This window comes from Prionailurus bengalensis, chromosome A1 (assembly GCF_016509475.1).
Source record: "Prionailurus bengalensis isolate Pbe53 chromosome A1, Fcat_Pben_1.1_paternal_pri, whole genome shotgun sequence".
Lineage (NCBI taxonomy): Eukaryota > Metazoa > Chordata > Mammalia > Carnivora > Felidae > Prionailurus > Prionailurus bengalensis.
This window is the reverse complement of record NC_057343.1, coordinates 60,555,488-60,627,576: the sequence shown is the minus strand read 5'-3', so window position 1 is coordinate 60,627,576 and position 72,089 is coordinate 60,555,488. Positions and strand designations below refer to the sequence as shown.

General features: G+C 35.0%; 2 long non-coding RNA genes across 2 annotated transcripts; both read left to right on the top strand.

Annotated features, from left to right (window-relative positions):
- Positions 1-23,612: 23,612 nt before the first annotated feature.
- On the top strand, positions 23,613-29,371 carry LOC122467811. Its single transcript, XR_006293089.1, has 3 exons — positions 23,613-23,762; positions 27,033-27,159; positions 29,158-29,371. It is a non-coding gene; the product is annotated as an uncharacterized LOC122467811 (long non-coding RNA).
- Positions 29,372-39,803: 10,432 nt separating this feature from the next.
- On the top strand, positions 39,804-53,659 carry LOC122483912. Its single transcript, XR_006297495.1, has 2 exons — positions 39,804-40,170; positions 53,400-53,659. It is a non-coding gene; the product is annotated as an uncharacterized LOC122483912 (long non-coding RNA).
- The last annotated feature ends 18,430 nt before the right edge of the window (positions 53,660-72,089 follow it).

Here is a 72,089-nt window from a genome sequence, read left to right as displayed (position 1 = left end):
GTTTTTGGTAGCATGCTGAAGGTAGGTATCTCATACCTTTGTTCAGGTTATGCGTTCAAAATTAAAGAACAAATATAAAGCCATAAAATAGCTGATACTTTTGTCTGTCATTGTTCTTGGAATCTCCACCACATGCATCACTGGGTGTTTTAAGTTTTTACTTATTTATTCAACTTGAGCAAGAGACCTGGATTTTCCATAAAAGGCATTTTCAACTTGCATTTCACCATATTCATCAGGCTGCTTTAGAATTATCCTCTTAGATATTACGTCGAATTACAATTGGATGTGAATTTCCTCAAGGATCTAGTGGTCAGGAGTTTAATGTTTCCCAGCAGGAAAACTCTGTTTACATGCAGAGGTTTGTTGTTGTTGTTGTTGTTGTTGTTTGTTTGTTTCCCCCACCCTTTGTTTTCGGTGAAGCTGCTGTCTTGGGGCCAATAGTTTATTTGGAAGGGCCTCCCTGTAAGACCTTATGGTTGAGTCTGGCTGACATTTGGGTACTGATGACCAAGGAACGAGAAAGTCAGTTGTGCGGCTGGGATTGTGCTATGTTTGATCCACAGCAACAAAAGGGATTCTGTGTTGTGTGTTCACACATGGCCCCCTATTTTCAACATGCACACCAACAGTATTACTGGTGGGCAGTGGCCCTTGGACAATTTGTCCACTATGTATTTTCCCTGAGGCTGTTGAGATTTTCTCACAAGAGGAGTGTTTGGTGGCCTTTGTGTACTTTCTTTCATTCTGGTGGGCTCAGTGTGTTGTGATGTTACTTGTTGTGCTGGCACCTGTTCGTGCTTTCCCAACTAAAGAAAAGTTCTATTTGTTATTTTCAGCAGATTTAGGGTCGTGGTAAATGGTATAAGTGCCTTGAGAGAAGTGAATTTAAAAAGGTCAGTTTTCAATACTATGATCCAAAATTAGATAAAATAATTGACTTTGAGACAAACAGAGGGTCTCAGTTCAAGTTCTTGCTTCGTCAATTTCTAACTGTAAAATTGAACAAGGTATATCAGGCTCTGAAGTTTCCATTCTTTATCTGTAAAATGTAATAATCATACTATCAATTTCTTAGGTTTGTTGTGGAGATGGAAGTTGATTAATGCACAGCAGTTAGAAGAGTGCTTGGCAGGTACTGCACAATATAGTAAGGTTAGTTATTATTATTAAAAATATTCTTGGGGCACCTGGGTGGCTCAGTCAGTTAAGCGTCCGACTTCGGCTCAGGTCATGATCTCGCGGTTCGTGAGTTCAAGCCCCACGTCGGGCTCTGTGCTGACAGCTCAGAGCCTGGAGCCTGTTTCAGATTCTGTGTCTCCCTCTCTCTCTCTGACCCTCCCCCGTTCATGCTCTGTCTCTCTCTGTCTCAAAAATAAATAAACGTTTAAAAAAATTAAAAAAATATTCTTAAACTACTTCTAATACATAACTTGCTACTTCAGAATTTAAAGGGTTAATACCTAATTTTACTGTTACTTTCTGTGATTCAAAACTGGGTAACATAATTTGTTTTGTTTGTAATAAAAATATAACGCAGGCAAAGGAAATAAATGCTTTTGAATTCCGTAGCTAATAGTTCATTTCAACAAACATTCAGCTGTTAAATATTTACTTCAACACCAGAAGAGTTACAAAATGTAGGATATAATCCTGGTCTTCAATGGACTTAAAGTCCAATAGTGTTTACATTCTAGTAAAGAGAAGAAGGAAGACTGAGAAAAAGAGAAACAGAGAGAGAGAGAAAGGGAGGGTGGTAGGGAGAGAGATAGTGAAGGGGGGAGAGAGAGGGAGAGAACGAAGTGTTACATTTAGTTGGTTAAGAACTGTAGCTGTGGCACATAACTCCAGCTAACCAAACTCATTTATGTATTTATTTACTTAGTGTTTTGATTATTCATTCATTATTTTATGCATTCTTTTAAATGGCATTAATTAATTTCCTTATTATTTGTAATAGATAAATACTACTTTTCATAAAAGTAAAATATAAATACACTATATGCCTTCAAGAATAGTACAATTTTCTTGGTCTTAAGCCAAAAAAAAAAAACTAAATTAGAAAAAGAGAGATTCTAGGTATCCCGGGATATGGAAAAAAGTACATTGTCTCAAACAAATGAGTTTCCTTAAAATAATGTCAGTAGAGACTAAAGGTTATTTATATAGTCAAAGAAAATTTGCACCAGACGGAGTTAAACAGACAAGGAAGACTTTATTCAAGTCTATTGTAATAGGGGTCAAGATTATTAAAAATTGGGAAAGAAAATAAATGCAACTACACCAACACAGAGGGGAGGAGAGTTTCTAAGAACTGGGGTGAGCTGGTGGAATAGTACTGGAGGAGGTTGATCAATGTGATTGGGTCAACCGATGATCCCTGTAAGAGGTGATGGATGTTGGGCTCCTAACCTCCCACAGAAACTGGGAGACATGGGTGCTATTATTCCTGAAGATTATGTTCAAAGACATAGTTCTCTGATCCATAGGACAGGTGTTCTAGGGTTGTAAAACTAGCAAGAAATTGGGAGAAGATTTATATCTCAGTCATTCAAAAAAATGATTTATGCTTGGACATTTTCTAAAGTTTTCTACAAAAACTTTTTCTATAAGGGGCGTACAGTCAGGAAGAGTCTTGCTAAAGTATAATCAAACTGAGGGTTGCAGTAAGACGGTCTTGGTCAATGTCCAGCTTCAAAATACATATTTACAGTAATTTTTTAGACTAGCAAACAAAACAGAAAGTGAAAATAAAAAGCCATTAACAAAAACCAAACTGAAGAGTTCCATAATAAATACATACCCAAACATGTGAGAAGAAAGTTCCAATATGTGACCATGCTGCTAATTTAGTATTGCTATTTAATGTTTAACAAGACTCACAAATAGTGATACTGAGACATCACAAAAGACCAGATAGATAAGCATGTAACATAGACCAGCAGTTATAAAGAAAATTGCCTATATGCCAGTTTTTGCATCTTCAACTTGAACTTAAACCTAGTGCTGTGTGAATGAACAGCATAATGATTCAAAGGCTGCCCCTATTTTCCAGATTATATTTCATTCAATATGAACAGATGGTCTCCCATTTAGACAAATTGTACCTCAAAACTTAAGATTCAATTCTCTGCTTATAGAAGATACATATTCTGCCAGGTATTTTTCTAAGTAAGCATGATATTAGATAAATAAGAAAAACAGTTGTAATTATAGTGAAGTTACCTGTCAGCACTGGTGATTTCCTGTGGAGCACATTTTTATTTCTAGTCTTGTAAGCAGAATATATTTTAAATTCTACCTCATGGATGAAACACATTTTTAATGCCAGTGACACTGACATTTCAAATTTTAAATGATTATTGCTGAATTACAGAGACTTGCAATTAAATTATAAAAGGGACCAGAGAACTATATAAAAGCTGTACTCATTAACTTCCTAAATAGCTTTAAAATATTTAAAAATACAATTCTCGTTAATTTTTAAACAGTTGCTGGTAATTATTTAGTGGAGGTGAAGGATGTGAAGGACAAGATTCCCTCAAGAGGTAGAAAATGAGGGTTTGACACAGATTATATGTTGTTTTTTAACTTAAATGAGAGAAACTACCATCTCAGTATGTGAACAATTACATAATCACAGTCATCACATTACCATCACCGTCACCACCATTATAATCATCATCACTATCCTATCTCCCTCATCACATACTAACCTGGGAGGGGAAAAAACTAAAAACACTTCCCTCAGCTCCAAATACTCCTCCAACTACTAAGCTGTTTGTTTCTCATGATCAGCTTAAGAGCTCCCTACCTCTGCTTCTCCTCTGTCCATCCACCTTTGCTGCAATCCTCCACAGAAACTGCGTTTGTTAACAGCCTGGAACAAACAGTGCGTTTCCAGAAGAGATGTTTGCTACTTTTCTCAACCATTCAACACGAGCGACTTTAATATCATCATTTGTCCCACCCTCTTTGTAAATGATACCACGATCCCAGCCAAAACACTGAGATTATGCTTGGTTCCATGCTCTCCATTTCTCTACCCACAATCCCTAGGGAAGTTGTGTAATGTGTGATGGTATCTATCCACTTCTCCAAATGTCCACACCATTAAACTTGTATAAGTCAGTCAGTATTGTTTTGATTACTGCAGTCTCCCCTAATTTGTCATCCTTTTTCTCCTGTACTCTCCAATCCAATTTCTACATGATACACAGAATTACCTTAAAAAAAAAAAAAAAAAAGAGCACTGCATCACTCCACTTAAAAGTTTTCAGTTACTTTTCAGTGTACGTTGATTAAAACTAAAACTTATTTAAATGACCCTTTCTGTAAGAGCCTACAATTTTATCATTCTTCTTGCCCATTTAGTTCTAGATGGCCTGGTCGCTTTCCATTTTCTCACACATAAACCTTGCTGTCTTAAGGCCTTCACACCTGAGATTGTTCCTTCCTGGCTGTTTTCTCTCCTTATGTTTGCTTATGTCCAAACTCATGACATGGAATACATTAGATATGCACAGTACATTTATGTCAATTATATGTTCCTAAAGATGTTAAAATTAAAGAATTCGTCTTAAAGTTATTTTTCCAGGATTACTTTATCTCATCTCTCAGTCTTAATTTTCTTCAATTGTTCCCCATCTCTTTACCTTATTCATTTACGTATATCCCATATTTTAATTTGCAATTGAATATTTGCTTTCTTACTTTTTTGTTGTAATCATAGTGACATTACCTATCAGGTCTGGTGATTTCCTAGGGGATACATGTTGATTTAAATGAGTGAGTCAGAAGATAGTTTTTTTTTTTTTAATTTTTTTAACGCTTATTTATTTTTGAGACAGAGAGAGACAGAGCATGAGCAGGGGAGGGGCAGAGAGAGAGGGAGACACAGAATCCGAAGCAGGCTCCAGGCTCTGAGCAGTCAGCACAGAGCCCGACGCGGGGCTCGAACTCACGGACCGCGAGATCATGACCTGAGCCGAAGTCAGACGTTTAACTGACTGATCCACCCAGGCACCCCAGAAGATAGTTTTTTAAATTCTATTTCATAAATGAGACTCAACTTATGCTCACTAGTGTAATGCTGACCAGAGAATGTGTCCTGGATGGCAGGAATCATGTATATACTGTTTACTGCTTTATATTCACTGGCCCATAAGGCTGTAAGTTATATATAAACACATAACTTTTAAATAAATTAATGAAGTAAGATACAGGGTTACTCTTTCTCCACTAAGAAAATTTTCTAAATTCCCATTTTAACCACAGTCTAGACTTTCTTTTATGTTTTTATTACTACAAAAACAAGAAAATATTCTAAACCAGAGTCTGCATTTCATTAAGCCATGTATAATAGAAACCCAAATGTAGAAATCCATATTGGGGCACCATTGTGGCTCAATCAGTTAAGCCTCCAACTCTTGGTTTTGGCTCAGGTTATGATCTCACAGTTTGTGGGTCTGAGCCCAGCGTCAGTCTCTGAACTGATGGTGTGGAGCCTGCTTGGGATTCTCTGTCTCCATCTTTTTCTGTCCCTTGCGTGTGCCCTCTTTCTTTCTCTCAAAAATAGACAAATAAGCATTTAAAAAAAGAAATCCATTATCAACTTTTATTATATAAAACACTATTTTCTGACGGTGACTTTTTTTTTTTTTTGACAAACCTGTTCCTTGGTGGAATAGGTATTTAGCCTAATCTACCAAGGAGAAAATTTAAATTACAAAAATCAAATGAAAAGCTCCTGTGCGTTATATCTGAGGTTGCTGCTTTGATTTCATAGATGCTAAATTGTCCTCTAGGTTTGGAAGGAACATGATATAACTGAATACTATTGATGAAAATTTCTGAATATCATCAGTTAGATGTTATCAAGAGAAAAATACTTTATAGCAACTGCCCGTATCCTCTTTTCCTTTGAGGAAAGAAATAATAAATAAATAAAGAACTTTGAAAAGAGGTTTGTACTGGGAGTCCTCATCTGAAAGAGCAGGAACATCTACTGCACTATACTTGAGCACAGCTGGGGGCCTTAATGAATAAGAACATTGAGTTCTCCTTCAAGCAAGGTTAATTTAGAGCTTTTCTGCCTTCAGAATCATCCATAAATTAATTTCTACAACCTATAACATTTTTATTAGTTCTTTCAGGAGAAAATTTGAATGTAATGTGCATAAAAATCCTATAATCTCACATTTCCTGCCTAAGAATGAGAAGAAACACCAAATAGAAATGTTTAGTGCTGTACCTTACGCTCGTCAATTAGCAGTGTTATCAAAATACACGTATTTTAGGAATGTACAAAAAAACTAAACTGTGTGCTGATTAGAAATTTCTTTTCTGCTCTGATAATTTTTCCAATGTATCTTCCGGTGCTTATTTTTAATATAAGGTTGTTTTCTTGCTTACCAATTTTGCTATAATCCATTGTTGAATTACTACTTGTCAAGAAATTGATTTGTTTCACTCCCTGTTTTCTAGTGCCTGATTATATGAACTTTATCATTTATTTAACCACTTTTCCTAAATTAACCAGGTTTCCTAAGCAACAAAATGGGTTTTGGGCTAAAAATAATTGCTGACAGACCATCTATCATTAACAAATTAGGATTGGCCTACTTTATTATTAAATAACTTATGACTAGCCTTTTCTAACCTTATCCAATTATACAGTGGTATTTAGTCAAAAAGGCATTCCTTTTATGGAACTGGTTAATAATACACTCCAAGTTGCTTAAGTTGTTTGACTAGTGACAGTGTGGAATCCTGCAATTTCTAAATTGTTAAAGCTTGTGAAATTACTATACATCATAGTGCCTCTAAGTTGATAATTCTGAATGGTATACTTAATATTTACTAAGAAGGCAGATCTCAAATCAAGTATTCTTACCATACACATGCAAATAATAATAAAAGGGGTGAGGAGATACTTTGCAAGGTGATGGGTGTGTTTATTACCTTGACAGTGGTGATGATTTCATGGGTGTGTACTGATCCCCAAACTCATTGAGTTGTATACATTAAATATGCACAGTTTTTTATACATCAATCATACTTCAATAAAATGGTTTAAAAATAAATTACTTCCAAAAATAGTCAAATGTCATGCTATATCAACTCATACTCATACTATATTCAAGGAATTAAGATAGGAACTTACACAATTGTGCTTTTAGGCGTGCCTGAGTGGCTCAGTTGGCTAAGCGCTTGACTTTGACTCAAGTCATGATCTCACGGTTGGTGAGTTTGAGCCCCCCATCTGGCTCTGTGCTGACAGGTCTGAGTCTGGAGCCTGCTTTGGATTCTGTGTCTCCCTCTCTCACTGCCTCTCCCCTGCTCACGCTCTGTGTTTCTCTCTCTCAAAAATAAATAAACATTGAAAAAAACACAATTGTGCTTTTAAGTGTTCTTTTATGATATATTTAAATATAACACACACATATAATTTGTATATACATATACACACACTATTCTATCATTATCTAATACATACATATATATACATATATGAATGTTAGTAAAAAATATTGAACTGTTTATTGAATGATTAAAATATTGAATTAAGAAATAAAATATTAGAAGTAATTTAGAAACTTTCTTTCCAACAAGACCAACATTTCCCTCTGTCCTTTCCAGAATCAAACTTTCTCTTGAATTTTATGTAAAAAATTTTACTGCTTTTTCCTTCCTATATATACATATACATATATATATATATATATATATATATATATATCCCTAAACAATATATCATCTTGTATTTAGCATTATGATGTAGAGAATCATTCATGGTGAAGCCTTTGCTTATAATATTCTTGATTTTTACCGCATAGTAATCTATTGCAGTATCACAACACAATATATTTATCTTCTGTGCTATGGATGTATCCAATGCTTAAGTTACACAAATATAATGCTATGAATATTATTGTGCAAGTCTCCTGGATACATATAGAAGTGTTTTCAGGGGGTGTTACCTTGGACAGGCATCTCTGGGTCATAGAGTTTGTCCATCTTCAAATCTGCTATAGAAGACTAAACTACTTTAAAAATGGCTCATGAATCAATGTACCCTTGTACAGAAAATGACAACATTTTAATTCAAAATTTGATATTGCACATGTAATTTTTTCCCAATAATATGGAATATTATTATTTTAATGTACATTTTTAAATTTGGCATTTTTCCCTATATTCACAAGACGCTTGTATTTTCTCTTCTGTAAGATGTTTGGCAGATTTTGATTATGTTTTTACTTGGCTGTTTCTCCTTTCTCTTAAATGATTGTTAGGAGCTCTTTATATATTTCAGGGTTTAATTCTTCAGCAAACAATTATGTTGAAATACTATTTCCTAATTTGTGCCCCTCCCTTTTTTTCCTCTCACACTTTTTCATGTCTGTTATTAGGAGCACACTTCCTAAATTTAATAATATAGCTCTATTTTTTATTTTAGTCAATTTTCTTTAAGTAAGTCTTATTAAATAATCATTTTCCTTACAGAGAAACAGGAATATCTAAAGGGTAATTTGTATTATCACCAATATTTATTCTAAGGGATACTTCAATTTCTATACGATACATATTATTTATCAAATCATATTCATTAATTTCTGTTAATCTGTATTACTTCACTTGAGAGTTAAATCACTTTGACTATGATGTGTGATAAGAATTCCATTTCCTTTCATTTTCATAGAAAAGGCCAGTCTTTCCAGAGTCATTTCTTAAATCGTCCATCCTCTCCCCACTGACCGTCAGTGTCCACTCTGCTTTATATCACGTTTCAGTAGGTGTGAGTGCATTTCGGGCTTTATGTTCTGCCCCCTCACATGGACACCTTCCTGCCCACGTTTGGACTCTGACACCCCATGCCCGAGGGGATGATATCCCATGCCTCACTCATGCCAGAGCATGCAGAAGTCCTTCTCACTTGGCCTGACTCTGACAGGGCCCCACACAGCATGTCTCTGTACCTGGGTGTCCTCTTTATGTTCTTTGGATCTGACGATGCAGACCTCTATGCATAACCTTCTCACACTGGTTGGGCTCCCACATGTCACACCAGGCTCTCCTTCAGCCTGTTTGGGCTCTTCTACCTTGACCAGACCTTCTCCCAACTTGGAACCTTCCATACCCCATTAAGCCCTGACATCCACACCATGTTATCCCCATGTGTGAATGCTCTCCTTATTTTGCTTATGGTCTGTCCCCCAAGCTGGGACATTTGTCTCCATGACTGTGCTCAGCTATCTCTTCAGAATGAACACAACAGTAAAACTGTTGCTGAGCTAAAAGGGTGGGGTTCAAAGAACAGAGTAAAAACAGCAGGGCCCAAAAGTGTCCTTCTGTACTCCAGCAAATAGTTACTGCATTAAGGACTACTTCCCAACTTTTAGGCAGAGGAAAAACAAACGAAAACTATACATATATTCCGGAATCTAGTGGATAAATTACTGTTAAGTAATTTTTGTGAAAAACTGAGTGAATACTTTTTAATGAATGATTAAATAATGAATAAATGATTAAGTAAAAGATTAAAAATATTAGAAAACATCATAAATTGTAGCTATAACACTGAGTGAAATTTAGTCTATTTCCATGATGGTAATTTAGTTTGTGTTTAATTTAATGATCTCACTTAGGATTTCTTACAGATGGATACATTCTTCAGATACATATTTACTTTTTCGGCATCTCTACTCTTCTGTTAGGGAATAGATAATCCTAAGAGAACAAGTCTTAATAGAAACTAGGAGTCTAAGACGGGTAGGAAAGTGGTTTGGCTAAGTACAAAAGAATATTTAAATAATGTGGGGGGAAGAGTAGGAAAAAATTGTTAAAGATGGGCCTCAGTAAGAAAAATGGCCTCTTTGAATAGAGTTTTCGTTGGTAAGTAATAAAAGCACAAAGTGAGAATGGGTACAAGATTTGGAAGGTGGAAAACCTGAGGAGGAACGCAGATTTAATCTTCTATGAAGTAGGGAGTATTCACTTGAGCAAGAAGATGGTACACTAAGGAGTAACATGAAGGGCACACCAAACCAGAGTAAACATCACATAGACAAGCTTTGGGAGAGAGTCAGATAACTAGGCACAAGATATTCGCAACATATTATGGTGGCAGAAGAATAGAACGAGGGTTGACAAATAGTTCTATGTAAATTTAAGATTCTAATTGTTTTACAAAGTCCTCAGATATTCAAGAGTATTACCAAATTAGAATGTAGTAAAATTGGTTGTTTTTTTCTTCTTCTTCTTCTTTGGGATCTTCTCATTCTTCCAAAGTTACCCGCCGGGGGATAAGTAATGTATGCTGAGATGTCTGTTTAATGTGAATTTGAAGTTCAAAATGAGATTTCAGAAGCTCAAAAATAAAATTAGCAAGTAAAATAAGTACATTTCTAATGGAACTCTGGAGACCTAATACTCCATAATGGAATATGATGATAATTGGTTTTTTGAATAATTTTATGCTTTTATGTCTATTTTGAGTGTTCTACTGGAATCATACAATTTTATTTTCATGTTATCAGGCTACTTCTGCTTAATAGTATAACAATATGAATACATTCTATTATTTTATTAGTTTGGTCAAAAAGTACAATTAGACCACTTTCTCGAATGTGCTGAACTGCTTTCATTACTTTATCTCTATATATCTTCTATCACTTATTTTTCAAAATAATATAAATTCTCAATCATTAGTTCATGCTTAAACAAGTTAGTGAAAAAGACTTATGCAAATTTGTAGATTTTATCTGTCACATCTCATCTAATTCTCAGTGCTGTTAAGATAAAAATAACACTAATAATGTTAAAAATAAAACCCATTGCTTATATATGATCTCAAAACCCTTATGTAAAAATCTCTCCTATCCACTGCACATTTATGATGACAACAGCATTTAAGTGACAACCGCAACATTTCATCTTCACATTTGGATTAAGAATGGACAACTCAGTGTATGCATGAACCTAAAAGATTTGAGAACACAAATGTGATAAAACACAGAAGTCTAGTTGATAAATGACTTTTCTTGATCACAGGATAGATATTTGTTACTTATTTGTAGCAGATCTTCCAGGTATCATGTTGATTTAACGTGTTACAATATCATAATAACTTGGCAGAATTATTAAAATTTTCAGTTATATATTAGAAATATTAATAATATACACTGTGATAGAGTGTATTTTACAATCTAGATACACAAAACATTAAACAAACAAATATGTGTATGTATGTATATAAAAATAATTGTCAAAAATTTTTTCGATATTAATCAGGTCATGTTTGTCAATTTCGAGTAGCTATTTATACTCTACCACAATCCTGTAAGGTGGATATTTTAATATATAATTTGATTCAGGTTACATATCTTAGATATTCTAGCGCTATCAATTGGAGGAGGTGATATTCAAATGCAAATCTGGATGTTATAAATTTTGATGTGAAAATCATCATAAATAAATTTATTATTATATATTTATTATAATTAAATACTATTTTATTGTGTAAACAACTTGTCTAAAACACTTTTAATCAATATTAATTTATTCATTTTAGCTATATCTCAATTCCAATAGAAATCTTAACGTGTTTTAATGAAGCTTCCTTAATAATCATTTTTTTAAAATGTTTATTTATTTTTGAGACAGAGAGAGACAGAACATGAACGGGGGAGGGTCAGAGAGAGAGGGAGACACAGAATCCGAAGCAGGCTCCAGGCCCCCAGCTGTCAGCACAGAGCCGGACGCGGGGCTCGAACTCAAGGACTGTGAGCTCATGACCTGAGCCGAAGTCGGACGCTTAACCGACTGAGCCACCCAGGCGCCCCAACTTCCTTAATAATCAAACAATATTGAAAGTATCCTCCCCTCAGCATTCTTTATTCCCTACACTCCTTTTTTTCCACCCTAGCATTTGTTATTATCTGAAGTAGGATGCTGGTGTGAATGGTAACAATGGCAACTGCTAGTAGTTTGACAGCTGCCATTTATGCAGGGCTTACCACATGCCAGGCACTGTTCTTAGTGTTTTCTGTATAATTAATTACTCATTTAATCTGCAAGACAATCCAGTGAGGTAAATAGTAAAATTATTCCCAACTTACAGAGCGGGAAAGTGGAATGCAGAAAGGTGAAGCAAGATCTTGCCCAGATTCACACACTACTGAAAAAGCATAGCCTGAATTTAGCCCTTAACTAAGTCCTAGAATTCTATTCTATACTCACTATTCTATACTGACCCTCAAGATATTATTTTAAATTAAACAGCAGTGATGTGCTTCTACAAATATATATAGTGTTTTAATTATGTATGCATATACTTATAGGTATATATAATGTTTTAATTATATATATGTATATGTATAAAAATCATTTAATTATCAGTTACTTTTTGTTCATTCACAGTTTAACATAAATGAAATTTCTGAAGTCGTTTCTCCCTCTGAAATATTTAACATGCAGTGGAATGTAAAGAACAGATAGCACATTTCCCCCTTTCTCTTGAAAGTATTATTTGAAATAATGCATCCTTAACAAATGACTTGGCAACTTTTTAATAAGTCTTTTTATTTCCTACTGAAAAGGAATTTATTTCTTGATAGAAAATTTGAAAATTGCAGTTGGATCATCTATTGAAGTCATTTTATAGTTGAATGTAATTAGAAAAATATTTTTAAAGAGAACTTTTTGAAAGTAATTTTAATATATGTGTTGCATTCTCATTGTAATATCTAACATAGAAGATATTTAAAGTAACATATATTATTAAGGATGAATTTATAAAGAATTGGAAATAGACTTAGTTCATTGTTTCACTTTACACAATTTGATTTTGAGCCAAGAGGCATCTTGTCAGTTAAATATTTTTTGAGATGTAGGAAGTTGACCTTAAAAATAGAAATTTGACTAAAAAATGTATAATAGTGTATTATGTATCTCAGTGATATATATATGTGAATTCAATACTTTTTTGTAAGTTGTTATACCAGGAGATACAACTCCTTGTCTGTATGAGCCATGTTATAAATAATGTTAAGATTCTCAGAAAACACAAAAGAGTATTGTTTTCATGCATTAAACAATGTATTCATTCACTCAACTAGCATTTATTGAGAAGTTACTCTGTTCCAAGGAATTCCTCCAAAAGCTGTCAAAACAATGGGGAACGAAGCAAAGAAGATTTCTGTCCTGTGTTTATCTTTTCATTGTAGGAGACAGAGAAGAAATCTAATTAATGTATACATAGATTTAAAAGTCCAGAAAATGAAAATAGATACAATGACAGTTAAAATGATAACACTTTACTAAGAAGTGTTATTTGGGCTGAGGCCTGACTGATAAGAAAGAATCATACATGCACCCTATTTATCTGGGAAACAGAACATTATAGATAGAACAGATAATGGGGCACAGGACAGGGTGTGGAAAGGAAAGCCTTTAATGTAATCACAAGTGTTTTTACAAGAGGGAGGAAGAATGAGATTTGATTAGAGATGATGATAAGGCAGTATGACAATACAAAGATTGGAGTGATGCAGGAGGAGGAGGAGGAGGAAGAAAAGGAGGAGGTGGAGGAAGGGGAGGTGGCCACAAACCAAGGAATACAGGCAGTCACGAGAAGCTAAAAAATGTAAGGAAATGGATTTTTCTCTCACTGCCTCTGCAAGGAAATGACCCTGCCAATAACTTGCTTTTGTCCTGGTGAAAATGATTTCAGATTTCTGACCTTTAGAACTCTAATACTTTAAAGTTCTGTTGTTCTAATTGAAAGAAAGAAAGAAAGAAAGAAAGAAAGAAAGAAAGAAAGAAAGAAAGAAAGAAAGAAAGAAAGAAAGAAAGAAAGAAAGAAAGAAAGAAGGAAAAAAATGCTGCGGCTAACTTAATGGGGTGTTGGAGAGTGCAAGTTCAAATCAAAAGATTTGTTTCTTGCATACTATGAGTACAAGTTTGAATTGTATTCTAATTACAATGACAAACTTTGGAGAATTTTAAAGTAGGGAAGGGATATAATGAGATTTATATTAAAAGGCGAGAGAGCGAGAAACACATCAACCAAGATGCAGTGAGACATATTATTCAAGTGCAATTCTATACTTTATTGCATTCAAACAAGCCAATGAAATAAGCCAACTAAATAGTGTAAGCCAATTGGAATAGTGTAAGCCAATTGGGTATTTGATGGCTTAATTAAAAGGAGGAACATTATTTTTTTTTTAACATGCTAGAGGTTTTGCAGTTTAATTTTCAATGAGTCATTATTTTTAGTGATGTATGATGAAATAAAATGGTGTAGTGACTGTTACTTTCATATTGTGGGAAGAAGCTAAGTGAAAACTAAATTTAATAAAATGTTCATAAATTTGTATATTTGGAAGTTGGTTTATGAGTATGTGATGATTCAGCTCATCTAGGAAGGGTCATCTCTCTCTCAAGTATTAGTTACTCTAGTATTCTTTGCTACCACAGTTCTCCCAGGTCCTCAAAAGTATGAGGTACACAACTTACCTCTTTTTATTTTGGTACAAGGAGGATTGATGGCATAGTTTTACCTATTCTATCCTATGTGGATAAGGGCAAATCCTATGTAAAACTTTTCATTCTTCTTTTTTCTAATGTATAATTTCTAGGGATGTCAGAGACTCTGGATGACCTCACCTACATAGGGATATATTTTCAGGAGGTTTATAATTCCAGGAGATTTAGAAGTACTGTGCCATCTATTTGCTGCTGGAACACTGAGTGATACGGCATTTTTAGTGGAGAGATCATATGAAGCTAGCCCTCAAAAGAAGAATCCAAGACTGAGTTTTTTCATAGATTTAAGGAGTACAGATTTATAAATCCAAGATTTCATTGATCAACAAACACCCCCTCTTGTCTGAAGGTAGCTAGAAATGATCACTACTCATTGCCCTAACAATCAAATACCATATACATTTGTTTTCCTAATGCCTTTCATTGCCTCTTTGCTACTTCCTATGCCAAAGTAGTGATAATCTGACCTACTACGATACTACTAAATGCAATGGATCACCCATTTCTCATTTTTCTCTGTCAAGGAAGTTATCCCAGGGATCTTTAATCTGCAAGCAGTCCAATGTCAGATTCCTACTTTGTGGGTCTATTTTCCATAAACTTTCCCAGTACCTATGAATACATCAGCCAATGATTAATTAGAGAACAGACAGACAGAACTCTCAAATTAGGGTAATTCCAGTAGAATTTAAAGGAGCACAGATCTTCAGTAGAGGGCAATGCCACAAGAAGGAAACCATAGGAATAAATATTTCAAATTTACATTTATCTCTTTCATCTGTTTTATGCTGGGGCTCCTCTTTGGAAACAAAAAGGGCAAGAGCATTTTGATTTAGGACATAGTTGTCAGCCTTTTGGCTATCGGATTCATAAACCAATCACTAGTGATTATAATACAATGTATTCATTTTAAAGAAGCCTGGTCAACTTGAGGTACACGAATCATTTGCAGGCTTAAATAATGAGAAGTAGAGAACAAGATCTTTGTAATAATTTCACTGAGAAATTATCTATCTATCCATCCATCCATCCATCTCCCCTTGAAAATATCAATTCCTTTTTGAATCCCAATATACTAACTATACAGATTTTGTTTTATTAATTTTCTCCCCCAGCTTTTTAACAATAATCAGATGAACATTAGGATAATATGAAAGAGTAAACAGATTCTTTTTTTCATCTGTCCCTTATGCCAAATATGGAAGGAAGCTTCATGTGGCAAAAACCAAACAACCAAATCCAAATACAACCAACAACCCAAACACTCAATGTATAAAACAAAAATCTATGTAGCTTGTCATTTATTATTTGATGCATGTCTTCTGCTAGTAGTGAAATAAGCCTTCACATGGGTATAATTGGGGGGGGGGGGAATTACACTTCTTAACCATTCTTTTCTTCTACACATAGATGTTGGTCCTTGAAATGGATTTAGTTCAAGAGTATTAAAGTTAATCATATTGGAATATAACATTAATGTATCAAATTCTATTTCAACATAATTTTAAGGAAAATTTTTAAAGAAATCTAACCACTTAATTTGATGAAGATGTATAATTTGATTTGAAATTAAATTTGTAAAAGTTGTTTTAGTCTTTATGAATTTAAAGTAGTATTTAAGAAATCCGTGTATGAATACTTCATCTCATGAATTGTAATAAATTTCAATAGGGTTTAAATTCACATTTACAGAATATTTGAATTAACTGAATGATTTTGGATACATGAAAACATCAGTTAAATGCTTTTAATGATTACATAATTTCTGACAATGTAATTTATTTGTATTATAGATTTTTGAGTAATATACAAATAAAGCAATTGCTCAGCACCATTCTTTTGTGACTACATCCCAACCTCTTGTCTTATATGGATGAGGTAAGCTACCTGAGCATCTCGGTTTCATTCAAAATTATTTCTCCTCTTCTCCTTGTCTCCTTGTCTCCTTGATGACAAGTTGTGTAGAATCAATCATCTGCATAATTCACATTACTCCTCTTTTGCACCACCAATTCCACTAAGCTTTCTTCAGTCCCTCCTATATAGTGATCAATTCCTACCTTGTTCCATTGCATCCAGTTTTTATCCACAAATGTATCACTTACTTTGTCACAAGATATAGTTCCCCAATTCACAATTCCGATGATTCTCTTCCCTTGCAAAAGACTGAAATTTTCCCTCATGCCAATAGAACAATATTATTTACCATGGATCTTCAGGTGCTCCAAAACCTAGCTGCAAAAACATATTATTTAACTTCTTCCTATGTACAATTTACCTCCAACCTTACTGGAATGTAATGTCAGCCACTATTTCTAATTCCTCTGCCTTTGAATCTCCAAGCTCTACACTAATTAGAGGCAACAGAATTTCCCTATCAGAAACATAGGGTCTAAGATCTGGAAGTAAACGGAATAGCATAGATTTAAAGTGGAGTTTTCAGGGATGTCTGGGTGACTCAGTTGGTTGAGCTTCAAGTCAGGTCAAGATCTCATAGTTCGTGAGTTTGAGCCCCCACATCGGGTTCGCTGCTGCGCAGAGTCTGCTTCCGATCGTCTGTTCCCCCTCTTTCTACCCCTCCCCCTCTCAAAAATAAACAAGTATTTCAAAAATAAATAAATAAAGTGGAGTTTTCAGCATTGGCACATGGCTCTTCAGATTAGCAAAATAACAATGTTTTAGAACATATTTCTGTTCACAATGTATATAAGAAGGATAAAATATCAGTGTTGTATATCAAAAAAAATATGGTACGTGTTAGGAGGGGGGATGCTAATGCCCTCCAAATTACTAGTTGTGCTTACATGAGTACTTCCAATGCAGGGATGATCCATCTCCCTGGAAGGTTTTTTTTTCTGCTCAGGCTCCTCAGTCCATCCTAATTGAAACAGGAAGTCTCAACTCAGTGCTATCACCTAATGAGCCTTATTTCAACTTAGGCTGTAAGAAGAAAACTTATTTATTTAATATATCATTTGAATATATTTTAGGTATGAGATCTAAATGCAACCAGTGCAAAATTTAGATAGGATATAAATGAGACTATTGTGTTGATGGACTCTTTCACATGAAGTAAGTTAGAACCTATTTCCATAAGAAATAAAACAATTTCTATTCAGATAAAAAATTTTTGCAGATGGAAGTTATAACAGTATCTAATATTTCCAAAAATGAACACTGTAAGCCAATTCTAAAAATAATTCTACCACAGTCTCCATCTGTTACAATGCTCTGCTAAATTGTAGGATCCATACTTCTGTATCCTAAATAAGCTATGGTAAGTACATTTTTCCTATGTAATTTTACTGTGGTCCACAAACTTAAGCTAACAATTTTCATATAATCCTAATGATGCTATAACTTAAATAAATAACCATGATTTTAAATAACAAATAAATTAATTCATCAAAATGATAATAATGTATTTTCCATCACATTATATTCTTTAAAGGAAATATTATACCACCACAAAAGAGATAAATAAAGATAGCGGAACATAACAAAATAAATAATTAAGAGTTTAATCCAGGAGTTCTCAGGCATTATCCTAGTTTCACAATTGACTATATTACACTTCATGGAGAAAAAAATCTTCTTTAGGTTAAATAATAATAATTCTGTGTAACAAACCACCCCAAACATCAGTGGTTTCTATTGCAAACATTTCCCCCCCTCCTTGTTCATTGTGTACAGCGGTTTCCTTGGAGAAGCTCTGCTCCAGACTGTGATCTAGTTGGTTTGGCTGGGCTGCTCAGGGTTTGGTGCCAGTTAACCTGACTTTGCATAGGAGTCAAGTCCTTTTCAAGTGTGCTTAGGCAGAAGGGGTCAAAGCCACATGGAACATGCAGGTTTTATGGTAGATCAGAGGAGCAAAAGATATCAGCCCAAACTGCAAACTTCATTTATAATTTCTGCTCATATCACTTCTATACGTACATGAATGTGCAAATCAAATTACCTGGCTAAATGGAAAATAATACTCTTGGGAGAACGGATCCTTCTGGAAGAGGGAGGGGAGTGGACAATTGTAGAAAGGAAATTCACTCTGCTACAGTCTAACCTCTTGTTCATAACATCTGATTTTCTTGTGTATGCAAAATTTATAGGCATCTGCCCATGACACACTAAAAGGCTCATCTATTTACAGCAGTGGGCTGGACTTCCAGGATCTGTGGTCATCTACAATGTGAATTTAGCTTTTTCTTTTCTTTTCTTTTCTTTTCTTCTCTTTTCTTCTCTTTTTCTTTTATTCTTTTCTTTTCTTTTCTTCTTTTCTTTTCTTTTTTCTTTTCTTTTCTCTTCTCTTCTTTTGTACAGACACCTATGAACTAAAAATACACTAAACAATAGAGACAAGAAGAGAGGTGGAATAAATGGAGGATTGTAACAGGTGAAAATAGAAAGAGCTGAGCCTCAGAGAACTCAGTGGTCTCTAGGAACTATGAAACGTTGCTGGGTGGATGTTTCCAGTTCCTTCTACCCTGTGTTTAGAGACTGTACTAGCTTAGGTTTCTTTTTTCATGCTTAAAAGCAGTTGGCTAGTTCAATATTTAGTCTTTGGCTCCACTTTCTAGGAGCCACTTCCTTTTCCAAGATCTTCTTTAGCCATGACTGAGGAGGAAATTGGGGAACTGAGTAACTAATGAAGTGGGGATAATGAATTGATATGAATGTTGAAGTACTGGCTTTCTTTTCATGCATTGTGAGTCCAGTTAAATGATTGAGTGATAATAATCTTGTCCTTTTTTGTACTCTTGCATCTCATTCCAAGGGAAGTATATTCTCCTGATGTGTTTTTTTTTTGATATTTGGGTAAGTGATTTGATGATTTCCTAACGAGATATTGGCCCAAACAATGCATGTTATTTAATTTAAGTGGTTGTTTGATACAACAAAAATATTTGAATATAATTTTTGTAAAATTATTTACTTGATTTTCATAAAGGAATTTTGAATATATATGAAACATTTCATGGTTTTCTTATTGTAAAATAACTTTTGTAAATACACTTTTTAATAGCAATACAACTTTGTAACATTGTTGTTAGGTTTTATAAGTCTAATATGCAGTCATATAAAATGCATACGTGTGATGTTTCATAGTAAATGACATTGTGTAATATTATTTTTCTAAATATCTCATTAAATTGAAAGGACCATTATACATTGCTAATGTTTCCTTTCTTATCCAATTCAAGAAAATGTTGAACATTTGCCAAATATATGCTTGCAATTATTATCAAAGACTCCTGCAACACGGTCAAATGTCCATAGTAGAAGCTTAAAACAATTTCACAAAAATTTGTTAATATGATTAATGTCATGTGATTAATATGCAAATAGAATAAAATTTATGATTACAAAAACTGATATAGCACTCTTGTTTTTATAATATGTACTTTTATTTATTGCTATTAACTATAGTAAAATTTTAAATTTTAGTTTGTTTTCTACTATTTCATATGTTCTCAGTTTATTATCTATTGGAATACAGACAACTTACTTCTATTAACCAGCCATAAGTCAATAAAGAGCTATTAACCAAATGTAGGAGTTAAAATAATCAATACATTTAACTCAAACAAATGTTTAGCCATTATTTATCAGTTATTAAAGATTGATTTAAATTTGCATAGAAGCATTATTTATCAATATTTGTAAAATAGGTTAGCCACCACACCAGGTTTTTTGTGTTGTATATATCAAATTGTTTTTTTTAAATGTTTTTAATGTTTATTTCTGAGACAGAGAGACACAGAGCATGAGTGGGGGAGGGACAGAGAGAGAGGGAGACACAGAATCAGAAGCAGGCTCCGGGCTCTGAGCTGTCAGCACAGAGCCTGATGCGGGGCTCAAACTCACAAACCGTGAGATCATGACCTGAGCTGAAGTCGGTCGCTCAAGCGCCCCGCATATATTAAATTGTAATCACACACACACACACACAATAGTAATTTGTTGAACATCTCAAAGTATTGTCATTTTTTTTTTCAACATTTATTTATTTTGGGGACAGAGAGAGACAGAGCATGAACGGGGGAGGGGCAGAGAGAGAGGGAGACACAGAATCGGAAGCAGGCTCCAGGCTCCGAGCCATCAGCCCAGAGCCCGACGCGGGGCTCGAACTCACGGACCGCGAGATCGTGACCTGGCTGAAGTCGGACGCCCAACCGACTGCGCCACCCAGGCGCCCCAGTATTGTCATTTTCTACATAAAAGCCAAGTGATGCTTTCGTATGAAATAGCTTATAAAATCTATAGCCTACAAAATGTATAAAGGGACTAAACAGGTGAAAATGTTTTGTTACCAAAAGATTTGTTACCAGGTAACAAGGTTAATCAACAAAATAAATGAAGTATTTATACATCATTTATTTTTCTACATGGTAATAACAGCAGATAAGTAATAGCTGATACATACTTCAATTGCACTGATTCAGGAAATATTTTTAAATATTTTTTATGTATCAGAATGGATATCTATACTAGTATCTATCTATCAATCTATCAATTAAGATTACATTTTGCTTCATATAACAGAGAAACCTGACCAAAAGAAAAAAAATGGCTTAAATAAGCCTATAAGTCAGAGGTTTATTTATTTCATGCACCAAGATGTTTTGAGTCTGCAGCTCAGGTTTGGTGGAAAGAACATAAAGGTCATTCAGGACTTAGACTCCTCTCTCTCCTTTAGTTTGTGGCTTTTATCCTCATTGTAGCAGTAAGAGTAATGATAGATGATGTGTAACAAGTCTCTCTCTATATTAGCGTCTTTAATGTGGTAAAATTTCATTTCCTACTCTTCTAAAGTCTCATGCCCTACCTTAAAATTTAACAAAACATGGTTAAATTATTAGTATAACATTTGACTTTTTAAAGAAAAAGTATCATGCCTTACTTATCTTTATAGATCACATTTTATATGCGCAAAAATGAGTGTTGGACTACACTACTATGGTAACAGTAACTGTGTTGTGTGTTTCTTACGCTTCTTATGCACCATTGCCTACACATAGCAGAAAAGCATGAGGGCCAGAGCACTGAACGCAATCATTTTGTGATCTATTAATACTTCTGAATTCTTTAGAAACCTATTCCCTGTAACTTGTAATGAAAATGGGCTTAAAGTGACACAAAAAGGCAGAGGGACAGAAAAGGGAATTTTTTTCCTGTTTTGACAAATTTCAACTATACCTTTTAGGTGCTATGTTTTCCTCACAAGATTCAAGCTGGGGGAGAAAAAAGTGAAAGAACAATTTGAAAAAAGAACTCGTTACAATAAGGAAAAAAATACTAATTGAATGTTCTTTAACAGATTAATTTAATAATATACATTTATTTCTTATGTGCTCGCATGAGTGTGTGTGTGTGTAAGAGAGAGATATTATACAGTTCCCTGGTATGATTGGTAGTGAACAACGTCTGGGAACACTAATAAAAACAACTGGTTTTACCTTTGTATTTAAAGTAGAAACTTCTTGGAATTGCAGAAATTCATTGCTTTTCTGCTAAATCATTAGGTATCAAATGTGGTGGACATAAATGCATAAATAGTGGATTCTATTGTTCTAGGATGTTCAAACTATGTAACTGATTTTTTTTTTCTTTCATTTCAGGCATATTGACATAGGCATCGAAAAAACCACAAACTAATTCTTTTCCAGTGTCCTCAACTACCTCCATCTTTACTTCATGAAATGATTAAATATTGTAAATAAATACCTTTCTTCTCTATCCAAATTAAAATTCTAGAGGATTTCCTCTAAGCCATTAATGTGAATAACACTAATAGAGTTATTTGTACATCATTTGTGTGTTATTAGAAATAATGTCAGGTTATGTATCTCAAATATTTATTTAGCTAAAATTTTCTTAACCTTTATTCATTTTTGAAAGACAGAGAGAGGGCATGAGCCGGGGAGGGGCAGCAAGAGAGGAGACACAGAATCCGAAGCAGGCTCCAGGCTCCCAGCTTTAAGCACAGAGCCCGTCGCCGAGTTTGAACCCAAGAACTATGAGATCATGACCTGAACCAAAGTTGGACCCTTAACCTGCTGAGCCATCCAGGAGCCCCTTGAATGTTTATTTATATGAAGACACGATCTTTTGATTTTCACTTTGCTCACTAGTGTATAGTATACATTTGAATATGAAGGTGAAAAAGAATACATTTAATATATTGTTTAATTATGTTTTTTTACTACTAAACCTACACGTTGAATTCTTTATTTAATATTGGAAAGAAATTGTGTGTGTTTACTCTTTTTAGTATTTAAATAGAAATCTAAGGCATACCATCTTGAAAATGTTTATTTTTGGAGGAATCCTTTGATAAGACTAATTTACCCTTAACACATATGGAAATAATTGCAAACTTTGAATATTTGCATATTTTTGATGATATTAAATTATAACTATATATATTACTCTATGTAGTTCTCCCAAGCAGATAATATGACTCATTATTCTTTCCTTCTTTTTTTAATACCAAACAATAAACAGAAAATATTTCAAGGCTTTCAAAACCAGACATATTTAATAATTTGTACTGGAAACAAAACCATATCACAAAATCTACTGCAAAAAAAGAATCATCCTAGAGTAAATACATTTTAAAAGAAATGACAAATTTAAAACTTATTTAACCTAGATTGATAATTAATGAAATCCAGACATTGTCACCATTATGATGCTATTGGCCCTATTATATATTTTTTTAAGTTTTATTTATTAATTTTGAGAGAGAGAGAGAGTGTACACATGTGGAAGGGAGGAGGGGCAGAGAGAGAGGGAGAGAGAATTCTAAGCAGACTCTACACTGTCAGCTCATTATTGGCTCTATTTTAAAATAAATGAGTTAGTCACACAACTTTTAATCCAGCATATAGATTTTATGTGAGGTGAACTATTATAAAATAAGTAAAAATTATACTTATATATGAATATATATACATGACATGTTTAATTAATATACATTAATATTAATAAACATATGAATGAATAACTCATAGGATTTGCTGGAATTGAATTGAAAAGATTGAGCATCTTCTAAACCATCTTTATTTAAACTGCAGGAATTCTGTACACCAGTTTTGGAAATCAGAGGAATATTTCCATTCAGGATCAGAACAGCTATTTTAATTTCATGTTCACAAGTTTGTTAAGTGTATCCATTCTTGATTAGACCATTTTCTCAAGTCAACATTCAGGTAATTCACAATTTGTTTCAAACTTATTTTAGAAACACATATTGCTTTGCATTAAATTGGTACACTGATGTCAGTTTTCAGAAATTGAACTTTGATCATGAGGCTATGTGTTAGTATATTTTGTTACCCAAAATATGCATTTATTTGTGTATATGGGATGATATATGTACTTACTGAAAATACAAATATTGCAGATATTCATTTCTGTTAAACAGTCATTCTAATCTTCTAGGAAGTAGGGAGGAAATTTTTTTGTTAGCCATCCTTTATTAGCATCCATGGATTGCAAAGTTCCAAATGAACTGCCTTGAGGATGTATAAATTGGAAAGCAACTATTCAAGATCAGGACTGCCTAAATGGGATAATAATAATGAGGAACTTGGTTTTTAGAGGCCATAGACCTGAATCGGAGTCTGAATGTGAAAAGTATGGTAGTTATGGACAAAGGAGGTTTTGGACAAAGGAGGTTACCTCTCTGAATCTCAGTGTCCTCATTTTTGAGTGGGTGGAGATCATAATAATGGCTAATATTATTTGTGTGTCAGATTGTTCTACATTAGCTACTTTATTCTTATAATAACTTAAGGGCTTTGCACTGTTTCCCCCATTTATAGAGATTTCTGAAGATAAAAGATGAAATATAAATAGTCCAGGCTTGGTGTTACCCAAGTTATAAACAGCAGAGCAGTAAAACAATCATGAACAATTCGTTCTAGAGCCCAAAATTGTAACCAGTACATTGTTTTTTTTATAAGACTCTTACGAGGATTAAATTAGAGCATATGCATGTAAAATGCAGAATGAAATTCCTGATACATAGTAAAATCTCAAGAGTTATCCATTATTTTTGCTCTTATATATTATTAATTTGCTTTCATTGACTACGAATAATTTTAGCATAAATCCACTTAGTCTATTTGATTGAGTAGAATAAACAAATGTCAGTTAAAACAAGGAAGCGTAAATCATCCCTTAAATATAAAATTGTAAATTAAAACATGTTATCACAAATTTATTAAAAACATGTTTATGTAGAGTCATGAACTTTTCATTCAACTATTTATCTATTTTAATCATATTAATTATATTTTAGTATTACATTTTTTATGTATTAGAGTCATGAAATCATAGTCAAAAAAAGATATTCTAGTCTTTCTCTTTTTTTCACCTTCTGGGGATTATTTTGCTCCTCTGGCTATTATTCTCTTGGCTGAAGCAACATTTATGTTTAACTTCAAATAAAAATGTAAACTATCATATTCACATGAGGAATTATGCAGATAAATGCAGATTATTGTTTAAAAACCTTCAGTTTACCACAGTCCTACTGATGGTTTTGAAATGGTGTCCCTAGAAATAGTGAAGGTTGGTATTTTCTTAATATTTAATCAACTTTAACAAATATTTCTACTTATTCATAAACGATATGTATATGGAATTCTTTCAAATAAGAGGCCATTTTGACTGCATAACTAATTAAGTAAATACTTTCAAAGTGATACTAAATAGTGACCGTTCCTTCTTTTCTAGATACAAAGGAGAGAAGTAACACCACGGACTACATGTTAATTACTGCAACAAACTCATTATATCCAGTGCTTGCACACAAGCAAAAGTTATCTGCCATCCTCTCTCCTTGCATTCATCTGTCTTTCCTTATCTGTGTTCTTTTTTTTTTGTCCTCTTGCCATTTGGTGGCATATTCATTTTTCAATCACTTTACCTTGGCATCACTGACAAACCTTACTCTTTTTATTTTCTCCCACATCCAGGCTGTTCATCCAACACATTTCAAAATTTTGTTATTTCTTCCTGTTCCTGTCTTTAAAAGCTGTCACTTCCTTTCTGTTCCTGAAGACAAAAATCCCCATCCTAGCATTTTTATGTACAACAGCGTGTCCTCTTCTCAAAATTTATTCCGTGGTTAAACCACATAAATTGGCAGATAATGTTCCTATTTTCCATTCAAGGTGATTACACATTTTACATTAAGCTGCTTGCAAGTTACTTCTGACATTACTGCAGTTGAACTCATTTTTGACTTACCCTGGGACTTCCTATTCAGACTTTTCGAATAGAATCTCCTGCCCACTTTGCTTCTCCACATCGTTTTCTATGCCAGTCACAATTCATTTATAATTGTCATACTTGTGGGATAAAGAAGTCTCCGACTTTATAACTTTGTATAAATCAGCATAGAGTAGGACATGTGGTATGAAACAGCCTTTGAGTCTCAGTGGCTCACGACAAGACAGGACAATTTTCTCTCAGTGCCAATTTCAGGTTGACTACTGTCTGAGTAATAGTTGTATGATGTCTTCTCTTTGGGTGCAAGGCTAATGGAGTAGCCTCAGTTTAGAACATTGCAAGTTTGTGGGAGCAGGACATAGGAACCATGTCCTGGCTTTTTAAATATCTGCCTTAGCTGACAAAGACCACTTCTGTTTACACATTGCTGAAAATAAGTCACATGACAGCGCTCCAGTTCAGCGGCACAGACACCGTGCCTTTGAGGCAAGGGCCCCAACGTGTTTGGCCAATAGCAATGTGATTTGCCTCAACCTCACAATCACCACCACTGCTTCCGAACTTATATATACATTTGGATGAAGAAAATTCAGTTGATTTAGAAATAGGAAAAACATAGTTTATCATCATTCCTCTGAAATTAGGTTGTCAGTTTGAAACAAATCTCTGTCACATTGTAAGTCTGAGGGGCAGAGGCAGAGGCAGGGCAAAATATACCTCAGAAATATGAGCTCCAGAAGGCCTTATCAGAATGATAAGAGGCTATAGCAGCTCCTTCTGTACAGTTGCACACACAAGCACTTTTGTCAATTATTTTTATTCAAATATAAGGGTCAGTGATGTAGTGTGTGAATGTCACAGTTTAAAAGAATAAGTGGATGAAAAGAACCAATTAGGAAATGCATTAGGCAGGGCGCCATTGTGGGAGAAAATGTTGACTAAGTTCAGGACCCTTGTCTGAGACATAAGAGAGAATGCACTCAAAAGATTTGTGACTCGCTAGTGAATTTGAATACCATCAAGGTGAAAGTCCTCCTTTTAACTAAACATGTAATTATAGTTGGATTTACTAATTGATTTTTATTGCTATGAAGTCTTTTTGACTCTATAATTATTTTAAGTAAATTATAAAAATACTTTTAATTTTAGTATACTCTCCAAAAATATTCAGTTCATTGAATACGTCAGTTAATTGTTTAAAAAGTTTGGTGAATTACATTAATTCCTTTTCTTGTTTGCAGCTAGATGATGGTATCAACCAACCATAAGGTCTCCATGCTATGGATGATCTTAGAAATAATAAAATCCAGGTTCACAACTAATGTGGAAATTGTCTTCGCTGTGAACTAGTAGCTACTCTTTCTCTTTGTAAGTCTCTCTTAGGGAGCTTGATATACATCACTTGACAGCTTATTATATTGTAAACTCTCCTACTTTTTAGGCAAGTCTTCCATCATGTTTACTTAAAGTTCATTTTAAAACTTCTAGTCTCTTATCACAGTTCTACCCACGGAGACTAAAACAGATCTATTTTGTATTTTATGTTATATAACTTCAAACATTTACAAACTTCTATGGATTCTTTTGTACCTTTTCCTTACTTTTCCAGAATATATAACTCAATATCTCTGATATCTTCTGATATGGCAAAATTTATAGAACCCTTAGTAAGCTGATCAAATTCTTCAGGACTCTTATTCACTGAAGAAATATTTATTGTCCGTGTACCTTATACTATCAGAAATTGTGCTGATAAAATGTTGATCACTCTAAAACAGGTTTTACTCTTATGAAACTTACTGTTTAGTTGGTAGACAGATAATAAGATATAATCACAGAAGTTCACATACAGTTACAAGCATGATACATTATCTGAAGGGAGATTACTGTATGCTTTCTTAGTACCTTACGTGGCACAAACTCTCTTACATTAGATGTTACACTATGTCTTATCTGTTTGGCTTGCACATTATATTTTCTCTGTCACATCCTAAGCTGTATTAACTCTATTTGCAGTAGCATTAAAATAAGGGCAAGATACTGGTCAATAATATATGATTGCAGTTTTTAAATATGTTATGATATAGAGAACTTTCAATGAACTTTTTAATTCTACTTCCAATTCATATTTGCCATATTATTACCTATTTAAAAAAACTTTAAAGAAAAACCTACCTCGCAAGACACAAATTCCCGCCCCCCACCCCTGCTGGGGTTTCTCGTATTTAGTTGGAATTATTTAGATAGAATTTTAAGTTAAATTTTAAGCCTAGGTATAATGCAGTGTGGAAAGAGAATAAGGTGTTGTTTTGGTTGACCTTAGAAATCTATGGAAGGTGTCAGGTTGGATCACAAGAGACAATTGCTATTTGTTCCTCCTTGCTAAGGGTTGACAATAAGCCAGAGTGCAATGACTTATTGTTTTCACCCAGCCAAGAAGTAAAAGTCTCATTTTATTCTTTTTACAACTTAGTAATCATAGGATGCTCAGGAAAAGCCTAAGGTAGAAAATGTATTGAACTAGATAGAACTTAGCAATTTAAGGAAAACTGCTGTTCTTGTCCTGTAAAAATGAAAGAGATGATTGAAATTTAAGACATTAGGAGGTAAAAGAAATTGAATTCTCAAGATTAATTTTTTAAAGGACCCAAGGAGTTAGTTCTGTTTTTTTTTTTTAAAGAAAAGTTGCAGTTGTAACTTGCTATGAGAAAATGAAGTCTTCAAATTCCATTACATAAGGAGAAAAACTCCAGTATTTTATCTAGATAATTTACGTACAGGCAAGGTCCATTGGAGATAGTTTTCTAAAATTTGTCACTGATGGGGACAGCAAAGGAAATACAAATGTTTCTTAGATTAATACAGAGTAAGGATATTAAGAGTCTAATTTAAAGGACATATTTTCGAATGAAATGCCATGATGTTAATTAATGTTTACTAATAGGATAGTAGTTTTATTTGATCAGTTTTCTAAAATCTGAAAGAAATACTTTATTTACATAAAATATTAAAATACAAAATACAAAATATCAAATAAAATAAAAAGTTGATGCATTTTCTTATTTAGAATAAATGTTGGGACAATGAAAATATGACAATGGCAAAAAAGATGGTCAGGAAAAACTGTGACTAGCTGTATAAAGTCTCCTTTTTTCATTCATACCCAAGCTTCATGCTAAAGCCACTGAACTGAAGTCAAATACGTTTCCCTGAGTGTGTCTGTTTCTCAGGTAAACAGAGGTGTTGGTTTATCATCAGTTTCTGTATGCGTTCCCCTAAAGTAGCCCACAGTTCGCTTACAAATCAATGTTTAAAATACCTGCGGCTTTGCCTTCCTTAACAGTCCTTTTGTTCATTTTTTCTCAGAATGCTATATGGGGCTGTCTTGCAGTTGATCCTGGATTTGAAACTGACAGCTGTGAACTAGCAGGAAAATGATGTGGCAAGAGTTGCCATTCCTGAAGAGAATTCAAAGAAGTTCTATTTAGGCAGACTGTGCTCACTCATAGAACACAAATTTTTATCTTCTGAGTCCCTTTGGGCCATATGGACTTCAAAGTGCAATATATATACACACATACATCCGTATGTACATATATCCATGTACATATAGAAAAATACATATATAGTATTAGATTTATAAATATAATATAAAATAAATATAATTTATTTTTATGTAATTATATTATTTAGAAATTTATTTATGTTATTTACTTAAGGTACTTATCTATTTTTATATTTTTATATATATAATGCAAAAAAGGTGTTGCGGTATACATTATACAAATATTATGTAACACTCTAAATTGCTTCTGGGCAGTACCCTCTAGTCAAATCCATGAATATTTCTTTACCCAAATTATATAGCAGTCACACTAAGAGAGATACATAACAATTATGAAGCATATTATGGCCATTCATGGTCTGTTTAGAGATGAGGTAAGTATTTTGAAAATATTGGGTTTTTCAGGCATTTTATATTTTATTTGTATGATAAGCCTGTGTTCACAAAATATTTATTGTTTAAAAATATTTATTCTGAATCTAATGTCTTCCAGGTAACCTGTTAGGCATGGAGAAAAAAAATGTCAGGGAGTAAGAAATATAAGGCTAAGTTTTTGGTTTCACACAAGTTTCAAGAAATCTGAGATTCCAAGTTACTTATGCCAGAAAGGATTGTCTTCAGGTGCTCCATGAGAGGAGGCCTTGAGGCCATCAGGTACAGGCATCTGCTCCATTGCCTCCCATGCCACCATAGAAACACTAATTGGCACTTACTTCACAGCACTGGAAATATTTTTATTTATGCTGTCTTGTTTTACTAGACTGTGAAGTCCCAAAAGCAGGAGTCCTATTTTACTCATATTTTTACTCCCTGTACCCAGCCCGTTGTCTGGAATATGAGAAGCACTAAATATATACTTAGTAATAAGTACAATGAAATGATTTTCACTCAAATGTTGGGAAAATAACCAAAACACTTAGTGGTTCTCAATGTTATTGTCCAGATTATATTAAAGCTTCTCTTCAGTCCATCAGAGAATGTTTATCAAGAACATATAAATTCATTACATGCAAATGTGGGAAGCAAATCTGAGTCCTGATCCTGGTTTCCAGTACTTGATATGTCTTTAGGTGGGAACATAATGTGAATGCAAAGTGAATGCAGGCACAAAAAAATTAAAGTAAAAAGCACAACATACTCGTTACATAGATATTCATCAACAAAATATTAAAGATTTAATTTGAATGAATGAGTATTTGCTGAAGAAATGGCATTTATTATTCTCGGTTGCTACTTTCCTTATCCTTTAAATGAAAACAAATAATGGCAACCCTATACCATCACTCTGTACAATTATTTGAAAAGCAAAATCATTTATTTAATACAGTAGCTCAGGAAAGGAAGGAAACACATGTTGAAAAAAACTAAAGAAAAAAGGTGCATTGGCATATGTTGAGAGAATGGAAAGAGCATTTCAGGAAGAGGAATAGCCTTTTTAAGGATGCAAATTAATGTTGTCTACAAGAGGTACAGTGGTAATTAAATATACATAGATGGGTTTGGGAAGGCTAAACCATGAAAGCATAGTGCTAATGCCTAGGCATGAGTATTAAGGGAGGAGTACAGTTAAAAATTAGATCTACTTGTTGTGTTCCATTCTTATTTTATTGATTCAATTTGATGGGACCATTTTCTTCAACCCAGTAAAACGTGTTTTCAAAACTAATATCCATAATCATGTTGAAAATGTACCACATTTCACTGGGCAATAACCATGCTGATATGGATTACTACATACTTACAGATTTTGAATCATAACATAAAACTTATTTGCAAGAGTTTCAGCAAAATTAGCTTTCAGGAGAGGGGGGATTCAGAACCAGACAGGACTGGAAACATGATTAAGAATTCAGAAGTTGCCTGTGGGGAATTTAGGGAATTCAAAAGCTTGGTTATATCTGTTTAGGAGAAGAATGGTGATACTCAGGCCTGTGTCCCCATCTTGGTTTCAGGAGATTTGCCTAATTACAAAGGTTCTCCAGGTAGAGTAGTACTGTAGACCACAGGCTTTGAGAGAAGGAGGCAAGCACTGATTAACAGAAGCCCAATGGTGTGCTGGGTGGCTCAGTCGGTTGGGCATCCAACTTGAGCGCGGGTCATGATCTTGCAGTTTGTGAGTTTGAGCCCCATGCCTGGCTCTGTGCTGACAGTTCAGAGTCTGGAGCCTGCTTCCGAGTCTGTATCTCCCTCTCTTTCTTCCCCTTCCCTGCTTGCTCTCTGTCTCTCTCTCTCTCAAAAATAATACACTTTTTTTTTAACGTTTATTTATTTTTGAGACAGAGTGAGACAGAGCATGAACGGGGGAGGGTCAGAGAGAGGGAGACACAGAATCTGAAACAGGCTCCAGGCTCTGAGCTGTCAGCACAGAGCCCGACGACGCGGGACTCGAACTCACGGACCATGAGATCATGACCTGAGCCAAAGTCAGCCGCTTAACCAACTGAGCCACCCAGGCGTCCCATAATAAACATTTTTAAAAAAGAAAAAAAAATACAGTTATTAGAACAGTAATAGCCCCGACATTGGGAAGAAAATTGTACCTGTAGTATGACTGAAAAACTTCACTTGGAAAGTCTTAGATGTAAATTGAGGAGGATCTGGTGAAGAAGTATCAATTCAAATGCAAAGAAGATAACCCCTTGTGTGAAAACACAGAAGAGTAGCAACCCAAGGATTACATAAAGGTGAATCCCTCTGGTTTCAACATGAAAACCAAAAGAAAATTCTTTTTTCTTTGTAGTCATGCTCATATTTCCTTACTTTCTTTTAACTATGAAAAAGTCCTATACTGATGGTCATTTAATTGTTTAGGTGCCCAAACATCATAGCAATTGGTTTTACTTACGGTATTTTGTTTCCCTATCTGATCTCAGCATGCTGCACAGTAGGTTACACAAAAGACTGCAGGACCATGGGATAAGATAGCCTTGGGATGATGGGCTTCTGTTAATTTTTTTTTAAAGTTTATTATTGACAGAGAGAGACAGAGCATGAGCATGGGAAGGGCCGAGAGACAGGGAGACTCAGAATCCGAAGCAGGCTCCAGGCTACAAGCTGTCAGCACAGAACCCAATGCGGGGCTCGAAATCACAAACCACAAAATCATGACCTGAGCTGTAGTCGGCCTCCCAACCAACTGAGCCACCCAGGCGCCCCTGTATTTTTTTTTCTTTAATCTAGGACTTTAAAATTTCTCACTTTCCCTTGGTTACTAAGAGAGAAAACTGATGTTTAAGCATGCAAATAATTTTGGGTCATCTAAAGAGTATGTGACATTATACATTGCCTAAGAAAATTTTTCTAATAGACATAAAAATATAAATTGTAGGGGTGCCTGGGTGGTTCAGTCAGTTAAGTATCTGACTCTTGGTTTTAGCTCAGGTAGGGATCTTATGGTCCTGAGATGGAGCCCTAAACTTGGGTCTTGCTCAGCATGGAGCTTGCTTGGGATACTCTCTCTGTCCCCCTCCCTTTGTCTCCCTATCTCTTTCTCTCTTTATGCCACTCCTCCGCTCATCCTGCTCTGTCTGTTTCTCTCAAAATAAATAAACATTAAAAAATTAAATATATATATATATATATATATATATATATATATAGTAGATAATAAACATGAAAAAAGAGAAGTCAGCAAAAAACATATTTGGGAAATCTTCAAGACCAGGAACACTTATTGGCCTTACTTCTATGTAAGCAAATTAATCGTCTTAATCATTTTCATGTAAAGAAACAGCTTGGGAGGAAAGTGAGTACTAAGAACAGCTGGGAATCAGTAATGAGGAAACAAATCTGGTCTTAGAATGCCTTGAAAGGTGGCTGAATTAGGCAACATAATTTTAACACTTGATATAAATATCCACATTATTTCACTAAATATATTTTTTTCTGGGATCATTTTTGTCCCTGCCCACCTCCATTAGTGGATATACCATCACCACTGGGCTTTTCAAACCACAAAATCAGTTTTTGATTCTTTTTTTAAATGTTCATTTATTTTTGAGAGAGAGAGTAAGTGGGAGAGGGGCAGAGAGAGAGGGAGACAGAGGATCCAAAGCAGGATCTGCACTGTCAGTGCACAGTTAAATGTGGGGCTTGAGCTCACAAACCATTAGACCATGACCTGAGCTGAAATCAGACCCTTAAATGAATGAGCCACCTGGACACCCTTGTTTATGATTCTTTCAAGTCTGTTTCCTTACTTATGTTTTGAGTAAGAAAGGAAGTAGTGCTAGGAGGACAGGATGAAAGCTGACCCTGATAGAAACAAAATGAAATTTGCTTCTCTTGTCACTCTGTCCCTTTATTCTTTTCTTTATTATTAACGCGTTTGCCCTCATTAATTTACAGCCCGAACTCAAGGTGCCTTTTGGCTGATTGTAATCTCTTCACTCTGCTTCAAGTAGGGTTATTTGGCTTCACATGGACCCACATTATAAAATCTTTTTTCTGACAATACCTGTGTAGCTAACTTTAATAATTTCTTGAGAGGATATTAAGAAAAATGGAGTAGATTAGATAAATTTCTTTATTTTCTTATTTTGTGCTAGATGTCCTTGTAGTGAGAGCCACATTTTAATATGCCATAAATATTACTGAATACTTGATTCTTTCATGTTTGCAGTGTCATCTATTATACTCAACCTATATAATTTACTTGAGTTTTATCACGTGTTTATCTATTTATCTTGTAGGTGTTCAAACTAAGAAAAAAAAGAAAGATAGGCAGAAAGAGTGGAATGAATATTCTTATTAGTAGTCGTTATTGGGACTTTTGGTCTCAGTAGAGATTTGTAAGTACTCAAACTAAATAAATTCAATACCTATTTAATACTTAATTTGTAGAAAACACTGCATAGTAAAGAATTTAAAAATGGAATAATTGCTTTTCTCAAAGGAGTTTAAATCTGTAGCAAGAAGGCAAGAGCGCCCAGCTCTGGGTCCCTAACAGACCACGTTCAGTCACTGATCATTGACAAAATCCAAAGGCAGAGAAAGGGGTGGTGGTGAAACCAAAAAGGAATTTATTTCAGTGAGGAACACTGGGAAGACAGCAGACTAGTGTCTCAAAGATTGTCTCCAAAGAACCAAAAAGACTTCCAGGTTCAGATAGGCAAACTGTGGGGCAAAGGTGGGTGAGTATGTGCAGATAGGCACTGAAAGGCAAATGATCCCTGCCTTGGAGTCAACACAGGCAGGGTCTTGCTGGCTTAGGGCAGTTCTTATTGCTAGAGGGGGTGGTTTCAGTTTCCATCAGGGTCTTCCACCTGGAACAAGAGACAAGCTAGAAAGAAGAACCTATCTAGAAAGTCAAATGGAAGCAGCTGAAGTCTTCTTTCAAATCTAGAAGAGGAAAATACAAATACACAATGACAATAATACCTGGCTTCAAAGCATAAAGAAATTAAATTCCTCCCCTACTAGTCAAACTTACCTCAATAATCATTGATGTTGGCCTAATTAAAAAACAAGAAGACAAGCAAAAAACCCTTCTCTGAGGCTCTTGGGTGAAAGGACGGTACTAGTTTCCCCAAAAATATTAAAATAATATTATTCAAAAAGTAAGGAAAAGGGTTATAAATTATGCTATGGCATAGGCATTGGAAAAGAAAACGAAGGATGACCTATGCTGTTAATAAGTACATATGGGATGGTGTATGAGAAGAATTCTTAAAGAAACAGATTTCACATAATTTTCCAAAATAATCCAGACAAGTTCTAGGTTTAAGCTAGAACAGGGAGCTAGAGAGAGTACTGTTGACACTCTGACAACTGACCAAGAGCTGAACAAACTGAAAATTAGATATTTTTTTCCTGAAAATATTAGAAAACTGAAATTACAGTGTAATGGAGTAATCTGAAACCTGGAGAGAGAGAGAGAGAAGGCCAAGAGTTTGTTTACCTGGGACGGATCTTTCAAGACCATGTAAGCCATTAAGAAGACACAGTTTTTAAAAGTCAAATTGATAAAAGTTGGGCAGAAAACAAATGAGGAGCCACTTAGGGCCAGACAGGAGGGCTGCTCTCTTTCCCTTGCTCGGGGCTCACAGGGAAGATCAGAGTCTATGGACCACAGGAAAGGAGGAGAAGCCACCCGTGAAACTCCACTCCATCATCTCTACTCCTCCCCCAGGGAGTCAACCCTAAATCTACAAAAGTAAGGACCAGGAACACGCTCCCCTCATAGTGCTAGTGGAAAACGATTGCAGTTGGTGGGAATGATTTAACCCTGACAGGGGCAGATATGCTTTATATAATTGAGAGTGGGGAGACTTGATGGCCATGTCCAAATGCAGAGATTACCAGATTGTAGGTCACAATGAAAGTGGAAATTAGAGTACTAAAAAATGTGAAATATAATGGTTAGGATTAATCAGATGAAATATGGGCAGGCAGGGATTTGAGTATTTGTAATAAAAGTAAATGGAGTAGAATGACCAAAAACATGGAAGCAGGAAATTAGGCTTATGGTTCATTTATTATTTGTTAGAACTTTAATAAGGCTGTAGTAGTAAGCATTTGGTGGGAAACAGGGACCTTAAGATGGACAACAGTGAGAATTCTGGCATACCAGAGTAAATAAGATCAGATTCTCTTTGAATAATGGCCACCGGACCTTCTGAGCAGTGCAAGGGCTGAAAAACATGGAGCTGACACTTATCTGCCAATTATGAGACTAAAACAAGTGGTGAGATTGAGTCTTTATTATCTCTAACAAAGACCAGAGGCAGAGGCACAGTAAAGAGAAACACAGCCTACTAAGGTAGGTTTCATTTTGGGCCGTGATGTAGTCTGTAAAACACATTTATCAAATGACATAAGGGGTCTGGACACTATGAAAATGTAAAAGGAGAAGTCAAAAGAAAGATTTGTTAACAAGTAGAAGGGTCATCTTTTTCTTCCTTGTTAGACGATTTGGGATACAAATGCTTCAGGTGAAGCAAAGTTCAGGGACAGACGAGCAATAGTCAGTGACAAGGCTATTGTGTTCCTTTCCTAGGGATTCCATGATAAAGTTCTACAAAGTGAGTGGATCGAGATGATAGAAATTTAGTCTCACATTTCTGGAGCCTTAGAAATCTGAAATCAAGTTGTTGGCAGGAAAGTGCTCCCTCTGAAACCTCTCAGGGGAAGGTATTTTCTTTCCTCTTCCAGCTTTCAGTAGCCCTAAGAGTTTCATGGCTATGGCAGTGTAACTCCATTCTCTCCCTCATCTTCACAAGGCTATTTTCCTTTTGTGTCTGTGTGTCTCTGTGTTTTACCATGGTATTCTCTCTGTGGAGTCTAAATTTCCCCTTTCTCATAAGGATACCAGTCATATTGGAATAAATGACTTTATTTTAACTTGATTAAATCTGCAATACCTTATTTCCAAATAAGGCCACATTCACAGGTATTGAGAGTTAGGAGTTGTACATATTTGGAAGGGGTCACAATTCAACTCATACCAACTCTAAGTGCTAAAGCAAATTTAAAATTTGCCAATATTATTAGGAAATGCAAAAATAATAACAAAAGGCAAAAAATGATACCAGTAAATTTTAATTTTTCATTAGTCTTTTGAGTGTTCAACTGTCCTAAGCAATCTAGACAAGTATTAAATTACTACCTCAAGAAATCTTTTGAAGTAAGTACTATTTTTCTGGTCAAGACCATATAGCTGACAGGTGATAAGCCCATGTTATACCTAAGTCATCTTATTATGTTCTTATGGTCATGAGTTATTTAGTCATATGAATATAGAAAACAAAGTCCATAAGTAGACCTTTGGTATTAGCATGATCAAAAATAATTAGAAACTAAGATCAAACAGAGCAATGTCAATGTGACACCTTTTGCTTAGAGTGAAAAATTCAGAATGTGTGTTATTTATTTTTGGGAGAACTCAGACTTATAGGGAGTCAGTTAGGGAAATTAAAGAGAGAGAAGAAACTCATTCTTTAAGATCCTAAATGAGAATTTATAGTTGAGAACTTAATGTTTCAGAGATCTCACACCTGTTAGATTAGCCTCAAAACTATTTGGAAGACTTTTTTTTTATTGTTACCCATATTTTTATACCAGCTTGATATGGACAGAAAAAATATCATTACAAATAATTATACTATTTATTCACAAAGAAATTGAAAAGAAATAAAGAAAAAAAACTTGTAAAGGACATAGAGAAATAGAATTAAGAACAGTAGACTATTCTTACAAAATAAAACAGACCCTTCACCTACCCATCTAGAAATCACTCCTTGATGTTTACCCAAAGTAGTTGAAAGCTGATGTTCAGACAATAACCTGCACATGGGTGTTTTTAGCAGCTTTATTCATAGTTATTAAAAATGGAAGCAAGCAAAATGTCCTTCATGAGGTGAAGGGATCAATGATCTGCTAATTTGGACAATGAAATATTATTTAGTCCTAAAAAGCAATGTTATATCAAGCCATGCAAAGACTTGGAGAAGTCTTAAATGCTTATTGCTAAGTGAAGGAAGCCAATCTGGAAAGGGTATATACATTATGATTCCAATAACATGACATTCTGGGAAAGACAAAGCTATGGAGACAGTACAAAGATGAGTGGCTGCTAGGGGCTGGGGAAGGAAGGGATGTATAGACAGAGAACAGAGGATTTTTAGGGCAGTGAAGATACTCTAGGGGTACCTGGGTGACTCAGTGGGTTAAGCATCTGACTTCGACTCAGGTCATGATCTCACAGTTCATGGGTTCAAGCCCCGTGTCAGGCTCTGTGCTGATGGCTCAGAACCTGGGGCAAGCTTCAGATTCTGTGTCCCCTTCTCTCTGCCCCTCCCTCACTCATACTCTGTCTCTCTCTCCTTCAAAAATAAACATTTAAAAAATTTTTAAAAAGATACTCTGTATGCTACTCTAATGGTGGATACATGCCATTATACATTTGTCTAAACCCATAGAATGTACAACACCAAGAGTGAGCCCATTTTGTTTTCCTGAGTATTGATGAACAATCTGAGTGAAAGTTACTTGGTTTTAAACATTAATGTACATTAAAAACTAAGAGGGGCACCAGGGTGACTCAGTCAGTTGAACTTCCAACTCTTGATATTGGTTCAGGTCATGATCCCAGGGTTGTAGGATAGAGCCCCTCGTCTGGGTCTGAGCTGAGCATGGAGCTGACTTGGGATTCTCTCTCTCTTTCTCTCTCTTTCTCTTTCTCTCTATCTCTCTCCCTCTGTCCCTCCCCTGTCCTCTGTCTCTTTATCTCAGATTAAAAAAAATTAAAAAATTAAAAAGCCACAAATAAGCAAAGGAAACTAACAATTTGATTCAATTTAACTATAGGCTATGTTTAAAACAAGCAAGAATTTGAAAACTACTTCTTTGCTAAATTAATTTAGTTGTCAAACCAATTACTTATGTGACACAGAGTAAATTTATGTTATATTTAAGTTTATTTATGATTTTGTACTGTAAATTACAGTAAATTATTGAAGGCTAAGAGGCAACCCAACCCACTTCTTTTTAGCCATGCATAATTAAATTTCAGTAGAATTAAAGAGAAGGCCAGACATACTTTAACTCACCATGGCTCCATCACTCTTGTGCTGTCCAAGGTCCTAGGAGAAAAACTATTCATCTTGGGAGTTATAAAAGAATATAAACATATTTGGCTATTCAGAGTTCCACCTTTGGTTGGAACTCTACAAAATGATGTAGCCTCACATGGCTGAGGGTCCTTTTGACTAGTAATTCATTAAATATCATACTTTCAAATAGTCTTTCTTTTGTCGTCATTCTTAGAACAGTTACTTTTCAGACCATTTTTCAGAATGTTCTCTTATTTTCTAATTGCAGCTGAAATAACATTTTCAAGCATCGACAGTTGTGTTGTTCCTTACACATTACACTATATTCTTCCTGGAATTAGATTTTATTCCTGAACATTACAAAAGAGAGAGAGAGAGAGAAAACAATTTTATCTTTTTTTTTCTCTCCCACATGTATCTTTACTCAAGAAATGAATTTCAATATATTTCTGTGGAAGCATGGGTTTTAATTATTTTCTCAGGGACTGACAATTCCAATTTCCCAGATGATAAGTTCAATGTGTAATGCTCGATTATATATCACATTTCATTATATGCAACTGGATAATACCCATGTGAACATTATTCCCTGGAAACAGACCACTAAAATACCATTTAGTAAACTGTTGATTTAGGATACAAAATGATACTTCAGTATCCAGAAATAGTTAACAAAACATCAAAAATTATGTAATTTACTTTCTTAAAATATTTTAATAATGCCGAATTCTTTTTAGTTTGCAAAGCAATTGTAAAAGTGCTATCATTTTGTACTCATAGTAAACCCAAGAGATAACTATCGCTGTCTCCATTTTATAAATGAAGATATTACAGCTCTAAAAAATTTTCTGTTCCTAAAGTATCCTTGGTAGTTAAGGGCAGGGTTGCATATTTTACACAGAGTTTCTGACAGTAAGTCTTTGCTGGTTCCTATTATACAACTTCTTCTAGTTTTGGATATATGAGAATATTTAAATCCTCTTCTGAGAGAAGGAAATATTCTCAATATCAAATATTAAGCCACCAGCTTTTAGTGCATCATCTGGGGCATACAAAGCACGATATCTAGAAGAGCCCCCAAATTCACATTTTAAAATGAGTCAGGGATTGAATGAAATAAAATACATGTGCTCAAATAGGGTATAAATTCTATTTTTCTTTGTTCTAGGGCTTCTGAAAAAATGTGATTGTTGGTTAGCCGAACAAGTATTTCTCTAGCAGTGCAGCAGACGCTTTCCTTCTGGTGACATGTGAGAGTGGGTGGTGAGTATTTCAGATCAGAACACTGAGTTCTTGTGAACAAAGAATGTATAATGGCTAGATTTACTTTTTTTCCCTTTTTCCCCTTTGGATTGGCCATCATACAGTATTTTAGAATTAAATGCAAGCCCCTCTTCAAAAAAGAAAACAGAAAGCAATACTAGATACCTTGGCTACAGATAACCTCCGTAAAAGATCATTCCTTTATGTTTTATTTTCTCTGGAGAAAAATTCAAAAATGTTTAATCAGATGATCATGAAATTATAATTTCCCCTTTCTGAATATAAGATAAAATTCAATTATAATTGGTTATCATTAAATACACTTATTTCTTCTCTTAGATTCTACTTAGAGGAAAAAACAAATAAGAGTATGGTAAAGGGCTTTTCTAAAGTCAGAAACAGTTGCACATTTTCAAAGAAGACTAGATTTAATATATAAGTAAAAAAAGGAATAATTGGTTCAATTTTTTTGTTTGTAAAGAGTAATATGAATAGCAAAATAAGAATTCATTTTGAGACCACATGATTTTTAAGGAAACAAAGCATATTCTTGAACATAGGTCTTCATATTTCAGTGATATTACATTAGTATTTGAAACCAAGTTTGTAGAATTCTGAGTTATCTTCTTGTCAGAAAGGCTGAATAGTCTGATTTTATCCTTGCTTTTACTACATGTTAGGTATGTAAACATGCATAAGTGATTCACATTTCCTGTGTACCATTTTCCCGTTCTGAAAAATAGAAAAAAATAAGCTTAAATTATAGAGTTAATTTGAGGATTAAATGATAATACTAAGTAGCTTTTCAGCTATTTCTGATAATTTTATTGCTTCTCTAAACTGAGAAGATAAGTGCTAAAGGATGGACATTGTTTTTAAAAAAAGAAAAGCAAAAAGATGTTAGAAGAAGTGCATATTCAATATTTGCTAAAATGTGTTCACTACCCAGCTCTGCGTCCTGACCTCCTCACATACATCTAGGTTTCTGTAGAGAAAACTAAGGATCCAGTGGATTGAGAGAGAAGGATGACTTGGACTTGAAAAAGATCATCAGTCTTAGGCTTTTTACCTTCCTTTGTTTTCTGCAAAGGTGGAGGCTTTTCCTTATTTCAAGACTAGCTCAGGGAGTTCCAAGAGATTTGACGAGGTCAGAAGGGGTGGAGGGATATAAGGATTCAACGCTGCCGCTCCTGCCAGATGCTTTCTGAGCCCAAAATTTTCGGCTTGTCTAGGTTGCTGTCAAACAGAAGTATGCTGAGAGGGGTTTTGTGAGCATATGGCAAGTTTGATCATGGCAAAAACACACCTGTCTCTTTTGTCTGGAAAAGTTTCAAGGTGCTAGACTGGTTTGGCTGGATTCACCTGTGGGCAGAGCAGAGCGACCTGATGCAGGTGGGAGGCTATGTTCCATTTCTGTGATCAAGGGAAGAAACAAAATCTGTGTCTTCAGTGGTTAACTTGAAAGGCCAATATCTCTGCAAAGAAATGGCAGTGTTGGAGGTCTCCATGACACAGGAAGCTTGCATCCAAAAAGCCCCAATGTACCCCATGTAAAAACGAAAATAATGATTTGAGTAGATTTGCCATGCAGAAGACAACAGCGGTGGATTACAAGCACACCAGTTCAGCTGTACCTTCCCCACCCCCACTGCCTCATCTCCTGCCCCATTCTCCAACTGGGGCAGCCAGAGGCAGCATGGTCAAGGGAGAAAAGCAGTGACAGGAAATGATAGTGCACCATTTGGTTGATGCCCTGCAACATTCTCAGGCAAGACTCAAGCCACAGAAGGTGATGTGCTTACATTGGATAATTGGTCATATTTTTGACACTAATCTTAGCTAGGCTTTTTTCAATATCTAAAAATGGGTTTTCTAATACCCAAAGTAACCAAGAATGGTTTTGCATCTGAATATACTATCCAGGGGCAAGAAGGCAAGATCTGACAGAATATTTAAAGTGAAAGATGAGAAAGGAAAAAGTTTTGTAGACACTGCACACCCCTGAGTTCAGCTTTGTAGAAATATGAGTACTGTCTCATCAATAATATTTTCAAAATATTACTCAAATCTGCCACTATAACCTTATTCCTATTGATATGACTTTAGTTCAATCCACCATCCGTCTCACCTAAATAATGACACCAGCTTCCTGTTTGTGTTTCCACTCCTATGGTTTCTCTTCCCTTGTTTATTCTCTGCAAAAGAGGAAACATGGTTTTCTCAGAACATAAGGTAGCTTATGTTTAGCTTCCTTGCTTAAACAATTCAATGGCTTTGTATTGCTTTATTACAAAATTTAAACTCCCTGCCTTGTCCTAGAAAATCTGTCTTCTATTTCTCCATCTTTTTGGGGGGGCCACTTTCTCCTATGTTAACTCTGCTGTAAACTCAAATCTCTTGTGGTCATCTTCTGGCTCACCATGGCTCTACTGTTCCCAGTGCCTATGGAACCTACCTCTTCTTTCCAACCCTTCTGAGAGCCAGCGAACTAACTACATCTCTTCAAAGAACTCCTTTACCTTCCTGCCTAAACAAAGTGTCCTATGCATCTCTCCATCTCCACTAATTATTTTCTCCTTTACAGCATTGATTTATAATTCACTACAACACTGACTAAAATAGCCCTCGTACATTTAATGTTTTAGTGCTCTTTTCTTTTTTCAAAACACTGTATCACCACATGTCAAACAAAGTCTTCACTTGGTGAGTGCTCAAATATTCATGAAAGGAATTATTATGTTCTTATTGTTAGTACTAATATATTATTTTCAACTCAAAATATAGGAAAAATGTACAGAATAAAAAGAAAAGTAGGAGAAAGAAAATAATAGAATCAGACATTATTAAACAGAAATGTTACATCTTGTGAGGAGGGGACTATAGAGATAATAAACAATGCCCAAAGTTGATTCTTTAGAAGTGCAAAAATACAGGATGATCTACCAAGGCAAACTAGGGAAAAAGAAAAGCACAAAGAAGGAAAATTAACTTTAGAAAATGGAATAGATTAGTAGAAGACATCTAAAACTTTTAGGACAATGAAAACATTAATGGCAATATATTTGAAAAGGAGTAATATGGATATTTTAGGAAACATATCCTCAACTAATATAAATGAAATTGTAGCTATTCATATAAAATATGAATCAATGGCCAAAAATTCTTCCTACAAAAAGTTTTAGGGAAAAAACAAATGATCGCCAATAGTTTTGGAGATGTTTTAAGAAAACTTTGGGGAAACAAACAATCCTCATCTTACAAAAGCTGCTCAGAGAATAGAAAAAGAGGAAGGATTCCCCAGCACATTGTATTAGACCCGTATAACCTCAATTATAAAACTGGACAAGAATAGTACAAGAAAATAAAATTGTAGAGCAAACTCATTTAAGAACATTGATGCAGAAAGCATGAATACACTCTTACCAAATGGAAACCTGCAACCTATATATATAAAATATATCACATTTACATTTGTTTCATTCCAGCAATAGAAAAGAACTTTGTATCATAAAGTGTCACAGTGTGTTTGCATACTTTAACAAATAGAAAGTTAATCTTATTGTATTGAAACATATTAACAAATAATAAATTAATCTCAATAAAATAAATAATTTATTAATAATAAATTAATCAAATATTGCATTGAAATATTTGATAAAAATTCAGCACCTGTTCATGAATAAAAATAAACACAGAAACAAAGCATTTCTCAAATCATTAGCTAAAGGTTCCTTCACCTGATGAAAGGGTATCTGTTAAAACCTGTATCAAACAATACCTTTTTTGATGTAACTTTAAAAATATTATAAAGATCTGTAGTAGACCTCAACCAAACTCAAAGTGACCTAGGCTAGTACTTTGTGATGTCTCTGGGAATAACATAGACGTGGTCAGAGAGTACACAAAGATCATTCACAAGGCAGGCTGCTAGGCTACATAGCATTTATTGGATATGCAATGTTTCTAGGATAGTCTTAATATCTCTAGGATAGCCTCTCCATAAATGTACTATAGTGCATACCGTGAGAGAAGGAACATGTGTGCAGTTCAAAAATTAATTGGAACGGGAATGTGTAAGGAAATAACTAAACGTCTTTTGTTGCATTCAATTGAGCCCAAGAAAAATGAGTCTAATTCCTGAAGGCTATTGCTCCCCCAGCATGTGTGCTTGTTCTATTTCATCTCTACTGGCATGCTTCATTTTATAACACTTTGCAGATACTGCCTGTTTTACAAGTTGAAGGTCTGTGGAAATTCTGCATGAAGCAAGTCTATCAGCACCAGTTTTCTACTAGCATTTGCTCACTTCACATCATTGTGTCACATTTTGGCAATTCTCGTAATATTTCAAACGTTTTCATTATTGTTATATTCGTTATGGTGATCTGTGATCAGTGATTAGAACTCACTAAAAGTTTGGATGATGGTTAACGTTTTTTAGCAATAAAGTATTTTTTAATAAAGGGGTGCACATTTTTAGACATAACACTATTGCACATATATTAGACTACAGTATAGTGTAAACATAACTTTCATTTGCGCTGAGAAACCAAAACATTTCTTTGACTTGCGTTATTGTAATATATGCTTTATTTGGAGTGGTCTGGAAATGAACCCACAGTATCTCTGAGGTATTGCCTCTGTGTCAGAAAGTAATTGTTCAGGTTCAATAAATTATATTTGATATTACTTTTTCATTTCAATACAGCTGAAGGATTTACTTCATTCCATAACAGGAAGTTCCACCAATTATTATTTCAATAGTCTTCCAAATTATTATTTAAAAAAGTATACACTCGGGGCGCCTGGGTGGCGCAGTCGGTTAAGCGTCTGACTTCAGCCAGGTCACGATCTCGCAGTCCGGGAGTTCGAGCCCCGCGTCAGGCTCTGTGCTGATGGCTCAGAGCCTGGAGCCTGTTTCCGATTCTGTGTCTCCCTCTCTCTCTGCCCCTCCTCCGTTCATGCTCTGTCTCTCTCTGTCCCAAAAATAAATAAACGTTAAAAAAAATTTTTTTTAAAAGTATACACTCATGCTCATAACTTCCTAGGTATTTGCAAATTTATATTTGCACTAATGTAAAATTTCGTGGAATTTCCATGGCAGTTCAAACTTTATGATTTAGAAATATTCTTGACATAAACAGATCTCATATGTGAGGAACATGGTAAAATGATGTACTAAGTACACTTACTAGGACATAACACTTTTGTAAACAAATCAAAATTCCTTTTACATAAATTAACATATTATAATTATGTTACAGTGCGTTTAATCACATAGCACATAATTGACTTCATATTAAAAATATTAAAAGGGGGACAGTGTCTTATTTATATAAGAATACTTACTAAAAACTTAGAAGTAATAGAAAAGTCACCATTTAATGATCATTATGGTAATAACTGACACAGGCAAAATCCATAAGTTAATGAGAAATCACTAGATTGTAAGTGCTGGCGTATTCAAAAAGTCTGAAATTATCATGTTACAGATTAATATTAACAAAATGAACAAAAGATTAAATTTCATAATGGAAATATTTGGCACATACTATCTTAATCAATCAAATTTAATATTACCAATTTGGGACTTTAGAGATTACTAATGTTAAGTATTTATGTTTTTCCCCAAGGTTTTATTGAGATACACCTGACAAATAATACTGTATTAATCCAATGTGTACAAACATAGTAATCTGATATATGTATATAATGTGAAATAATTACCATAATAGGTTGAATTAACCTCATATAGTTATTTTTCTTCTTGTTATGAGAAGTTTTAAGATCTAATCTTTTAACAACTCTGAAATATTCAATACAATATTAACTGAAGTCACCATGCTGTACATTACTTTCCCAGAATTTATTTATCTTATAACTGCAAGTTTTTATCTCTTGAACACCTTCACCAATTTCCCTCAACCCCCACCCAATATACCTGTCAGACATTTGTATGTCTTCTTTGTAAAAATATCAGTAGAGTTTCTCTGCCTATTAGCTATTTATTCCATTTAGGTATTATATTTTTACTGAGGTAAAGAATGATGACTATTTCTCTATGTATGATTGATTTTCATGGATTTATACCAAAATGAATGCAAGGCATAAAAATTTCAAAAGATTTTTTTTGAGCCAATGGAATTTTTTTCTTCAACAATATGCATAGGTTCTTAAAAAGAATGTCTGACAAATATTTTTTATATAATTATTTTCTTTATCTCCCAGTAAAGAAAGATTGCAAATATAATATTACGTACTACTACTAATGTTTTAGACTTTGGTGGGGGAAAGTAATTATTCTTAGATCAACTATGTAACATATAGGTAGACACTGAGAATATATCTGGTTTCCTAATGAAAAGTCTCTGAACTTTTCACACCAAAAGACACTCTGTGGGCTTGAATTCTCAGCCTGGTGGAGTTAATGGGGCTCTAAACTAACATTACTATAATTAAATTTTAATTAACTGATTTAAAAAATTTTAAACTAACATCCAGAAAACACAGTGTCAGAAAACCCCCCTTTATATTTTTAAAAACTTACAATGTAGTAGCTTGGTTAAGACAAAATCCCCAACTTTACACACAAGATCAGAATTAATAAAAATGATGATTTCTACCCTCCAGCTCCACTGACTCATAGTATCTGCTTTTATTACTCTATCTAAATATTTGTATGGGAAAATGGTGCTTGATCTCAGATTTTGGTTTGATCCAGAATGACATAAGTGGTTAACTTGAAAATACCAACTTTTTGGTAACCAATTGGTGGGTTAAAAAATAAAATTCAGGACACCTATCCAGAGAGACATAGCATGAAAACATTAATAAACAAAGAAGTGGGGCACCTGGGTGGCTCAGTTGGTTGAGCGTCTGACTTCAGCTCAGGTCATGATCTTACAGTTTGTGAGTTTGAGCCCTGTGTCAGGCTCTGTGCTGACAGCTCAGAGCCTGGAGCCTGCTTCAGATTCTGTGTCTCCCTCTCTCTCTGCCCCTCCCCAACTCATCCTCTATCTCTCTTTCTCTCAAAAATAAATAAACATTAAAAATTTTTTAAAAAAATATGGGGCGCCTGGGTGGCTCAGTCGGTTAAGCGTCCGACTTCAGCCCAGGTCACGATGTCACGGTCCGTGAGTTCGAGCCCCGCGTCCGGCTCTGGGCTGATGGCTCAGAGCCTGGAGCCTGCTTCCGATTCTGTGTCTCCCTCTCTCTGACCCTACCCCGTTCATGCTCTGTCTCTGTCTCAAAAGTAAAATAAACGTTAAAAAAAAATTAAAAAAAAATTTTTTTAAATAAACAAAGAAGTGATCTTTGTCATTTTTCTGATAATAAATTTCCATCATACCCCCATAGCAGGAACTTTGGACAGATAGGAAAATATTTCTGTCATTGTGATTTTATATGGCAGTGCATCAGAGACTGAGTATTTGTGCTCCAATATTTGTGTATATGGCTATTGGATTAATTGTTATCTCATCTGGAAAAATGTCAGGAAGCACTTGAGCTATCATGCTGACAGAGAAATCTTTCCAGAGATGGCACTTACAATGCCCTCCTAAATTGTTCCATGTATCTTAAAGTACCAAGTCCAGCCTAGTGCTATGAGATCTCATAAGATGTTATTCTTGAGTGTATATTGCAGATTTGCTGAAATGTGCTAATGAGGGCAAGGACCTAGAGCCTGAGGTAAAATAAAGCTATGTGGTAAGGGTTACATTTTTTCTTAAAGAATCAAGATTAATGTCTGTATGTTTGAAAAATAATGCACTCAAATGGGAAGGAGGGGATTCTTGTGAACACAGTGGACTGAACTAATGAGAATAGGTCCTTGTATTAAAACATATAAATATTCAGGGAGCCTGGGTACCTCAGTAGATTAAGCATCTAACTCTTGGTTTGGGCGCAGGTCATGGTCTCGTGATTCATGAGTTCAAGCCCCATGTCTGGCTCTGCACTGTCAATGCAAAATCTGCTTGGGATTCTCTCTCTCTTTCTCTGCCACTCCCCCTCTCTCTCTTTTTCTCTCTCTTAAAATAAATAAGTAAACATTTTTTTAAAATTCTCGTTAGTGTTTTAAGAATATGTACTTAATCAAAAGAAAGAAAGAAATTAATTCCAAGTTACAAGGAGAAAGAAGATGAAGAAGAACCATGAGTGGGAACCAGAGCCAAACATTTCAGTGGGTATCAGAAGGCGATATGCGCTTAAGTTCCAGTCAGAAAACTGGCCATGCCATAGACCTTCACAGTCAGCACATCTCACAGGGAGATGAAACTGAGCATCTTGCATTAGATCAGCATTGAGGAAATGTTGGCTTATCTTTGATGTGAGACTATAAATGTTTATCTCAGTGGCTCAGCTATGAAGCATGGAAACAGGATGCTTATTAATCACAAATGAATGTACAATTATAGATAAAAATATTAATTTTGTTCTTTAAATTTTTTGAAGTTTATTTTTGAGACAGAGAGAGAGCAGGGTGGGGGCAGAGAGAGGGAGAGAGAGAATCTCAAGCAGGCTCTGAACTGCCACCACAGAGCCTGACATGGGGTTTGAACACACAGACTGTGAGATCATGGCCTTAGCTGAAATCAGGAGTTGGTTGCTTAATCGACTGAGCTACCCAGGCACCCCAAGATCAAAAATTAATTTTAAAAAGTGATCAGAATGAAGACAGATACCATATGTTTTCACTCTTATGTGGATTCTGAGAAACTTAACAGAAGACCATGGGGGAGGGGAAGGGGGGAAAACGTTAGAGAGGGAGGGAGGCAAACCATAAGAGACTCTTAAAAACTGAGAATAAACTGAGGGTTAATGGGGGGGTGGGGGGAGGGGAAAGTGGGTGATCGGCATTGAGGAGGGCACCTGTTGGGATGAGCACTGGGTGTTGTATGGAAACCAATTTGACAATAAATTTCATATTAAAAAAAAAGAATGTAGACAAATCATATGGATTGCAAGGTATAAATAAAATATTTTATAGGAAGACTTTTTCATTCCAGGGCTCTCAGATACCACAGAAAACAATGGTAAACAATAAATAATTTACAAAGAACTAGAGATATAATAAAGAATATGAACGATGACATTTAAAATAAGCACGTTTAAAATGTTTAAAGTGAGGGGTGCCTGGGTGAGTTGGTTGAGCATCCCACTCTTGATTTCAGCTCAGGTCATGATTCCAGGGTTGTGGGATCTAGCCATGGAATCTCTCTCTCTCTCTCTCTCTCTCTCTCTCTCTCTCTCTCTCTCCTTCTCCCTCTGTACCTCTTCCCCACTCAATCTCTCCATAAAAAAATAAATCAATAGATAAATAAAATAAAATGTTTAAAATGAAAAGTGGGCTACAAACTGTGACAAAAAATATCACATAAAAAGAGCACAAATAATAAAAACTCTGTAAAATGAAAAAAATCTATAAACAACAATGTAGTCATTGAGTTAAACAAAAATAGCTAACAAACAGACAAAATCAAACCAATGATGACTCATCACCTAAGAGAGAATATTGGACATAAGATAAGGAACCCAAGGAAAGGAAAAGGAACACAAGTCTTGAAACTGGCGTTTGACAGCATCAGCAATCGTATTTAATGTTTTAATCTACTTGTATGCATTTTTATGATCTATGAATGTAAAAATTCTAAATTTTTTTCTCTTTCTCTTTTTTCTCTTATAATTTAATTTTCCCAAATTATGCAACCACTGAAAAATTTGGACATATGACAAACTTACACATTGCTGTTGTGCACATTAGACAGGAAAGTGAACTGACCACCTCACCGTCTCCACTAGCATCTTCTCAGAGATACTTGCATCACTTTGAGAAGACTCAGAAAGCATTTGCTCTGAAAGGACTTGCTCAACTTGGGATAGAAACAGGGAAGAGGAGCATGAGTTGCAAAATAGTGGGTACCTGGAATGATGTCAGACAAATCCTAGTATTCCACAGTACATCTTTTGGGAAGATGACGTTTGAAGAGGAGAGTAAGGACAAGAACTTTGGTTAATGTATGAGTCCTATAAGAAGATATAGCCTTTCTATGGGCATTTTATTTTGGGCATTTGACATAAACATGGAATAATATGTTGATGTTGACAAAAAGAAATAGTAACACAAAGATTTTATGCAAAACGAAGAATGAGATACCATGAGGAACGGTACAGAATCAGGATGAGAAAGAGTAGACAGTGTTCTTTAATTGATACTGGAAGAAAAGTGGAAGACTGAATTGAAAAAAAATGGGGATCTTATGTACAGATATCTTGCAGACAATCTGAATTAGGGAGTGGAGATTTTAAAAGAAATCTAGGAAGTAAAGATAAATATTAAAGATTGACCATAGAACATAGAATAAGAAAAGTAGACAACCAAGGAGATCTTAAGCTTACAAAAAAGAGGGCAAAAACTGTGAAAAAGAGGAAACTTAAAGGAGTTGAATCTATGATGAACTAAAAGAGAACAGATGCTCAAGATATGAGGGTTATTGTCCAATGCATTACTGTTGTAAGAAAGAGGAATTAAAGAGTAGGAAATTAGTTCGGGGAAAGGAGATATGGGCAAAAGGAAATTATTGATTTTAATCATTAAGTGACCAACCATTATTGATCTTGGTAGAGTACTTTTTGCAGTGATAATGGCATTTCAGTTTTTAGAGTTGAATTTCTATGCCATTTGTTACCCCAAAAGACACTCCCCAGTCTTCCTGGGCACATGGTTGCACGTGGCTGCTGGCGAGACTAGAAATTATAGTTCTTTCATTTATGTTCTTATATTTGGGGACTTCTATTGTTTAGACAATATATAAACTTTAGTCAAAATAAAATAGACTTTAAACTTCCAAGTAGGCTGCTGTGTAACAGAAACCTAAAGTACATGGCATTGGATTGGTGGTTAGGCCACCTGGACCCATAAAGATTGACTCGTTATGCTATCATAACTGGTAAACCCATTGTCTTTGATGACTTACAAAGCAGAATACGTGGCTATTGAACCTCTTTGATCGCCAACCTCTAGGGGAGTGGTTGTAAAAAGCTATAATGTGAGTGTATATTGCCTCATTCTTGCTGCTTTATGCAAATTATTACAATAAAAAATCACCTCTAGCAAGATTTTACTTACTTTCAAAACAAGAAGAAAGGAAAAGGCCAGAAATATGAGGTTTTGCAGAGTTGAAAAATCTCATTTTGTATTCATCAAGACCAGGAAAATAAAATTGTTATTCATAACATTTATCAAGGCATCTCTTTATGATTTTTCAGCCAAGAAAGGTTACCTAAGCTTGGGGTGATTCTAAAAGAATGAGTGTTGCCTTTTGCTCCAGCCTATTGTATCAAGAGCTCTTCAAGTTACCTTCATTTCTCAAAGTTAGGGAGAAATGGTCACACAAAATAAAATCTTACATCAGGCGTTGTTTCTCAAATACTGCACTGAGGGAAAGTAAATAGATGAGAAGTCCAATAACTTTTGAGAGAGTAATTACAAAGAAATTATGGCCTATAAAAATCTGATTGTTTTTCTCCAGAACAGTTTTCAGCCTCCTAGAATTACAAGTGCTAGAAATAGTTTATAAAAGTGCATCTCTAAGGAGAATATCAACTTTCTTCAGATCTGGCCACAGAAGATTATGGACGCAATGAAGAAACTCCCAGAAATCAGAGTCAAGTGCCAAGGAAAACTGAAGAAAAGATGGTTTTTCTCACAGATCAGAATGACTCTCACCAATGAACTTATGCAACATTCAGCAAAACCAGCCTTTATCATTTCTGCCCAGAATTTCAGCAGCATCATCGACTGATGGACATGTTTCTCATTCTATGTTCTACATGGACTCTTTTTTTCAGTAGCATTTGTTTGTTCCTGTTTCACCTAATACGTTATTCTCCTTATCAACTTTGGACGCAGGCAAAGGGAGCTCTGCCTTGGGCTCCCCTCATTGGCAGGCCTGACTCTTTCATTATTCAGCTTTGCCCCCATCATCAAGGTGAAGATTCTACAGGCCAAGTGGACACACAATGGAAGCCCACATTCCACTTCTGTGCCGTGTTCCAGACACCTGGGACTTCAGGACACCCTGTCTAAACAGTTCCACATTGACCTCCAGGTTTTTCTCAGGCTCTTCATTCACATCATCTCTTGAGAGTTGCCTGCTCCACTGTTGGCCTTAGCTTATGCCCAAGAGCTCGCTAATGGGCAGCTATTCAGAGGGGCTTTGAGGGTACTTTGGACTTGTAGGCTGAGGTGTCACACAATTGACCATTAAGGAAAGGTGTGAAAAGAAAGAAGGGCAAAAAAGGTTACGAGGTGGGGCATTTATAATGTGTTGCCACATTCATAGATGGAAAAATGAGTCTGAGAATTCTGAATTTCTCAAAGGGGTAGATGAAAGGTATTTAGTTAACAGTCTATTTGCTTGAATTATAATTTTTTAATATTTAGGTACATGTTAGGTAAGCCTCCATTTGTTTTTTTGTTTTTTGTTTTTTTTAAATTTTTTTCAACGTTTATTTATTTTTGGGACAGAGAGAGACAGAGCATGAACAGGGGAGGGGCAGAGAGAGAGGGAGACACAGAATCGGAAACAGGCTCCAGGCTCTGAACCATCAGCCCAGAGCCTGACGTGGGGCTCGAACTCACGGACCGCGAGATCGTGACCTGGCTGAAGTCGGAGGCTTAACCGACAGCGCCACCCAGGCGCCCCAGTAAGCCTCCATTTGTAATCACGGTTCTGTCCCCAGAAATATTGGGGCAAATGTGTGTGTGGACAGTGAGGATGATTATGGAGGGCAGATCATTTTTCTCTTAGTTTGTAAGTTGCCAGGTAATAGAATCCACAACTGGACATAATGGATAGAATTGTCCTTTTGGCACAGATTACGGGCTTTGAGCTGAGTGTGGCCGTAGGATAAGACCTTGGGCTTTGTCCTTCAGCTAGAGAGTTAGTTCAATTTGTTGGAAGAAGTGTGCGTTAGTTCAATTTGTTGGAAGATATGTGGTGGCCACAGGAAGGACTCTGGCCATCTGCTAGCTGCCCCCCGCCCCGCCTCCAATCTATTTCCTTCTTTTTGGGCACATGGCTGCACAGCTGTGAACTACCTTTCTCATCCCCAGACTTACATCTATATTTGCTTCTGTACTCAAGTTCTCATCAATAAAATATGAACTGAAATGAGAGGTATTTAAAAGGTCTTACCCTGTTCCTCCTCTCTATTTTCCTGCCTAGGGACTGATATGTTGATGTGGCAGAAGTACATCGTGAACCACGCTGAGGAAGGCAACATCTTGAGGATGGTGGAGAATTACATGGGAAGAAGACAAATCCATAGAAGAAGATCACAGAGCAAAGCCTCACTTGCATAGGCTCTTTGGACTTTTAAATTGTTCCATGTGCACGAGTCAAACTTAAGGCATTGTCTTTCATTTGCTTGTTTGTTTTCCAGCAGTTTAGTCTTTATCCTAATAAAACTGCTTAGGAAAATATGAGCTGATTGCTATTCTTTTAAAGGGAATGGCTAAACACAATTGTAATGGTAAAAAAAAAATCTGCTCATTTTTCTTTACTTAGATTGGATAAGAGACAGATGGATTGTATGGAAATAAGTAACTTATAACATGGTCTTTTTGTTATGTAATTTCTCCCATGCTTAAGAAGTATTATATTAATCACAGTTCTAAGAAGAGTCAGGTTTACATTGTCATATGAAGTCTTTTCATGGATATCTCCTCCAACTGTCAGAGAAGTATTATATACATGTAGCAGTGTCATAGAGCATACAGTATAGATAAAATATATAGTTTATAGAGTAAATTGATTATACGGTAAAGAGTATATAAAGTACACAGCATGTAGGGTAGATAGAGTAATACTATACATTACTCTCCATGTGTTCACAAATAGATACATTCACATATTACTTCTACACAGAGAGAATTTGTTTTCTGAAACCATTAGAAGATTTGAATTTTCACAAGTCACAAATAACAGAACTTTCAAGGTGTTCTAAAATTAGACAGAAAATAGTTACTTATAAGAAACCATCCAGAAATGCATCATTAACTCTCAGAATGTGTAAATAAATCTGACATTTGCCAGAAGCTAATGAGATACATGCTTGCTGTCTAACTTGTCAAGCATTCTTTTTGGGAAATCTTAAAAAGAGAAGCCTTCTAAATCTGAGTCATTTACATGAGACCAAGTCAAAACATACCAAACATCAAAATCAGGTTCCTGTTCTCTAAAGGTATTTCATATGAAGAAGCAAGGTCTCCATTGTTGGATAGATTTGCTTTAGAATCCTCATCCTGTGAATTACTGGTTGTCATCTTAGGCAATTTACTTCCTTTCTTGAAGCCTTGTGAACGCTAAAAACTTAGGAGTCAGAACCAACTCTACTGTGGTTTCAGCTACTGGCAATGCTATAAATGTTCTTGCCCTTTCTTTTTCCCCTGCATTTTCGCCAGTTTATTTTGTAACTGCTGCCTCCTTTTAGAATGTAAAATCCAGTATCTCAATTATCAGCTTAGATTTAGATCACTTATGTCTAAATGCCTGATAAAGTAGTTTGGTATATACCCCTCGCAACAAAAGTGGATGCTTTCTGCATTCGACTCCATCTCAGATCTCTTCCTTCAAGGAAATATACTTGAATTTTGGTAGGTGTGCAGAAAATGATGCTGTTTGCATTACTTCAATCCAGAAGGTCAAAGAGTATTACAAATGATGGACTACATCATTATGACAGCATGGTGATGGAGGAACATGAAATGTTATTGGCACATCTGAGTCCCAAAGAATATCAGCAAAAAAAATAGTTTGACAATGACATCATAAAATTACTGTTTATAATCACTGGTGGCTCATTTTATTTCAAAGTCTTTGGTTTTGTTGATCATCTCCATTATGTATCTGTATTCTATTTCAGCTCTTTTCAATAATTTATTTACAATTTCCTTCTTTTTTTGGTTTAGTCAATCTTTTTCTTGCTATTTAAATCAGATTTCTATTTCATTAATATTTTAGACTATTTGTTTTTCAAATGTAATCACTTAAGTGCAATACATTTTTCTTTTTTATAGAAACTTTTAGAAGTATCAATATTCTCCTAAGTACCATTTGGGTGGCATCCCATAGTCTACATCAGTAGTATTTGCATTATCATTCAGTATTAAGTAATTTTGCATTTTCAAATATGGAAATATTACATACTATGATTTATTTCTCCCATATTATTTTTCATTTCCATGTTATTTTATTATTTTCTTTCCTATTATGCAGATTTCATATTCATTACATGTTTTTCTTAACATTTTGGAAATGATATCCTCTATTTTTTACCTTTTAAGTGGCTATTATTGGAATTATCATATTTATTTCACTAAAAGTTTAAAGTGAATAAATTTCTCCAACCCCTTTTCAAACAATTAAATGTCCTCACAATACTGTATCTAAGAATTTCCCTCTCCAGTCTCTCACTAACATATATTACTGTCCACTCTTCTGATTTCATCTTATAGTTACTAATGGAGACATTTCACGTTTGCAATATCAACATGTATTTTGATTTACCCACGCACTCACAGATTGTTTTGGGGGCATGCACCACACACTTTTAATCCTTTTTGTGGGATAACTTTCTTTCTTTCTGAATTACATATAAAAATATATTAGAAAGAATTAATGGATGGCACAGTCACTGTGTTTTTATGTATTTTTTTTAAATGCTCTTATTTTAGTATCATTATGGAGTGAGAATAAAGATAATTAACTCATCTGTGTCCAATCTAGATTTAATTCAGTTCCTGCAATACTTTAAATTTGCATAAAGCTAATTGGGCATCATAAATTTATATACCTCCTTACATCTAATTTTAATATAATTTACAACCTGAAGCTGCTTTTAACCATAGTTTTTTTTAAAAAAAGAAGAGCTGCACACTTTAGTGGCTTACTTCATGGCTCTTGAGCTGTAGGAAATTATCTGATGAACTGACAAAATGTGGAAGACAGTGAATACATGGTTTGCAGTAGTTGTAGAACTTACATTTAAACAATTGTCAATGGCAATGGAGGGCATTCAGCATTAAGAATGCAAATGAGACACATAGATTTGGGGGAGGTGTAAAGGATAAATGTAACTTTTGACCTTATAGACTTAGACTTAGTATCAACTTCTATTTTGCCAATTACTTGAGTTTTAGAAGTTGCAGGAATAATGATCCTACTACAGAAGTTGTTGTAAATGACCAGCTACATTGATGTTAAAGTATTAATAAATTAAGAATAAAAATACATGTTTTCAAAAATGTGTCTAAAGAAATATAAAAAGAGCTCCATCAGAGAATGGAATTATGAAGTCCCAGGTTATTCACTCAGCATTCATAAACTATTTCATTGAGCACTTGGGGTCAATTGACATAACCTAAAAGAAGCAAAGTGTTTATTGCTTTGTTTATAGAGGAGATGGCACTTTGACTTTTGTTCATTTTTTTAATAATCGTCCAGATAATGGCCCTACTTCAATACTTTTGCCAATAAAATATTTACAATTATCCCACAATTTTTACAATTTAATACACATGTTTAACAATGTTGAACTCCTGTTTCATTAATCATAAGAATTTTCCTTAAAGATACTTAATTGCTCAATATACGTTTCTATTAGTGAATTTATTCTCTAAGTTTATTTCCAATGATGACTATATATACTTGGAGGCAATTACAGGCTTAAAATGAAATTTTAACTCTAACTCTCTGTTAGTCAATTCACACAGTCAATTCATCCATTACTAATAATAAAATGACTACTTGGTAAAGCTAAATTGCTTCAGTGAGCTTGTATGAAGGGTTGGGCACATAATAGGTCAATAGACACGTTCCTCATTATTTGCAACAGATATATTCCAAGACCACCGTTGGATGCCTGATTACTGTAGACACTATGCTTTTTTCCTACATATACATACCTATGATAAAGTTTAATTTATAAACTAAGCACAGAGAGCTATTAGGAACAATAAGTAATAAAGTTGAACAATTATAATAATATAACTGTAATAAAAATTATGTGAATGTGGTCTCTCTATTGTACTTTACTCACCCTTCTTCTTGTAAAGATGCAAGATGATGAAACGCCTACATAATGAGATGATGTGAGGTGGATGACATAGGCATTGTGACCCTGCATTAAGTTACTATTGACCTTCTGATGATTCATCAGAAGGAGGATTATCTGTTTCTGGATTGCAGTTGCCTGCAGGTAGCTGAAACAGTGGAAAAGCAAAACCATGGATAAGAAGGTACTACTGTATGTAAGATTTGTTCACACCCCCCTGCCTTTGTAGTCACTAATTTACCGAGACCTGATTTACTATTCGTAGGCCTAAATTCGTGGGGTCCCAACAAAACTCTAAGATGTCTTGTGAAGGGTGGGTTTCCTCCTAGGATAATATTTGTGAAAAGAGGGGTGCCTGGCTGGCTCAGTTTTGATGCTTTTATCTTGGGTTTATGAGGCTGAGCTCCACACTGGGGACAGAATTCACCTAAATGTTAACTGCTGATAAAAGCTCAAAAGAGTTCTTATTATTTAATCAAACCACAAATGTTGACCCTCTTTGAGGTAAAAGACTCACTGATCTCAAGGAACACACAACACAGTGAAGACTGGGGATGAATGCTCCACACATTATATGATCCAGAGTAACAAAATATGATACAGGCCAAGGTGGGCCTAATCACCAGGCTCTAGGAAAATTGTGAGTGCTTTCAGGAAGGCTCTTCAGATAGAAGAAGAAATCATAGGAAATCATTATATTAAATGGTATAATTGCTTCTGTGGCTAGAAACTGGCAAGGGAGATTCAGCAGTTCTGTTGTACAGCTTTTTCCATTCCTTGCTTGTTCCAAGAAATGAGCATCTAATTTGGTGGTTTAGCTAGCATATTTTCCACATGATTGTTTATTGCATGATAGCCTCTCTTGCCAACAAAACAAAACAAAACAAGACAAAACAAAAACAAAAACAAAAACAAAAACTTGCTATTCTTGGGTCAAGAAACTGAATATGTGTGAATGGAAGGGAACTTTTGAGTCTTCCATTTTCCCTTTCTTGCCCCTGGGCTTGGACAAAGTAACTAGACCCATTTTACTCTAAGTCTCCATCTTAGAGTTAGACTCCAGTTAACTGAGAGAAACACAATCTTGTTAGAGAACGGGGGGGGGGGGAAGATCATACTTTGCATCTAAAGCGTGAATCAATAATGGCAGCCAAGGCATCTGGAGAGAGGAGTGAAGCAGAAAATGTGAGCCTCTCACTGGGGAAAGGACACAAAAAGAAGAGCCTGGAGCCCTGGGTGGCAGTTTTATGCAATATGAAATTGTGCTGGCCCTTAATTCAGGGTCTAGGGAAAAATAACCAAACCTCCTGAAATGTGCTCTAAGGCTCATCTATTACAGGAATAGCATATAAAAAGAGATGTAAGATAAAACTCCACAATTCTACTTTTGTAGGATGTATGCAAAAGCTGGAGAGTTTGTGCCTTTAGCTTCTCTGCCATCTTCATCTTGTTTCCTCTACCCTTCCTTCTCTCTTTTCTTCTTCAATGACTGAATCACAACACTAGGATCTGGAAGGAGCTCGTGCCGAACACACTGTGTTCAATATACTTAGTGACTTGGTGATTGCATTTGGATTGTCTAATCTAAAATAAGTGATTCCCAAGAAAAGAAAAATTAGGTTAATCAACTTTCTGGGGTAAACAGTAGTTAACAATCAGATCAAACAGAGAGAACCAAATTCTATAGCTGGCAGTCTTGTAAAGTGTTAAACACATAAAGAGGAGGAGTTTAATCTGGTGTGAGAGATGTACCCAAATGTTTTATTTTTACATTTGAAAATGCTGTGCTGCTTCAGGTAATTCAGTGAAATCCAAATAGAAATTCTTTCAAGAAAAGTAAATACAACTTCTTTTATCAGGTGCCAATTTTTTGTTTAATGATAAGCAAAATGGAAGGCAACTGTTTTAAAACTGTTGGCATAGGAAAAAGTATCCCTTCCCTTTTTTTTTATGTTTTTATTTTTTTTATTTTTTAAAAAAAATTTTTTTTCAACGTTTATTTATTATTTTTTTGGGGACAGAGAGAGACAGAGCATGAACGGGGGAGGGGCAGAGAGAGAGGGAGACACAGAATCGGAAACAGGCTCCAGGCTCTGAGCCATCAGCCCAGAGCCCGACGCGGGGCTCGAACTCCCGGACCGCGAGATCATGACCTGGCTGAAGTCGGACGCTTAACCGACTGCGCCACCCAGGTGCCCCATCCCTTCCCCTTTTTTAAAAAAAAGTCAGACTCATTCACTTATAAGTAAGAGTCAATTTTTAGTATATTATAATAAAATAGATTTTCAAAAATAAATTAGGTTATTGATTTGTCTGACAAAAGAAATATTCTCCATTTAAAGCTTATGCCATTCAGGTAGAGTGTATACATCCTTTCAATAGATTATACACTGAGATAACATGACATTTCAGAAGATCAAATCACATAGAAAAATCTAAGATCTTCCACAATATCACATTTTAATTAAAATTTCAAAGGCAGAAGTCGTCATGAGGCACCAGGTGAAGCAGTAATATGTCTAGACTATAGACCAATTTTCCCAATTTCATACTCATCTCATTAGGAAATACTGAGTTCCAGATATAATATATGAGTTTTTAAGTAATGTATGTCACCTTCGATTACATAATAAATAACTATTTTCATAACGAGACATATCCAGCTTATATGTCATAGCTTCTGTGACATAATTCCAGGGAGCTCTGTGTCAACCCCATCTATGGATACAGGTTTGCATGTGATTCATTAGCAATCCTAGCCAAACCAGTCACATTCTGTTTACTAAACACCATCAATGCATTTGTTAAATATTTGTCATTAGCATATTTTTTTAAGTTTATTTATTTTGAGAGAGAGAGAGCATGCAAGTGGGGTAGGGGCAGAGAGAGAGGGCTCTGCACTGACAGCAGAGATCCCTACACAGGGCTTGAACTCACAAACGGAACTGAGATCATGACCTAAGCCAGGTCTGAGCCACCCAGACACTCCTCATTAGCATAGTTTCAAAGAGATTTGACCAGAATGAATTGTAGATCTCTGAGTAATTCTTTTCTTCTCAGTACACTCTCCGACTTCTCTGTCAGATGTATACGTCTCAGTTGTCTTTTTATGATTTGTCTTATAACAGTCTCTGCAATATTTCATCCAAAAGAATAAGCCTCTTAACACCCCAATGACCATCTGGATTTGAAGCATAAATGGGCATCATGAATTGCTGCTACTAAAAATATTGGTAGTGGCTATAGTATTTCTGAGGTCTTTTAACAGTTTATTTCAAGTTCCATTACTTTGTTTTTGTTATCCAAAGTTCTTTGAACATTTGTAAGATCGTATTAGGTTATGTAACCTTTCTATATTTACTTAAAATTTTTTTTGTGGCCAGTAATTCTTATAGGTGGATATTAATTAGAGGCTTCAAAATGAGCTTCCAGAAGTATTCTTTCATCCTATGAGAGATTGTCTACATAAGTTTGATTTTCACTTAATTCTAGCAATGAACATATAACTCTTTTGTTATTATACCTACATATTGCAGAATGATGAAAAATATTATTTCATACATTAAACTTCAGTTAAAATTACAATATGATTCTTATTTCTTCCCAGCATAAATTACCTTCGGCCATTAATTACATATTCTCTAAGACTGGGTGGAAACTAGATGTCAGTGATGAGTAATTCTACATTGTAATAGCTTGTGAACATATCCATGTTCCAGATATCTAGAACACATTTTTATAGATAGTGTCTTCATGTGATACATTATCACTACTCATCAACCTTTTTAAATAATAACATGGAGTTATTCCCTTCTCTGCCCAATTCCAACTAGCTTCTCCATAGAGAAGTCAAATTCCCTTTTTAATCTGTATTTCCAGTGCCACCTGAGAAGAAACTGTCCAGAAATGTCCTGCTCTGAGACTGTAGTGTTCCCGTAAATGACCATTTCCTCTATCTCTTAGCAATTCTAACCTTTAAAGGCATTTTGTTCCATACTATTTAGAATATCAGTTCCTTCCTGAGTGAGGGTTTAAGCACATTTCTGGCACTATTGATGGGTATAATGTACACTTAGTCATCCCATTAGTTTATTTGCTCAAGACCTATAGATGAGAATGGTAGCTCTAGTCAGCAGTGAGTAGTCAATCTTACTACTCCATGTAGTTAAGATCATGGAGTGTGGTGGTGGGAATGGGGCTGCTTGTTTTCTCTGAATCATTTTCTGGAATTTTTAGTTGTAAATATTTCTAAATAATTAGAGATTTTACTCTCTGAGCAACAAAAACATCTGCCACAATTTCTTGGATGCTGGTAGAAAACAGACTCCTTGGCCAGAGACAAGGAAAGGTTGTTATTCTCAGCAATTTATTCCCTGAGCCCAAGTTCCTACAGGATGATGGAAGGACAGCCAGATGACACATTTCCTTGCCAAGGGGTTCGTTTGAGAGAAGAGGAATTCTGATCTTCGGGAATCAGAATATTTTATTACGAATGTAAGCATCCCTAACCTTTGCTCCAAAGGGTTACATTATCTCTATCTCCAAGGCAAAAGCAAATGTTCCCCTGATTATTGAGAGAAATGCTATCTTCCAAGACAGTTCACTATACATATGTTCTTGAGTAGCCTCTATAGAGCAAAAAGTTTTGGTTCCTTACTTGTAAAAGATGCAGACATGAGAAAGGTCCATGTAGAATTTTCTCTCCCAAACTTCACTTTTGTTGCTATATTGTCTTGGCTTTGGGAGAATTTTCCAGGAGTATATCATTCTGTTGGCTGCTGTAATTTGTATTGCAGAGATGGAACAAAATGCATTCAGTTTGTCCAATAAAGCATTTAATTAAGTCTACTACCAAAAGGTCTCCAAAAAGCAGAAGGTCAACCTTCATTATTGACTTTAATCATGCATTCCGGGTTCTCAGACCAAATTACTGAACATATTCCCTTTTAGATCATATGGGTTTATCTTAGAAAGCCAGATGCCTTTCTCCCTGTTTCTCTGTTGACCTATCCATGGGGCTGAAGGCATTAATCCATGTATAGCAAGATATATTAACAATGGGACAAATTCTGCCTTGGCTCGATAGGAAGGAAGTCTAAGATAGTTCTTTCATCCCTGACAACCTTATAAACTAAGCTGAGTATGAGCTAACTGTGCTCATGGCCAAAGTGGTGTCATTTATCATTTCATTTAAAGTCAGAAGTAAAACTCTACTTGGATGACTTCTGTTGTAAAGATAGGGTGCACAGCAGTAAATCAGTAATCTCCACACAAAACTCTGCAAATTAACCAAGTGTAGCCCTTGTAAAGATCTTTGCAATTATCTGTGGGCTACTTGATCTATTAATGGTGTTTCAACAATTGAATGTCTCCTATGATCATCCCTAAGGAATAAGTCATCATGCTTCAGCAAAGGAGTGGGGGAAGTTAATACTTGGCTTCCATGTGAGAGGTACAATCCAAGATCACACATAATATCCCTGGAAAGAAACTGTCATTTACAATTAATGGAGATTCCCAGGTGAAACCTATATATATTCAGATCACAGCTTGATACTATCTTTAACTTAGCCTTCCAGCTATCAGGTAAGGCTTAGAATCCCAGTTGGGTTAGAACAGATTCTAAACCTTGCTTATTATGGGTCTGCCTGAGTGCTGTCAGTCCAACTTGTTCTGTTTATTCATTCCAATGGGGCCAGTAAGCCCCATTCTTTCTGATTTCCAAAAAGTCAATGTGATTTTCAATACAGATACTTTCATTAGTTAGATGGGCAGCTTTTTGCTCTGAGAACAAAACATAAGTTTCAGACCATACAGTAATGGTGACAGGGAGATTTGTGGTTGACGCTATAAGTGGTCCCACGGGCAATTAAGCAATTTATTTGTGTATGTGGTGATCCCTTTTGCCAAATTTGTCTTATTAGAGGTTTCTGACTATACTACATCTACTTTACAAGGAAACTTTTTTTTTTAAGTTTATTTTGAGAAAGATGCAGAGAGCAAGTGGGGGAGGGGCAGAGAGGGAAGGAGACATAATCCCAAGCAGGCTCCACACTGTCAATGCAGAGCCCAATGCAGGGCTCGAACTCATAAACTGTGAGATCATGACCTGAGCCGAAATCAAGAGTGTACTGCTTAACCAACTGAGTCACCCAGGTGCCCCTACAAAGAGACTTTTTTATATGCTTTTTCCATGATTTAATACCTCTCTAACATCACATAAAACATGATTAGTATTTCTTGCCTTAGAATTATCTGAGGTCTTTGCCTAATGAGAGCAATTTTGACCATGTCTAGTAACAAATTGCCCATAGTCTTTCAAAGGACTACAATTAGCTGTATAAGCCAGCTTACGGTATAAAACTATCAAGTTAACCTACTGGCCAGAAAACTGACAAAAAAGCAGTTCATAGGAGTAAAAACATTTGTTATAACCATTTCCTTAATCCAAACAGTGAGTCTGGAATCAAGCCAAATACCCTAACTATTCAAACAATTGAAAGTTATTCCCACCCCAATTACTCCCATTGGTTTTGTAGGAAAAATTGAATTTTGCTATACAATTTTCTAGTTATATATGAAAGCCTTTTCAACCTGTTGGTGGTGGTCCTGAGCCTTTTCCCACTCTGCCATTGCATCTCGATTACTTGTGAGATGGAAACAAAGCAGGACAAGTTTCACACTGATTCCCGTGAATCATATTTGGCGATTTAACTATGTATTATCTCATGTGTGTCCCAGATTTCCTTTCAGAACCATACACTATAATAGCTAAAGCACTTTTGGGGGAAATAAAAAGAAAGGAATGGGAAAACAATGAGAACTTGATGCCAAGATGGCTTCCTTCTCATCTTTGGTAAAAAATGATAAAAGCTGTAGAACAAATTATGAGTGACAAATCTTATCAATGGAATTTGGAGGAAATAGATCCAAGAGAACTTCTAAGTAGGCAAATATGCAGCACATAACAAAAGGGAGATTCAGACAAAAATATTTTCTGTGGTTGCCCTTAGTAGAACCAGTAAAAACTGGATCTCTAAAAGAAGAAACATGAGTAGTAGAACAAAAGCATATGTTATATCCCAGTGAGCAGATGTAATATTTATTCAAAAAGTAACTCAGTTATGACCACTGATTATGTTTTAAAGATATTCAGGTAACTGGGGATCAAGGACATGTGCCCACTGAATCTTGAGTGCATTCTGTTAAATAGTTAAGACACTTCAGAGGGATACTTGCAGAAGCCTGTTGAACAATTATTAACATAGATTCTTAGGATTAATGATCATGGAAAACCAGTGATAATTCTAAATACTGCTAAATGAATTAGGTTATTCGGCTTGAGATCTGACCTCCATGTAGGTACAATTTTTTGAGAACAGATGTTTTCTGGTCATATGACAGCTGATGAGCTATATTGATGGAACACAGGGATTTGGCAGATTTATTTTCAAAGGGGTAACAGTCACACACTCTTATCTTCTTACAAATGAAATTACCTTTCAAACTACAGATGTCCCAAGACTGCCTTTGGGATGGCCACATGGACACATCTAAATCAATGTTATTGAAGGAAACTATTATAAATGCTGTGATAAGGACTCCCCAGTCTTAGGATATTTATGTACTTTTGTTAGAGGAATGGAATTTCAGGAAGTAGTAACTAACTACTACTAGGAACCTAGTAGTAACTGCTACTACTAGGGACCTAACTGACCCTAGTACTACCATGGGGCTGATGGGTAGAAATAAGATTCAGGAAATTTGAAGAAAGAGGTGGAAAAAAAAAAGGAAATTGACAGGATTTCTACTGAAGACTTGAAAGCCCACTATCAAAATTTGTAGGATAGAGTGGCGACACTGATACCATACCACATTTAAAAATATCAAGATATTTTTCAAAAAATCTATTATAATCTAGAGAAACCCAAATCTAACTAAGAGAATCATGATTTAGAACAAGATACTTTAATAGTGACTAAATTTATCCCCCTGGTTAAAATCATCGTATTTGAAATAAATTAACTGAAGGGTCAAAATCTGTTCTTCCAACCCTAATGTGACATCATAGGCTAAATTCAAAGATTTAGGTCAAATACCCTTACGAACTTTGGAGCAAGTGTTATCCACAACTACTTAAGTTTGCTAAATATTGGTGCTCAGTATATAGGAAGATCTATTTGTGAGCAACAGAGATGGTCTGAGTTTGAAACCAGAAGTTTATGCAGTTATAGAGTTAAAGAGATTTCAGAGTGGGTAAAGTTTTTAATTAGAAAGTGTGACTAGAGATATTGGTCTGTATGCCCATTGCCTTTATCTGATTTTATAATTGCAATGAATATTAAATCAAATTGGAGCATGATGTCCCAATCTTTTTCATGGGAGATACTTGACCGAATCTCTCCGCCACCTAGTTCCAAATTAGCCATGCTATTAAGAATATTTGCAATTGTTCCAGTAATATGCAGTAGCAATGGCTAAACAATAACAGAGTTCCAGAAAAGAAAAGATTCTTCATTAATAGAAGTCATTTTTGTGTTCTAAGATCTCTAGTAAGTACTATCCATACGTGTTTTATTTTCTAAAAAAACTTGGGGTGGTTTCTTCAGCAAGAACTTCTTAAAAGTATAGAATTCTTGCATTTTTATAGATGGGTTATTTATTTTGGAGTAAAAGGCAGATGGTGTCATGTCTATGTATGTGACATAATCTAATCATGAGAAAGTCTCCAATAAAATAACATAAATTCTGTATATTAACTAAAGAAGGGGGGGACACCAGCAGTTGTAGCAGTTTACTTATCAATAGGGTAAATATATATATATATATATATATATATACACACATATATATATACACACACATATTTTGTCATTATTTACAGCTATGCTAAGAGCTGTATCATTACTCTTAAAATTCAGGTGAAGAAATTGGTCTCATGAGGTAAATTGACCTTAGAAAGTAAATCCTAAATTTACTGAGCAGAAGGCTAGAATCAAAATTTTCTGTCCAATGGTCTTTTTTATGGCATGATACTAAGAAATGAAGATAAGAAATGAGCGAAATACATAAAAGGAATTCACATACCAAAACGGATAAAAAAAATTAAAGTTTATATATTGGAAACAAGGCATCATTTGAACTCCAGTAAATTACAATCTGGAAGTGTTCAAATGGTACCATAGATAAATCATCTATATTTTTTTCATAATTACACAGAAAACAACATTTCATAGTATACACGATTTAAAGATTTTAAATTATAAGAATAGCAAATACCATAGCTATTCTCTCTGAAATTGAGATGACACTTCGAAGATTACACTAACAGCAAGTACTTTTGTGTGGTCATGAGATATATTTGGGTGTTTTGTATGCTCCCAACTTTCTGACAGACTTAGCTCATTTTCAGACCTGCCACACAAACTCATATGGATGTGAAAAATGTTCAACCAATATTTTATTTTCCCCTGGCCATGGTCATGTAAAACTTTTAAAATTAAGGAGTGGTAACCATTGTGATTCCACACTGATTCAGAAATCTTATATTTTTTAAAGAAGATGCAAATTTACTCTGAAAGATCTATTTTCATTTATTCATGATTATAGGACCTCCTTCTATGTTGAAAATTCTTAGGGCTGGCAGAGCATAAGCATAAGTGGAAAAGGAATATTCATTTCTTATGGACAGAAAGGATCATTTATAGATCTTTTGTTGGTATACAGATCCAACATCCTCCAGGGAAAGTTACAAATCCCGGTAATGTCCCTCTGTGTACAATTTTGCATTTGACGCTCAGATTTAACTGACAGATGTGTAAAATCACAAAGAATTGAATGACTCCCTACTGACTTCACAGCTGTATTGTAGAACCTGGAGACTGAATTACTGCAGGGACGGTCAGCAAGAAGCCACACAACTGTGCCCATTTTCGTAAAACACTCATTGTAAATATGAGCTTGGATTTATGCATATAAAACAACTTTTTTTCATGAAATGTAATTTTAAGATATAATCTTTAGTTTAGAAAACTGGTCATAAAATTTTTAGTGGTTATGCTATGACGATTATGGAATTGAACTAACAGCAGCACATTAACATAAATATGCTTTTTTCATTGCTTTCAGATTTTATTCTCTTAATTGCTTATGCTTCTTTTTTATAATGCTCCACATATTCATTTTGAAATTAAATGGTGTATGACTTTTGTTTGAATTATACCAATAATTCCTTTTGTGTATGTTTTAAAATTCCTATGTACTTAAAACTGCAAATCACCAATAACTGAAATTAATCTAGAATTAAATGTGGTTGACAACCTTCAGAGTTTTGCCTTATAACTTAAGTGAACTTTGGAAATCTTGCATACCATTTTTTCTTCCTGTCCTCTGAATATTGTTATCTGAAGGTTGCAAGTGGGTTCCTTTCCTATTGTGTTTATCATTTGGGGAGAAAAATTAGGGAAAATGACACTGCTGCTCTTACTACTTCATGAAGTAAGCTAAGTAGTGTTATTTTTTTTGCTTTAACAACAATATTTTGTGGACATTAATAAAAACATGATTCAAAGAATATCATATTTATCAACTTGATTAGCTATTCCATAAAAAGGGATAAAAAAGGAGTTTAAAAGAAAGACAGAAGCAGATTTTGTCCACTCCCAGAAATGTCTCAAGAAGGTGAGGGTCTTAGCTTTATAGCTCAAGGAAAGAAAGTTCAGATGGCCAAAAAGGAGTTCCTTGCCATTTTCCCTCAACCTATTGTTCTGCAAAACCATGTGCTCTATTAACTGTGGTCTAGACTGCTAGTTGTCTACCCTAAATTGTTTTCTCCCTCTTTTCCTGAGTAATGCACCTCCTTTTAAAAATGGTAAATGACTACCTGGTGTGTAGACAAGATTTCCCAGTCTTCCCCTCTTGAAAGTGAAACTATGTGGCCAAGCTCTAGTCAGTGGGATGGATGGAAGTGTCATGTGCTCATTAAAAACATTTGGTATCACACATGGCCCACTGGTCCTTTCCCTTTTTCCACCTATTTCCTGGTTTGCAAATGAAATAATAGAATCCCTAGCAGCCATCCTCGATCATGATAATCAAGCTCAGAGATGTCAGGTTGATGAACTGAAAGGAACTTGTGTTCTTGAGTATTGAAGAACTTCTGCCAATTTCTGCCCTTCAAACATGAAAGAAAAATAGCTTCTATTTTATTAAAACTTATTCTGGAAATCACTTTTAACCCTAATGAAGTCAACAACTAAGCCTGCAGTCATCTCTTAGGAAATCTACATATTAAAGGAGCCCTGCTCTCACCTTCATAAAATTGTTCCCTGTGGCCCCAAAATGCTCTGGGGACGAGTTGTACAAACTTCATTTTGCCCTCAAAATGGTCTGCAAATGGTCATAATAGAATCTACTAAAAATTAAGAATGCACAACTACCAGAGGGGATTATAAAATGACCATAATAAACCATATAAAATATCCTGAAATAATGTAAGCAACATGAAAATATGGTTTAAATTCCACAAAAAACTAAAGTATAAAAGTTGGCCCTTATTAAATTTTTAATCCTGGTTTCACTGAGATTGATTCCGAGTTTATTCTGCAATAGATGTGTTTAAATTTAGTTCCATGGAAAAGAATTAACCCCATTACTATATCTAAAATGTGAATTAATGCATTGCTATTTTGATTATTTGTTGAAACATGTTTTAATGCTTTCAAAAACATACCAGCTATCACTGCATTAACAATATAACACAAATTAGAAAATCCCAAGGATGTTTTTAATTCATATGATAATTGATTAATAAAAGCATTCCTATACTATGCAAGTATTAGAATTTATATTCCACTCTTATTCCCAGTCAGTCAGACCCTTAGAATAGCCTTAATGTTCTGCTCAAGGAAAGAGAATAGGAAACAAAGGAAAGAAAATAGGATATTTCAGGTTCAAATTTGCCAGTACTCAAAATAGTCTATGTCAATAATGAGAAAATGAAAAGTGCTGTCATTAATAATAATTAAATGATTATATCTAGCACAGCTGAAATTTATAGTTATTCTGAATGATACCTGCCTTCTGAAACAAATCTGTGACGTTAAACCCAATTACTCACTCATTCATCTAATAATGATTTTAATGCTGACTGTATGCTTTGAATAGCCCTAGGTAGGGATGAAATGATGACCAAGCCAGCCAAGGTAAATATGCCAGTAATTTTCATAATGGTGGGGGGAGGAAAGAAATGGCATGCAACAATCAAAAATAATTTTAGATAATGGTCAGGTGAACCAACAAAGTAATACAGGTTTACATTGATAGAATGAACATGGAAAGCTAGATAGGAAACATGCCATTTAAGTTAAAGCCTTCATGATGAGAAGGGACCATTCAAATCAAAACGGTAGAAAAAATTAAACTAGTTATACAGAATAGAAAATGCAAATTTATTGAGCCAGGAATGAGGTTTCTCTGTTCAAAGAATGGATGAAACTGGGGAAAAATTAACAAATTCAGAGAAATCTAAAGTCGGTTTACTATGGGCTTTCTGTTTACAATAGCAAATTAAAGATATTGACTACTCTCCCATTCAGAGTAAATTGCCGTCCAGTAAATGCATGGAAAAATGCACAAATTCATAAAATCCCTGGACACAAAGGGTATCATCAGTTGGCCAAAAATCTTGATTAATGTATAAATGACAGAAAGATGTTTTCATGCTCAGAGTCCACAGCAGAAATTGACATTTTTCCCAGAATAGCTCATGTAGTTTCTGAAATCAAAGTTCCTAGGTAGGAAAAGTAAGCAAATTTTAGTAGAGAGCAAATTATCAGGCACATCTCTCAGAATCAATAACTGAAAGACACCAACAATATAGACAAAGGATTCAAGTTCTTTAAAGGACTTGGTTATTAAACACTGTGAAAATCCCAATCAAGGAGCAAGCCACCTGGACTTCAATGGGTCCTTCCAGAAATTAAACTCCCTAGTCAGGGTAGGGATTTTGCTTACCACTTTTGCTTAAAACAAATTAAAACAAAACAAAACAAAAATACACACACACACACACACACACACACATACACATACACACACATCTGTTCTCTAACTCTCCAATAGACTCCCTCTGGCTTTGTGCCTGACCAGAAGATGTGCTAATGACACTAGTCAATAACTGAGATAACAGGGAGGATGAACTAGAACTCAAGATAGCTCATGGTCAGTTTCCTGGGAATGTCATTTACCTGAAGATTCATGCTTCAAGCCTAACTGTCAACAATATATGTTGCAGAGATTCATAAGGATAATAATGAAAAAAATACAAACTAGCTGTGATGTATTTTATACATGGTACTACCACCCAGTCAGAGAGATTCCCAGCATAGTTGTTTATCCCAAGGCTAAAATCAGACATAAGTTCTCTACAAAAAAGAACTTTCTATCTGAATATTGATAAAGGTCATTTTTCACTTTTGGTAGCTCTTTATAGTCAGAAGAAACTTTGCATGCCCCTATCTATGTGTCTAAAGAAAAATCTTGATGTTTATCTGTCATTCTCATTATTGAGACATGAAAAGGGGACAAATATTTATCATTCCCTTGGCCTGACTGAATTTTGTTCCAATTGAGATTCCAGAAAACAAGGTCAGCTGATGTATAGCCAATATACATACTCTAAAACTGGTGAAGGATTATATACAAAAAATAGCTTGGTGTTAGGACTAAAATGGAATTCCTGTTTCCTAACCAACCTCCCAGCTTATGTCCTTGAAACAACCCACCTAAGGAAATTTTGAATTTGAATACAAGATACACCATTTCTAAATGATCCCCTTTGGGTGGAGAAGAAAAATAAAAGCCAGTTTATCCCCAGCTCTTATGACCTTTGAAGATTAGTACAACCCATTAGAGAAACGTGCACATTACTATCATCCACTAACCGAAATTTAACTACTTGCATATTCAATTAACCTCCAAGCAAATAAACTAATTTTAAAACATTCTAGATTGTAATAATTCTCTGATACTTAGCATTAAAATTGTAAACACTGGATTAAAATGGTCTTGACCCAGACCTCGTAAACTTCCCACAAAATAAGATTAGGCAGCAGAATTAGGCTCCAAGATCTTCAGATATTAGAACTGTAATGCAAATAAAATAAAATATGTGTACTTAAAATACTTTAAGGAATAAAGAGATTGACATTGTGAGCAAGTGATAGAAATCAAGATGATTAGATAAATCTGAGAAAGGAAAAGTTGGTCTTTTAGAAATGAAAAAAATGATCGTGGATAGTAGTTCAATGAATAAAATGAAAAGCAGATTAATCAAAGCTGGAAAATCAGTTAAGTGGCTATAGATATAAATAAATCATCTGGAATGCAACACACAAAGTGAGAAGATATAAAAAAACACAAAAAAATTAAAAAGAACTTAAGAGACATAGCAGAGACAATGATGGACATCTAATCTGATCATTGGGTGCCTCCTCTAAGGGCACTCTTTTCTTGATCATCCACATAGCCATTTTATCTTTGCATATTACATCTTCCCATTCTCTTTATTCTTTCTTTTGGGCGATGGATCAAACTGAGAGGTGGAGTCAAAGTCAATTCTCATTTGAAATTACAAAAACAGCAACTAGTAGTAGAAAGAAACATCTTTAAGGTGATGAAAGGTCTCTACAGTAAAACTGCAATAAAGGCATTTCCTCCAGAATTAGGAATTGCCTAAAGATGCTGATAGTAACTGCCTCTCTATAACACTAGACTGAGACACTAGCCAGAAGAATAAGATA